Genomic DNA, 72,089 nt, shown 5'->3' on the forward strand with positions numbered 1-72,089 from the left:
TTGTAACATTTCCGGTGTGATTTGCCTAATTTCATGCCTAATACGGTGCTTAAGGTCCTCAATATTGTTCGGTTTTGTTATATAGACCTTATTCTTGAAAAGTCTCCATAAAAAAAGTCGAGGGGAGTAAGATCCGCGGATCTTGCCAGTTTTCAATTTGATCTTTTTTTCCAATCCATCGATAGGGAAAAACATCGTCTAAATATCTACGAACGATCACAGCATAATGGGGTGGAGCTCCGTCCTGTTGATACCATATACCATATCGGGTAAATCTGGATCTAACGGATTTGGAAATAGGCCGCTAACGCTATTATGAGATCTTCTTGAAGCAAGGTAAGATATGTTGCTTCATCAAGATTACCATCCAAGAATACTGGCTTCAATATTCGATCACCTGTTATCCTAGCCCATACATTGCAGGAACTGAGTATGAGTTTCTGGCATCCAATGAGGGTTATGGTCAGCCCGTTCATCAGGTTCATAATTTGATCGCAAAACTGGATTCGGCGCGGCGGTCCAGGTCATCTTCAGCTAGTTCTTGGACCATCTGCATCTTATAAGGATGCAGCTTTACTACAAATCTAAACATTTTCAGAACAGTACCTAGTTGATATCGTTGTCACGGGCCAGTTGCGGGGCTAGAGTCACCGGATTTTCTTGAATAGTTAATAACACGTTTAGCCTAGTATCCTTTCCAACAGTGGGTTCTCGCTGTCTGGGCACAACCCTTACATGTCCCAACTTCCGGTATTGTGCCTCAGTCTTGCTTAGGCAAAAGGCAATCAAGGCTTTTGAAAAAAGTTACTACAAGATACGAAATGTACACCTTCAACGTGTTTGTCTTATAAAATTGGTTTTTATTTTTTTAGCACGTAGGCTTTGAAATATTCAGGAAACAAATAGTGCGTGGCATTTCAAACGAGGTGTCACTTGGCATATCCTTACGTGGTTCCGCACTTCCGGGAGCAGATATTCAAAATCACATGCGCCAAAATGTGGGCAAGGAAAAACAAAAATTGATCAGTTTTGAGATTTTTTAATAAAAATCGGCTATGTCCAAGTTATGAATTTTATTCCAGTTAAAGTTTCCATACTGTATGTATGTATTCCGGGACATTTTTTTAGCTTTGAACATAGTCCACACTTGTTCTGTATACAAGGGTATTCACGAGTAATAATGGACCTAACAACGTCCTGACGCAACCAAATAAACATATTTCTCAAACGAGTAGATACCAATTGATATTTTTATTTTTTAATGAATCCAAGGCAGCGTTTATTAAGACAATTTTCAGTTGTCATTACGTGACATCTATCAAACCTAAAATGAATTCCAATGACGAAAAAGTTGATCTTTTTCTAATTCGATGAATTTAGAAAAAACGCATATGCAGCAGTTCGATTATTTATGCGGAGCGGTATCCTGGTTCCTGGCAGAAGAGTACCGGCTGATACTATTTTCCGAAGTTTAAATAAAAATAACCTAAAAAAAGTACTTTAATTTAGATGTCAATTTCATGTCAAATTAAAAACAAAAAAATAGAAGAAACTATGTTTTAATTTTTTTTAATAGTAGTTTATTTAACGAGTTCGTGTGTAAATTGGGTTTTTTTGACATGAGTGGGCCAATTTAAACCGCGAGTGAAACGAGCGTTTTAAAGGACCACGAGTGCCAAAAAAGGCCCAATTTACACTAGAACGAGTTGAATACAACGTTTTTTTGTTCGACGAGCCCCTAAAGGCTCCAAATCGCTTAAAATCTTTAAAATTAGCTTGACGTTTCATTTTGACAAGTTGTGACATTTATCAAAATCCGCTCACACAGGAGAAATTTTTCAAATTCTGACAGTGTCGAACAAAAAATAAATATAAATGATCAGCGAAGTTTATGACAATGTATAACTGGTTGCGTTTCAATTTTTGTAAGGGCCCTTATTACTCATGAATAATCCTGTATAATATGATAATGATTGATAGGTATCGTGGATCCAAATACTATTTTTCGCAAAATAAGTTTCTAAAATGTAATGTTGGTTGCATCGAGAATTTGGTAAGGCTCATTATTCCTCGTGGATAATGATATGTAGTTGCATAATTATTTCAATTATTTTTAATTTTAGATTTAACAAAAATATAAGGACCTGATAAATGTTTCCACCCACTAGTTTCAAGACTTTCAAGTGTGTACCGTTCAAGTTCTTTCATATTGATGTTACTTTCTCTTATTTCATTGTAATACACCATAAATTAATTGTCTATAACATTTTCAATTTCTGCACTCATTTTCATTTAGTTGTTAAAAAAAAACATATAGGGCCGGTTGCATAAAGCGATGTCAAGTCGTTGTTAAAGTTAACATAGTGTCAAGTGATCTGATTGGAGGATATTTAACATTTTATTTGAATCAGCGGATTTCCGACTTGACGCGTTGTTAGCTGACATGATGTTAACTAAGCTTTATACAACAGAGCCTAAGACAGATTAGCAAGATTTTTAATAATTCTTGGATCCTTGTCTACTCATGAAGTTTCAACTTTATCCCTGGACTAGCTTTGCTAGGTTTCGCAGAATTTTCTTTGATTTTTAGATAAATCGATAAATGCTCACTCAACGATTCTTCTTTGACATTGTTTATAATAGACTTTATCATTTCCTCTCTTACCTATCATTTAGTATCGCCCTGCAAATTTCACCTCAAACTTGGATGATTTATTTCTCATAAACGAACAATTCTTTTAATGAAATTTTTGTTGTTCGGCATGTTATTTATTATTCTGAGCTATTACCGGTTTTTTTTTTGGCACACTATTTCAAAAACAGCCTGTATGTAGAAAATGGTGGTGTTACACCTTGAATAATGTTATCTTTGTTATTTTTCCAAAAAGGTTTTAGTATATTGCAGTTGCAGTAAAGTAAAGCTTAATGCTGGTGTAGCAAATCTTTTTATTGAATTTTTTTTCTTTTTCTTGTGTTACCTTAGCGTTTGTAATGTTGTGTGCATTTAACGATTTCAATTTAGTTGATAATTTAACTATTGTTGTACCAATTTTTGCATTTCGATTTCTTATATATAACGATAATAAATGTGGTGGTTTGTCCAATTTAAATTGTTTTTCAATAATGTCAAAATTTAAATCTTTATCTGGATCTAAGTTTATTGCTGCTAAATCGTTATCATTTAGATCTGATTTCATAGGCTCATTTCTGCTTTCCCCCACTGCTAAAAGATTTTTTGGACTTTTGCTGTGCAAATTCAGTAATTTATATTTTGAAGTTTATCAGTTATGGGTTTCTGTAGTATTTTAATTTCTTCTTTGGTTAATAGTACATTCTTCAACGAGCGTATAATGATGGCTATTATTCACGAGAATAATAGCCACCATGCGCGAGCTATACTTTGTCCACGACTATACCAAGAAAAAACAATCTTTGAAAATTGAATTTTATTTTATTTTTAATATTTGCCAATTAAAATTGAGAATTTTCGGATGACTACTTCACCTACGTTCGATCTCGCTTGGAGTACGCTTCTATAGTTTGGTCACCTATGTACAGTAGGTATTCACATATCCGCTCTAGAGCGCGTTCAGCGCAGATTCTTGAAGAACGGGGTACATATGTTAACTATTGGTTACCCACTCAGAGGCTATCCTAATTATCTTCTTTTGGGACAACTCGGAATGTCATCACTACTGTCTAAAAGTGCTGAGCACTTAGTGGTTTTCCTGTTCTGATTGATCCAAGGCGTTGTTGACTGTCAGATTTGTTGTAACAAGTTAATTTTAAGGTACATCGTTCGGCTTCTCGCACGAAAAACACTTTCTTTCTTGCGACTAGACGTACAAATACTGGACTCTCGTCGCCGGTCGTCCGGATGATGATCAATTATAATTATCAGAACATTGAGGGTATGGTTGACATATTTTGTTGTGGCATTGATACTATTAAGAGGTTCTATTTCAACCCTCTCATTAGAAACCTGCAATGCTAGTTGCAGTTGGTATGGGTTGGAATAGTTCCGTTGATTTTTAATTATTGTTTGGTGGTTTGATTGTTTTGTTTGTTTTTGCTTTGTCTTTTACTTGGTTGACCTGTAATTGGGAGATCCTGTTGGTCAACTTGTCCAAATAATAAAAATTAAAAAATGTGTTTCACAGTCTAGGACTGGTTTACAAATCTATGAGGGGCATGATGACCAACTCAATAGACCGGGACCAATGGCTTAACGTGACTTCCGAATCACGAGATAGAATATAGTCTTTTTTTTTTAATTTATTATTATTATTATTATAAAATATTTTATTTTATTTTATAATAATAATATCTAATAATATAATTATACTAAATAATAATTCTTAAAATTTATAAAATTAATTTGGATTTGATTAACTTTTTATCCCATGTCATGACATTTTGGAGAACTACTTTAAATTTATCAATAAACAATACTAAATTAAAATCCGAGCCTATTCAAATTAAACGGCGAATTTATCAAGGAGATTCTTTAAGTCCTTTATGGTTTTGTCTAGCCATTAATCCTTTGACAAATCTATTAAATAGCACTGGATATGGTTTCAATATTAGACTTAACAATACCACACTATCCAAATTAAATCACCTTCTTTATATGGATGACATAAAACTTTATGCATCTAAAAAGAATCACATTTTATCTTTACTAACAATAACTGAAAATTTCTCAAATGATATTAGCATGAGTTTTGGTATTGATAAGTGTAAAACGCAATCAATATGTCGCGGTCATTACGAAAATTTATAATATATAACTAAAGAAGGAGAAATCATTAAAAATTTAAATAAAGGAGAATTTTATAAATATTTAGGTATTAATCAATCAAATCATATTCAACATTCAATTATAAAAGAAAATTTAGAAAAACAATTTTATTTAAGAATTAAATCTATTTTAAAATCAAAATTAAACGGTAATAATTTAATTAAAGCAGTTAATACATATGCTGTTCCATTGTTGACCTATTCTTTTGGTGTTATAAAATGGTCCAAAACTAATTTACAGAATATAAATATTCAAACTGGAGTTCTCTTTACAAAATTTTGTAAACATCACCCCAAATCTGCTATTGAAAGATTTAATTTACCACGCGAAAATGGTGGTAGGGGTTTTTCAAATCTAGAAATTCTACAACACAATCAAATTGCTTCACTAAAAAATTATTTTCTCAATAGAGCTCGTGATAACACTTTTTTTAATGCTTTGGTTTCAGCGGATAAAGGTTACACACCTTTAAATTTAAGTGATAATATAATTTCAGATATTGTTGAGCCAAATATACCTGACACTATAGCAAATATAAAACAAAAGTCTTTACATGGGAGATATTTTAAAGAGCTAGAACAGCCAGAAATTAATATTCAAGCTTCTCATGCATGGCTTAAAACATCAAATATTCATCCTGAGACTGAGGGTTTTATATTTGCAATACAAGATCGTGTTATAAATACAAGAAATTATAAAAAACACATATGCGGTTTACAATCGATCATTGATAAATGTAGAATTTGCGGAACTGAAGGGGAAACCATTGAACACATCATTTCTTCTTGCACCGTTTTGGCTCAAAGCGAATATAAAAAACGTCATGATATATTCGCAAAAATTATACACATGAATTTAGCAGTTAAATTCAATTTATTAAAGGATACACAACCACATTACATTTATAAACCAGAAAGTTGTTTAGAAAATGACAATTACAAATTATATTTTGATCGGACAGTTTTAACAGACATTCACATTCAGCATAACAGACCAGACATTATTATTTTAAATAAACAACAAAAGCAAGCATATCTTTTAGATATAGCTGTTCCAAATTCACACAATATAACACAGACATATAATACAAAAATTAATAAATATTTAGAACTCTCCGTTGCTATGAGAAATCTTTGGTGTTTAGAAAAAATTTCGATTTTACCGTTTATAATTTCAGCAACAGGAATAGTACCGCAATCTCTTTTTAAAAATTTAAAAATTTTGGACTTAGAGAACACATTGGTGGTTGAAATTCAAAAAGGTATATTATTATACTCATGTCATATCGTCAGGAAATTCCTTAACATTGACACAGAACATAAAACACAAAAAAGTCAAAATGTGGAGGCGAGACGCCGGTAATTATGTTGATAAGCACTGCACTATTACTTGATAGTATTATCCGTAATAGTGTATGTACTCCGGCAAAATTGCCGTGCCGCCGGGTGGAGGTGGGATACGAAAAACAACAAAAGCAAGGATATCTTTTAGATATAGCTGTTCCAAATTCACATAATACAGAGCGATCATTTAAAAAATAAATCGAGTTTGCTTTGGAGCCTATGCTATAGCATAGGTTGTCATAGGTAACACGCCGACTCGATTTATTTTTTAATTGATCGCACCGTATAACACAGACATATTAGACAAAAATTTATAAATATTTAGAGCTCTCCGTTGCTATGAGAAATCTTTGGTGTTTAGAAAAAAAAATAGATTTTACCACTTATAATTTCAGCAATCTCTTTTTAAAAATTTAAAAATTCTGGATTTAGGTAACACATTGGTAGTTGAAATTCAAAAAGGTATATTATTATACTCATGTCGTCATGTCACATCGTGAGGAAGTTCCTTAACATTGACACATAACATAATAAAACACAACAAAGTCAAAATGTGGAGGCGAGACGCCGGTAATTATGTTGATTAGTACTGCACTATTACTTGATAGTAATATCCGTAATAGTGTATGTACTCCGGCAAAATTGCCGTGCCGCCGGGTGGGAGAGGGTTCAGATAAAATTATGCCTCGTTGAGCGGTAGCGATTGTTAAGAATGAGGTTTCTTATTGATCATATAATCATTAATTTAATTATACTATTTACGCTGATTGCAATATTTTACACTTTTTTACCTATTTACGTTGTTATTACGTTAATTACACTATTTACGCTGATTGCGTTGTTACCAATTTAGGAGGAATTATTATAAATAAATGACAAATGACAAATTTTGCCTATTCAGTTTATTAAAACAAATGAAAAACTTTATTACAATATTGATAAATTACCATCAAAATGGCCATTTATATTGATAATGATAGTCCGCTATGTCTACAGCGGTTCTGGCAACACAAATTTTCTTGTCAATGTTCTAAACCCTTTATTTTTTTTGTGTTAAAAGTGATTTTATTTTGAGAGAAGGGAAGATTTCGGAACGAGCGCAGCGAGAAAATGACAAATTTTACTTAAAAATTTTGATTTAATTTTTTTTTTTTAATGTTTTTTACGGGTTTATTTAAAATCGAACGTTTATTCTAATAGACCAAACAATTTAGAAAATTTACGGCAGAGAATTCGGGCTGAAATGGAACAAATCACCCCCGACATTATTGAGCGCTGTGTATAAAATGTTTACACTTGTGTCAGTGAGTGCCAAATAGTTGGCGGGAGGCAATGTCAATATTTGCGTTAAATGTTATTGTTAACCTTAAATGTTTGTTTATTTTTGTTTGAGGTCAACTAAAATTTTTACATTAAAAATTAAATTAAATTTTTGAAGTAAAATTTATCATTTTCTCATGAAAATTGTCATGCAAAGTACCACATTTTTTATTCATCATTTAGATAGTAGGAAGGTCTATCAGAAAGAGAAGAAAAAACTAGGGGTTGTCATTTCAAAAAATAGATAATGACGTCATTGCGCAAAAACCAATGACATTATTTAAACAAATTGCACATCACAGGATAACATTTTTCGAAATAAAATCGATCTGTCCGAGCGATTTTCTTACAAACATCACATCACATCACACTATTATGAATTTTGTTCCAAACTTTATGTTCACACTGTATAACACAAGATTGGTATAGAGTTCCAAAATCAATTCATTCACAGTGTAATTATCTTTCAATATTTCCTTCTTGTGATGGTAATGATATAAATTTAATATTTAGAGAAAAGCGACTAGATAAGAAGATCAGAGAATATGTATTATGAAAATAACATCAATAATTATGATTGCTCAACAATTAATTTTTAAAATTCTGAAACGAAATACAGAATAAATACGTTCTCAGAAAAAATAGAAAAAAAACAGACAAATCAACAAGATGACCACCTGATATGGGATTCAATCTAAGAGAAAATGGTGATTATGATATCGCTGGACACAAATTGCAAAACTAACTTTCATTCTCTTTTTCAACAAAATGTTTCCAAAAATTGTGTGTTTCTTTCAAACTCGTCGGTGAGTTACAATTATAATTCACACGTGAGTTATGACTTATTACACACGCGTGACTTATACCGGGTACCCCAAAATGCGTAGAACAGCTTAGCAGTGCATTGTTAAGTAGTAGTCATTAAAATATCCGGTAAAAATGTAAAAAAAAAATCAATCTCCTTTTTTGTAGACGACGTGGACCTATTTGTTAAACTAGATGTGGCAACATTTAGAAACATTCTATGTATAGTCCATTTTTTTAAATTAATTGTCAATGTCAAAATTCCCTCAAAGACCAGGCTGTACCACCCTAAAACCTTTCGTTTCGGGACATTTCTATCGTAAAATCTCCCTATATCAGGTTTGATTTTATATCAGTAATTATCAAATGTCAGAAAAGTTTCAGGTGTAACCAAATTTTATACCAAAAGACAAGAAATAAAGATGATAATGACACTGAAAAGTGCAACTGGACATATACAGGAAAATGGGAATTTATTTAATGGGTTATAACGGGTGTTTTTTAAAATTTGGCATCGAAGTAGGCGTTGAACTGTCGATTGTGAACGCACTATACAGGTTACAGATCACGGATCAGCTGTTTAAATCTTACGCTTTACACGAGTGATGCGATCTCAATCGACTCTCCAACGCCTACTTCGACGCCAAATTTAAAAAGACACTCTTTATAAGCAGTTTACCTATTCATTTTCAGAATCTAACCCCCAATCGTCTTCCGAATATGATCCTGCGGAAGAGGAATGTCCTCAATTGGTAGATTTCCCATAAATTTTTTCCAATTCTCTCTAATCAGTTCCTCGCAGTGACGAACCCATATATTAAAAATACCTCGAATATGATGTGTACATCTTGACTGCAATTTAGCATGGTCGGTTTTTCTGTCTGCATTTCTTCACGTAATCTAATCATAGCCAATTTTTCTCGTTGTGTTAGATGTTGTTTTCGGAAACTCATTTAACTTTGTATTTTTATTTAAATGTATGTAATTGTGGCTTCAATAGCGCAAGCGCCTTCACATCAAAATGACTGATATACAGTTGACATTTTACGTTGCCAATCTAATAACTATCAAATAACCAGTGGCTTATACCAACATGACAACACTTTGACAATTGATTTTTTTTTAAATTGGACTATAAGTACAGTTCATTTCAAACTTATCGAGTACACCTCAAAAATCAAGAAGTCGATTTATTACAGTTTTTTCCACATGTAAAGATGCCTTTTTGAAATTTGAGCGTCATATTTTTTATGTAGGTTAGGTAAGTTTGACAACATAAAATGTCGCTGATATTTTAGAACACCATAATATTGTCTGTTTTATCCTCTGTACAGTGCTCTTCGCGATGTTATAGTCCTGTGCTACCCTCTGGATCGACCACCCTTCTTCTAATTTAGGAAAGAATGAGCACTTTTGCGTTTTCGGTTAGATTAGGCATTTTGTTTGTCAAAATTGACATTGATCATTGACAAAAATATGTAAGTGCAATTCACACTGCAGAAAATTAGGTGTACTCTATAATTTTGAAATTAACTGTACATATCCCAATAGTCTGCATTAGTTATCATTTTTGTTGTATCCATGGAAATAAAAAAGAAAAATCAAAACCCCATGGTGCTAAACGTTATTTGAGGTAAAATCGACATAAAATCACTTCTTGGAACTGCTGGAAATAATGAAGTAAATAATTGCAAACCTGATCACATTCATTCATTCAGAATTATTATACCATTGGCTAGTAAAAAAAATAGTAAAAATCTTTTTTAATATTTAAAATAAAGAGATCAAAGGTGCACCTTTTGAGCCCCCATATCTTCATATCTAAAAGAGACATTGCCCCACTGAGTTGTTCCGCAAATTTTGGGGCACCCGGTAGATCACTTTACTGGTCTGAAATGAGAACAATTATGACTATAAGTGGCAGTTGTTGGATTAAATAATAAAAAAAATTACTGACAGCTGTTGCTTTGAAAAAAGTGTCAAAATCAAGCTATGATGTACGAGTATACAGTGTGGAAACTTTAACTGGAATAAAATTCATAACTTGGACATATGCGATTTTTGTAAAAAATCCTGAAACAGGTAGATTTTTGTTTTTCCTTGCTCACATTGTGGCGCATATGGTTTTTGCATGTCTGCTCCCGGAAGTGCGCAACCACCCCTAACTTTTTTTTTCAAATACAGGGTGACTGACGAAAAACCTTTGATGCTGTATCTTGCTTATTTTTTATCCAATTTGAGTAAATAACACATCAAAGGAAATAATTTTGAAAACACTTCAATACCAACTAAATAAAAAAAAATTCTTGCGTCCAGTTTTTGACAGATGAACATCAGCTTCTTTTTTTCAAATAGCACTGTACATTTTTTTTTCAGTATTGTAGAGATTTGTCTTCTGAATATAAAAATGCAAAGAACTATACCCATTCATCAAACAAAAGTCAAGAAATTAAAAAGAAAATGTACAAAATTTAAAAATCAAATGACCAAAATAAACAAGAGAGAAGTTTGTTCTAAATGCTCGAAATGACTAAGTAAGCTCTGAATATTCATTTGTCAAAACAGTTTGATAATAATAATAATAATGTTGCTGTGGAAGAAAATTTCCAAAGACGATTTAGTGTTAACGTGTGGTGTGGCATTTTTGGAGGTAGAATGGACTAGTGGATCCCTTTTTTATTGATAGCAGTCTCAATCAAACAAAATAACATATTATTTATTATCAAACGAAATAAGCAACTTTCTGGATGCGATACCATTAGCAGTGTTGAATAAAGTCGTGTTTCATCAGGACGGCGCCATACCACATAATGCACGCAAGAATTTTGTTTTTTAAAATCAGGAAAAACCCCGAAATTTTTTACTGAATGCAAAGGTGAGCATTTCTAGAAGGTATCGTCAGTGTCTGCAACAGCATTGAGGAAATTTTGAGCAACTAGAATAGATTTTCTATTGTTTACAAATTTGATTACTTGAATTTTGATTTTCAATTTTTTTCAATTAAAATACATCTTTTGTTTTTTCTTTAAATGTACGAATATTCAGAAGAAGATTCTTTATACGAACGGATAAAAAAATATATACAGGGTGTTTTCGAAGTTGAGGTGTTCCTTTTAACCTGTGATAGGATGCGTTGTACTAAAGAGTTTTAGCCAAAGTCACCTTAGTAAAATGTATACAGCAATGAAGATACAATAAGTTGATTTTTTTTTAATTTTTGAAACCGGTCCTGCTCAAATTTGTTAGAAATTAGAATTGACAAAAAAAATCAAATGAGCATAGACGTTAATCAAAAATACTGTCAGAGTTGTTATCTAATTAGTCGGAATGGCTTTATCATTACGAAAATAATGAGCTCACAGATATGTTGCTAATGTATGGGCAATGTTATCACGTTATCAGAATGCAGCTGCGGCGTCCAGAGAGTACGCAGAGCAATTTCCAGAAAGACACCATCCTGGGCTACGTCAGTTATTAATCTAGGATAGCGGAGAAATAGACAGGACCGGACTCAAAATTTTAGAAAACAATAAACATATACAATCAATTATCTCCCTTAATACAAACATTTTACTAAGACAATTTAGGCTAAAATTCTTAAGAATAATGTATAGTGTCTCGTGTTACAAGGAAACACCCTGTTGAGTGTAATTTGAAAAATAAAGTTGGCTATCGCCTGTTAAAAAATAGATGTCGAAAAAAATATCGAATAAGATAATAATGAAGTGTTTTTCAAACTATTTCATTTGATGTGTCATTTATTCAAATCGGATAAAGAATAAGTAAGATACAGCGTCAAAGGTTTTTCGTCAGTCACCCTGTATAAGGTACCTCGTTTGAAAGCTCACTTCGTAAGGAATAGAACGCACTATTTGTTTTCTGAATATTTTCAAAGCCTGCGTGCGAAAGAATAAAAACCACTTTTATAAGTTGAATACTATTTAATCCAACAAATGTTCAAAATCGGCACCGTTTCTTTTTTGGCAAACTGCAAATCGATAGTAACATGCATCCCTTATGTTTTGTAACATTTCCGGTGTGATTTGCCTAATTTCATGCCTAAAACCGAACAGTATTGAGGACCTTAAGCAATGTAATTATGAAACGCCGCGATTCAAAATTTGTTACCCACAAAGTCAAAGAGGAAATATGAAGCTGCCTACGCAAAATTCCTACAATGGTGTAAAACAAAGAGGATCAAGACCTATTCTGAAAATTGTATTCTAACTTACTTTCAAGGCTTTTCGAGCAAAAAGTCCTTCTGGTCGACATACTCAATGTTGAAGTCGTGTTTAAAAATACACGACAACATTGATAACGGGTGTTTTTTTAAATTTGGCGTCGAAGTAGGCGTTGAACCGTCGATTGTGAACGCACTATACAGGTTACGGATCACGAATCAGCTGTTTAAATCTTACGCTTTTACACGAGTGGTGCGCTCTCAATCGACTCTCCAACGCCTACTTCGACGCCAAATTTAAAAAAACACCCTTTATATTCAAATATACCAAGTTAATCGCTTTTCTCAAAAAAGAAACTGTTGGCAATATACCCAAAAAATCTAAAATTTTGGAAGACGATCATATAAAAACATTCTTAGCCGAAGCTCCAGATTATTCGTTTCTCTCATTAAAGGTTCACACATACTTCACCTTTCTTTGTTTATTTAGTAATATAAATATTACATTTCACATAGATTGCGTTAATTATGGGTATATCCGGGGCATGTCGTCGCGAAGAGTTATGCAAAATGTCAATTGATTATATTGAATTTAAAGTGGATGTAGTGGTGGTGGTTATTCTAGCAACAAAAAATAATGTTCCCCGAAACTTTGCAATATAGGGAATTAAGGCCAAATAATGCAAATAAACGTTTTTTTCTCACTTACCGCCGTGGTCAATGCATAAATTCGCCAAGAGCTATAAACACATTTGGCAAAATGGCGTCCAAAATAGCAGAATATCTGAGATTGGACAGTCCTTCTGACTACACTTGCCATTGTTGCATTGTTGACTTGCTATCACTAAAACGGCATGGGGAGTGGAAAAGCTCAGCTGTAGCCGAAGGTTACGTGGAGAACTCCCTTCATGGCAAGAAAATAATTGCAAATACCTTGACCCATCCTGTAGCTTCTGTATCTGAAGTTCATCGGTCAGAAATTATAAATGTTACAAGGTCTGTAGTATCAGTACCAACTCAAGCTGCTCCAGTTAGGTATTTCGTTTAGCAACTGCACTAATTGCACCATAAATATGTAATTTTGCTGAAAATATTCCTAAACAATAAATTAATGTCAACACCATAACATAACCTAAAATGTTAATAGTTTAATCGACTTACCTTATGGATTTAATGTATTTATAAGTTTATTAAAATATATTTTTGAACTCACTAATTTCAAAATGACATTTTGCGACCGCAACAGTTAACCGCGAACGTACATTTCGCGCACTATTGCTTCAAAATCGTCCAAAAAGCATTGGCTTTTTTGGGCATTCTGAAGGTAATTTGACTTAATGATAATAAACTCTGGTTTACAAAACGCCATTCTCCAATTTGGATGTTGATAATTATGAAAGAATGAAAATAAATCGCTGTTTATTCTTAATTCGATTGACTTGGCAAGCGCTGTCTATTATTCACCATTCAGGCATTCACCAATCACCATTGGTCCATTCCGTTAGATTCGGCATTACAGCTGACAAGATAACTGTCAACAGTGATTGTAAAAGTTAGTTTCATTTTGACTTTATCTTAACAATTAAAAGCTTGATACAAATGTAAGAAATTTTGAGTGTCCCAGTTTTTTTTTTGTCTACCAACCGTAGCTTTAAGGAAATGCGGTAGGTACTTTTGGGACACCTACATAGATTAAAATATATAAGAAAAGATACTATTGCTGTTAATATCTATAATGAATATATCAGTTGTTAGATTTAGGCAATAATTCTAAAAACACTTTAAAAACTCGTTGAGAAACATTAAATCAAACATTTAAAAGAGGGTAAGAAGGGCGTGGAAGTATGAATTGCCGGGTGGTTTAGGGCGTCAGAAATATAAAACCCTCTATAATAACAAAGTTAAACCGACCTGTTATACCTATTCAAAAGTGTTTTCATCATATACCGAGTGTATTATGAAAAACCTTTGGTGCTATAACTTCCTTATTTTTTATCCGATTTTAATAAATCGTTTTAAATGGGCTACAATTTGAATTGATCCAATATTTGTTCTTGAGTTCTGTTTTTGACAAATGATAGTCAACTTTTTTTTTTCAAATGGCACTATTAACTTTTTTTGCTCAGTTTTATAGATATTTTTATTTTAAATATGAAAATGTAAACAACCATGCTCATGCATAGAAACAAAAAGAAGAAATTAAAAAATGATGTATTTTTTTTAAATCAAGCAGTCACATTAAACAGTAATAAAAGTACATTCTAATTTTGCAAAGTGACTAAGACAGCTATGGACATTCAAGACAATGTCTATTTGACTCCGCCGATAACACCAGAATTTTTATTAAACGCCGCAATGGGAGTCAGTGGAAGGTGTCGAATGTGCCTTAGAGACAATGGAGGTAATTTCAAACATTTGCTATAGTAAAGTTATGCTTACTAGATTTTTGGAAATTCTCTTTTTTTTTATTAAAAACAAATTTTTGATTTTTTATTTTAATGTTTGTGTATTCAGAAGATAAACATCTATCAGAATAAAGATAAAAAAATATACTGTGCAACTTAAAAAAACAAAATTAGCTGCGGTCTGTCAAAAAATATAATGTTAAAAAAAGTCATATCATGTCGGGCTATAGTGTTTCTAAAACGATTTTGTTTGACGTATCATTTGTTAAAATCGGATAAAAAAATAAGGAAGTTATAACACCAAAGGTTTTTCATAATACACCCGGTATAAAAGGATTAGATATCAATACGTACTTTGATAGTTGAATATTGCAAGTTTTCTTCGATTGATGTGCTTCATTTTAATTATTAAAAATTTTATACAGAGTGTCCCAGAAATGACTCCCCAGAGAAAACAGGCATGTGCCGACAACAAAAGAGACTCTAAATTGACTAAAATAAATTTTCTGCTAGCTCAAATTACCGAGTTATAAAGTTTTTAATTTCATCAATCCCGGAAGCTCGTTCTCAGGTATTGCTAAAAAATCCGATCGGTTGCTAAACAACAACAAAAAATCTCTGAAATCGTACAAATCAACAAAATATTTGGGCAACTGGAATTTTTACGTTTTCCGATATAAAAATTCGTTGACGTTTATCTGTTATCAACATCAAGACTTGACAATTGTAAAAGATAATAACTTTGAACTAAAACAATAAAAATGGCGATTCTAAAAAGAACCATTTATTTAAATAGGTAATAATGTTAAAGCAGATGTTGGAAATGACCACCATTCATTTGTACCATTGGGGACAAAATACTTTGGTCATCATTTTTCCGTCACTTCAAAAAAAAATTATGTAAACCAAGCATTAACGTCAAGTCAACATCGATGACAATTTCGAATTATTGACTTTTCTCTTGTCAAAAATATGCCACCTTCCACCGTTCAAAAATTTAGAATTGTCTCCCTCGCTTCTGAAGGATGTCCATGAACCAAATTGCCTTGTGGAAACCTTTTCAAGTTTTCCTCCTTGGAATTTCTCATTCAGTAGCCCATTTTTCGATATTTAATATTTTGCAATGACGAGTCTGACAGTGACAGTCAGTGACAATGGATGACAGTAAATGATAAGGTTAACCATCCTAATGCCTGATTTACAAATTTATGTCACTCAAATGACTTTGACGACCAAAGTAATTTGTCCCCAATAGTATGCCCAATTGTACTCTACGTAACAAACTTCTTGTAGTAGCGTTAGTTATCATTTCTTCAGTAACTGAAACAAAAGCCTCCTGAATTCGAACTCTCAGATCAGCCTCTGAATTTATGGGCCGCCGATAAATGATTCAGATCTGGAGACCTGGCAGGCCAATGGTGCGATCCTCCTCGACCGATCTAGCGCTGTGGATATTGGTTATCCAAAATTTCCCGAACGTTTCTGCTAAAATGTGGTGGAGCACCATCATGTTGGAACCAGTCATTTATGCGATAAGCAAGAGGTACAATTTCAAGTAAATCAGGTAGCTCCGTGCCAATGAACTGAGCATATCTTGCCCCCGTTAATCTTGCGGGGAATTCAAACAGTCCAATCTAGAGCAGGTGATTCGGAATTTTAACAAATGGAAGGATCCACCACACTTATACTTGCCAAATGATCGCCCAGTCCACAAATTAACAGAAAACCTATGTTGAAAACCTCTGGGAAATAATTCTCTTGGATTTTCGTCTGCCCAGATATGAAGGTTGTGATAATTGGAACAACCTTACCGGCAAAATAGCGACTCATCAAAAAACAGTATCCGTGACAAGAAGTGTGGAGCATCGTTTTGGTTTATTAACTATAGATAAAACTCTCGCCTAATTGGATAATCCTCTGGCAGAAGATGTTGTACTCGTGTATAGTGGTACATGCCTCCTATTATCAGCTAGAACTCTCTGCACCGAACTCTTGGATGAACCCATTTCACGAGAAACTGTTCGAATACTCCGGGTGCCGTCTTCCTCAAAGACATTCAATACGGCTTCCTCGTGTTCGACAGTCCTTACATTTCTTGAAGCACCCCCAACTTCTTCTTCGAACTGGCTACATCTGACCCGTTTCTCGATTCCGAGCGATTAATTTCAGGATTGTTTTATGATCGGGATGACTTTGTCTTTGTGGAAATTGTTCACGGTACAACCTTACTGCTTCACGTGCATTGTTCCCACATCGTGCAAAAGTAAGAATCATATCTACGTACTCAGAGGAAGAATACATGTGAAATGATATACTTGAATTAAATATCGCAGCGAAATTGTATAACAAATGTCAAACTGACGTAAACAATCATTCTAATAAATGTAGTGGACCAAATCTAATGGACAGAATTATAGAGGTTTACGGATAAAAATGAAACCTAGGCAACGCAAAATTGCGATTATTCCACCTTAATGATGCTCAACTCTGATTGGTCAACTTCAGAATGTCTTTTCTCGGTTATCATTTGAGATAGGACTTTTTTTCTTCAAAATACACGTTAATATATTCGCTCTAAGGCTCCCTTTTTTCTCTGGGACACCCTGTATACTTAATTATTATAAATTTAATTCGAATTAAATTTTAATGCGGGATTAACCCATGAATCCGAAACTTCGATTGGTTCAATTTGATCACGTGTTCAGTTAATCTCGCATTTGTATACGATTAACTTAATTTCGCTTCTGTAAACCGGCCCTTAATGTTTAAATGTAAGTACGACTTTATTGTTATCGAAAGATAATGACTCAGTTATCTTTAAATAACAGGCGCTAGGGCCCTATAAGTTCTTTGTTGCTTAGTTACGACCAGGTTGACTTCAGGACTTTTGACTGATTGGTATAAATTAATCAAAGTATTGTCAATACAAAAACACACGAAACTAGTCAGTTGAAGCCACCATGAGTCCATGAGTGTTATAATGATACGCCCTCGGTCGGCGTGCTCCCCTCGGGTTTCACTCTGCCGACCTCGCGCGTTATCAATCTTATAACACTCTTGATACCTTAATAAATATAAATGTATACATAGAAACTAGAACTTGTATAACTTAACGTTAATTAAATTGTTTGATTATATTCTCGGTAGGTATGTATATGAAAACTAATTTTCACCTTGTAGTGATCTAGTTCCTATTCCTTCAACGAAAGTCTGAAAATACTACTGTACATATAAGGCATTCACGATCTTTTTGCGACTGAGTTGGCTATGACCATCTAGTGATTTTGTTGGCAGTACCTCAGAGATAACTAAATTCCCTAAAGGAAATTGACACTTTTTGTGTTAAGTTAGGTTGTTTTCAGTTTAGGGTTATATTTTCGGAATAGGTATATTGTTGCCGGGTCTCTTAAATCTGGTCTGTCCTTTTTAAATTAAATTAAATCGTTTAATAGAAATTGTTTATCGTAATAAAATTATTTTGGCAATTTTGACTGTTCTTTTGACGGAAATTTAAATTATTTTTACACACTTAATAAATCATTTAGTTTCTTAGGAATATTAAAATAATATAATCTGGCAATGCGGTGGCCAGAAATGTCGAACAGACACTGACAGAAAAAAATGCATTCGTTGCATCACTGAATCAGTTAGTCCAACATGAAAAGAAAAAATCATAGCCAACTCGGTCCCAAAAAGATCGTGAATGCCTAATATAGTCTATCTCAATTCTAAATTTCCACCAACACTGCATTCCATGTTAGAAATACAACCGGCAACCCTGTTTGGTGAAAAATGCGTCATCTTGTATTTGTGAGGTTATCATTCTGTGTCCGTTTTTACTACTCAAGATTTTAGAATAAAGGAAAAGAATCTCTTCGAAACATTTTACTAGAGCATTTTTCATTTTAGCGTCAAATAAATTACGTTGTTTTCGAATCATGTTTATAAAATAATTATACTGCCAACTTTAGTTATAACAATCCCCAGTTTAGAAATATTTTTATTTTGCCAACATAATTCAACAAGTGGTGGAAATTTACAATTGAGACAGACTATAATCTCATAGTCATAAATGTAGAAACACCTAAGTACAGGTAAAGCAAGTCTTCTTTTCTTATTTTTTAATGTGACTGTTTCCAACGGCTTCCAAAGTTTCAAGTTCAATTTTCAAAATGAAGTCATTTCTTGGATGTCACAGATCTTGAATTGGAGAACTAAATTTTTCATGACCACTCATGAAGAGTGATAGATTATTAAATGTATGCGAATCGGGATTTTCGCGATGTGAAAATCGTTCCATGTACAAATAGCGATCTTCAGTAAACGACCTTTACTTATCGGATTATTTTAACAGTGTTGTTAATAAATGTAAAAAATAGCCATTTCCACAAAAACCTTAAATGAAACCTCGTTGTTTGTTGCGATTTATAGTTAAAATATACGTAGACTCCCATAACACTCTGTATACATAACAAAATAAATTCCGCCAAAAATACAAGAAATGAGGTTAAATTATTAATTTGCGAAAGTGGTTCACGGTCTTGCAAAAGTCGTCGAACTACAAATCTAATGTTACTATAGTTATAAAAAGATGTTTTCAGATGTGTCTCATTTAAATAAATGTAATAAGTGCAACATTTCAGTTTCAGTAACTAAAGCGAGTTGTGCAAACCCATAATTATAATGTTTGTATATTTTATGAAGGTTTTCTGTCGACCTTGTCTGGTATTCACATTATTATTTTATTTTCATTGAATGCTTGTTTGATACTGAACCGGTTACTTTAGATAACGAACCAATCTAAAACAAAACTGCTTTCCCACTAGTGGCCAGCAAGCGTTAAGAATCTATCAAAAATAGTACTCGTACGGGAAGTTAGCGAATTCAAACGCACATTCAATGTTGGTAGGTGTTAATTTGAAAAAATTTGCATAAGCCCATTTAAAATACAGTTCACTGGATATTTTGAATTATTCTAAAAGATGATTGACACAACAAAATATATTGATACTTACCGGATCCGCCGTAAAGAGCAGATTGTGACCGTTTTCAATCACGTTGTTAAATATCCGTACATTCTAAGTACATCAACAGGTAGAATAAGATTTGCCGCATTCTCCGACTGGATGTCGCCACATATCCATCTTCTTTCCTCTTTTGGAAACAAAATACGTTATCTCAGTCTACGGCACAGGTGTATCTGCTATAGTTTTGCCTTCTTCGGTACACTAATAACATGCTATATAAAGCTATTGCTTTTTTACGCCTTTTGAATTTAAACAGCTTCGGGTTCCCATTTCACATTATGTTTACAGTGAAATAGTGCACTGTCCGGCAAACATTTTCGATACATGTACCCAACCACCTCAAAATATTTCAAGGCAGACTATTCACAAAAAGATAATAAAAAAGACCTCAATGACAAAGTTAATCGTTTAGGTACCATAACAAACCGCTAATTTATAAACTTTATAAACTTCTGCAGCTGAAATTCTTACGGAAGTAGTAGTATAGTTATATGTAGTAGTAGTACAATCACAGAATTATTTAAGTTTTTACATTTTGATTTTATTAATGTATCTAAAATAACATCCATTATGTCTAACCCACTCTTTTTTTTTTGTTCAAGTTCCGTTAAAGTATAACTAATCGAGCTATAAATCTTTTAGAAATAAATTTTTTACGATTTTATGATAAAAGCTACCGAATAATTAAGTTAATTAAGAGCTATAAATTAATGGTTATTAAAAAATCTTTTTAAATATTCGTCTAATCAAACTTTGCCGACAAGTAAAAGTTTACATAAAAATCTTATGTTAACTTAAACAAAATAAAAGTCAGTTCGATCTACCACTACCAATAATAATCAATAACCTTCTCCAAGTTCTTACAATATTTACTACCACCTATCTTGCTTAAATTTAAAGATTTAAAGTACATACTTATTTCTATGTTAATTGTTATAATGTTTGCTCGTCACTTTCATATTATACAAAAAAAAAATACAATAGCTGTAGGAGCGAATTAACTAAAATTGTTATTTTTTTATTTGCGTTGATGTAATAAAGTGAAAGACAAGTTGTAAGTTGTATTGATGTTGTGACGTGTTACTGTTTAAAGTTTAGGCAATCGGTATACATATCCTTGTACTGTTGTTGCATTTCGTATTTTAGGAATAGGACAATTACCTGTTGTCAGAATAGGTATCATTAACTTGTCATTTGTAAAATGTCTTCAAATTTGTAAATATGTATGTATTACCTTGATTATAAACTCAACCATCACATTTTCTCTTTATACTCGTATTCCAGTTCATTAAACGTGAGAATATGCACACTTTTGTCGAAATTAAAAATTGAATTTTAAAATTCTTCTACTTAAATTTTTTGGATAACGTAGTTGTTTTGTGGTTTAATATAATATACATGTAATTGCCTGCTATTGCGATTTTACACAAAAAAGTTTAAATCAAAATAGAATTAAATTTTTTGTTAACATTTAAGAATTATCGACCGGATAATATGTAATTGCGTTATTAAAAAAGAACCGTATTTACGTGCGTTCAAAACAATCTGCTGAGATTTAGACGGGCCACCTGATAATTAACAAGGTTAAACTCAATGTCAGTTCCTTCAAAAAAGTTGGAAAAAAACTTGTTGACCAAGAGAAATTTTTACTACCTTGGCTGTCGACGAAATGAGAACAAATAAGGATGCAAAATTATACTCGTAGTTGTGAGAGTGCAAATATAAAAAAGAACAGAAGTTCCGTTAGGTACAATAATAATAATTGCTAAGGTTATGATATGAAACAAGAAACTATATTTATGTACTACTATAAACAAATGGACAAATATTACATCCAGCGAACTTTAAAATCGTAAAATACATAGACAAGAATTATAGGATGTTCTTTCTGGTAATCTTTTTGCAGCTCGTGCCGTTTTACTATATTTTAAATCATCGTGCATTTTAATTTCAATGTTTATTACTCATTAGTTACCTTTGCACTAAAATTATTAGTTATAAGTACATAATTTCATTGTTCTCATCTCCATGAATTTATTGCGTCTTGAGTACTGTCTTGCCTTGGTCTTGCTTTATAATAATTACTTACGCTTGTGATAACTGTTATCATCTTCGCGTACTGCCACACTTTTTATTATAAAAAATATATATTAAGTGCTTGAATCACCTTCGTTACAATGTAACAGAGCATTACCTAAAAGGCATCATTGTTATTGACATATTTAATACACTTTAAATTTAACAATTAAAACCGTTTTAATGTGTTTTTCATAAATAAAATTAAAAAGAAAGTTTTTTTTTTAATTAAATGAAAGTGTTTTGTTGTGTATCAGCCAATCATGTGAATGTGACCATCGATACATGGAGAGTTAAGCGTCGTTAATCATAAATTTAAAAATTAATTTTGCTGTGTGTCGCCCAAACGTTTCCCTAATGGTCACTAATAACGCCATTTAAACTTAAGGTAAATGATCATTTAAGTCCCGACAGCCTTTGTAGAAACTCCATCGTCAGACTTCGATAAACATCGCTACTATTAAAAATAGGCGCATGCGCTATCGTAAAACTGAATATGGCTGCTTCCACTAACAAATCAACATAATTCAACACCATTAACTCATTTGCATAGACTCATTTGTTAAATACTACTTTGAGCAGCATATCATTGACAAATTGTAATGTACCTTTAAGGTTAAGGTTAAGGGTTAAGGCCAATGCAAAGTAACCTCTAAGAAATATGCTTTAAAACAAGGAAACCGCATTGGTGTACGTTTTATAATAGTTATTTATTTAACGAGTTCGTGTGTAAATTGGGCTTTTTTTGGTATGAGTGGGCCAGATAAAATGCGAGTGAAACGAGCGTTTTGAAGGGCCACGAGTGCCAAAAAAAGTCCAATTTACACAAGAACGAGTTGAATACAAGTTTTTTTTGTTCGACGAGTCCCTTAAAGGGCCCAAATCGCTTAAAATCTTTAAAATTAACTTGACGTTTCGTTTTGACAAGTTGTCACATTTATAAAAATCCGTTCACATAGGAGACAATTTTCAAATTCTGACAGTGTCTAGTGATTCTACGGCGGTATAGGAGCAAAAGCAACGCAACAATTCGATAAATCATAAACCGTTGAGTTTTGAAAAAAGAACAAAAACAGGTCGATTTTTAATTTCAATTTCACGTTTATTGATGTATTTTTTTTTATACGGGGTGTTCCTTGTCAAAGTAATCACGTAATCATCTATTTTTTTAAATAGCAAGCTATGTTTATTCGTCATCAGTTTGATAGGTCTTTTAACTGTCCACATGACCGTATAAAAATTTAAACCCCTTGCATTCCCTGTTGATTAATAATTTCTTCAAGTCCAAATCCAAAGCTAACTAGATTACAATCATTTTGTTCCACACTGTATAAAAATGTATTGCAAATACGAGTAATTAATTCATTTTCGAACAGTATTGTAAAATATGTATCACCTTTTGGTCAACTTTATCTAGCCTTGGCGTACTTGTTACAGGATTTACTTCAACTGCTTCTAAAATATGTGGTGCAACATCTAATACCCGCGGCACGATCTCTGCCACGATCTTCTGTTCTTGGATAGAACTTTCCTATGTCTCTCAACCGTTGCATCCTGGAAGTAAACGAATTTCGAATTAGGTACAACCCTGTCTAGAAACTGTTCCCGGTATAATATCGGGTGTTTTTTTAAATTTCACCTCGTAGTAGGCGTTGAAGTGTCGATTGTCAACGCACCACTCCGTACGATATCCGTTAATTTATTCCACGTTTGTAAAATTTGGCATTTTAAACGATTTAACAAATACTAGTATGGGAGTATGTACACAATACAACAAATAACGATTATTGATACACTGCCACACTGCACCGTTTTTCCAGCTGCATCTAATAACTGACCTACACAATAAAAAGATCCTTTTTTGTCAGACAGAATAAAAGTCAATCACCAACGGCAACTCCAAACAATGGTCAATTTTTGTCATTACTTGCACGAATAAACAATCGGTTTAACGTGACTCTGATGTTTATAAGAGAATTTGCTGCAGCTAGTAGAAGGTTGGTATCAACGCAAACAGTATGAAATCGTCTTCACAATAGTGGCTGGGATTAAATATTGGTTTGCATTCTCGTTTCATCAAATCATAAAAGAGGTTCGAAAACTTGGCTGCAAGGATAGCGCAACTGGAAGCAAGAAATCTGAGTAGCGAATCCAAAGTCAACATACGATGATGAGGAGCGTACTTTGATAGGGAATAAACATGGAGCAATAAATAATCCATAACTGTTTGAAAACAGCCACAATGCGAAGATGGCAGTTTAATGATTTTGGGCTGGTATAAATGCTAGTAGTCGCACAGATCTTTACTTTATACGTAATGGGTACAATGATGGCTTCCATATGCAGTACCAATAGATCAACAGCTTGTTTTCAAGAAAGATAATATGCGACCACGTTGAGCAAAACTTGAGGATCACTGGTTTTACGTACAAACTGTTGTACCGCCAGCAGCGCTACCTATCGGCGTACTACGTCACCAACGCCTACTGTGATGAGACAATCATTTATAATGACCCCGTACCTACTAAATACACTGACCTGGATGTTTGCTGGATTGCAGTTCAAGTGAACACCATGGTACACTACATACATACTTTTAAAATTAAGAAAAATCCCTAAAGAAATCCTTGACAGTCTGATCCACTGCGGTTTAATCAACATATTCTGTAAGCGATATGTTAATTTTTAGCAGCCGTTAAAATTTATAATTTCAACACCACAAGCTATTCTGTAACGACAAAAATTAACGCACCGCTAAAATGCTATTTATTTTAGCGCTAATGTTAAAATCTTCGGGAAATGTCGTGATAAAATCGTCTCAGTCACCACTTCAACCTACATACTAGTTGTTTGTTATCCTTATCTAGCTTATTGTGATTCGTGACTGTCTTTATTGAATAGATCTGGCATCTACGTTTTTAATAAAAAATCATCGCTGGTAGAAATGTCATTTAAAAAGTGACGTTCAACAAATTTAAAGTAAAAATGCCGCCGAAAAAAACATAAATATGTTTCTAATGCGAGATGTCATCCAAAAAGCGGAGTCATGAACTGAGTCTGGAAGTCGTGCATTTATACTTAAAATTTAATTTATTGGCTTAACAAATTATTTGAGTGTTGATGGCATAAATTTTTTCTGCAGTAATATACTGGTCCAGGATAGATTGGGTGATTGGCGGGTGGTGTCATAATCCTAATGTGGGTTCCGTCAACTATTCCTACATTAGAAAATGCATGGTGCTTGACTGCAAAACCTTCTTTAATGGCATTTCTTCTTTCATCCGAAGTGGGAAATTTTATCCATTCGTGTGGTCACAACATTTGTACTTTCAGCTATGTTCCTACTTATTACGGATTGACTTCCACTTGCTGAATAGCCATGTCTACATAGCATCGCTCTAAGTCTAAAACCTTTGGAAGGAAGAATCTGAGATTTGATTTCGATTTCAGAGAATATTCACTTTAATTACTTTCAATTATTTATTTATTTAGATATTTAGAAGTATATTCAGAGCGTACGTAAATAGCCCCTTCTCTTTTAAACCAGACAGGATAGGGACGATATCACACGAAAATTGACCACATGGGTTTTGACTTTATTGCTTTGTAATGTAAAATTGAAACGTGAATCTGTAAATATGTGCTGGTTCACATCAAGGTGTTTATTAAAATAAAATTTCCCGTCAAAGTTGGCCTTCAAGAATCGATTGTGAACGCATCACTCGTTGATCTGTCATCAACTTGCAGGTTTAAAACACAAACAACGCAAAAAGTGAAGTTAGATTTAAACAGCTTTATCAAAGTTGTAATCCATGGTGCGTTCACAATCGACTCTTCAACGCCAACTTTAGCGTGGTATTAATGAACCGATATGTGAGTAAGTTGTAATGTGGGATGACTGCTCTGCAGTTAATAGAAAATTACAAAAATTATCGTGTCTTGTGAGACCCCAAGGACAATAATTATTTTTAAAAAAGTCTTAAAGGAGACGCCTGGAGAAGAATCGCCGAAAAATAAAATTACCGGTGGAATTCTGCAAACGAAACTATAGACGGGAGAAGGCAAAAGAAAAGAAATCCAGAGGAACAGGAGGGAATATTAATAGATACAAAAAATAAAGTATTTATTAACATTAAGTTGAGTTTCTTTAAAAACATTCAAGTGTGCCTAATTAATAAAATTTTAGAAATGCTACACTCTGTGCGCTTGTTTGTTATTCCCTACTTGTTGATTTTATTATAATTATTCAATCTTTCTTTTTACGTATCTAGTATAATGATCCGAGATGAAAACGTAAATGTAGTAATTTTTTTAGGGACGTTTTAGAGACGAGTTGTAACAAAGCATCAATTGGAGGTGAAATTATGAACCATAAATTTTATTTTTTTTTACTGATTTATTGCTTGCATACGACAAAGCGAGATTTACCCGTTCTAAACTCTTTTAAAAAAGGCAAAGCTATAATTGCACATCTTTGGAGACACTAAATAGGTATCGTCTGTTCGTGGCGCGCTCTGTTCGCAGGCTGATCGTCGGAGGCTCGCAGCGCCTTCGTGGCACCATTTTTTCGGGGAGCATTACATTACACGTTACATTACAGGCTCGGTTCGCGTACCCGCCCTTACTTTCGAAATGGTGCTTTCAATAACGGAGAATGGATGTGCCTATTTGGCCGAGTTTCGGCAAAAATTTCCAAATTCAAATTGAAACAGGTATATGCAACCAAAAATACTTCCATGCATTCCAGAGCATCTGAACGTCTAGATTTGGAAATACGTCCAAAGTCTCAAAGGGTTCTTCGATGTAAATAATTGTTGATTGCAAAAAACAGATTAGGGGCGGCTATGGAAATCAACTGAAAACTTACGGCATTGCTTAACAATGTCATTTGCGGCATTACGTGAATTTTATCTAAAAAAAAAAAATGTTTCTAATCGAGTATGCAAAATGTTTTTGACAAAATCTGTTAACTATTTGAATAAAACTCGTAAACTCGATACTTCCACATAAAAAGTTGTAACAAATTTATTAAACATTATAACAAAAGTGAAACAATATATTAAGCAAAAGCTTATTAAAGAAAAATGCCCGACTTCTTCCGCAGTTAAGGCAAGAGTCTTTTACTTTTTTTTCCCTGTTGCGTGCGCTCCCCTTACTCGACCTTATTCGTTCCGGGTTGCGCCTATTTGTCACCCCATTGAGTCCAAGCTAACAGAACGAAGAAAGTGGTGAGTGCCCTGGATTTACCAAACCTTGTTTATTGGAGTTTCGGCAAAACCTTTCTTCATCATCGCTGTTTGTATGATTGAATCTAGGTCGTACGTTTTGAAAAGTTTGTTTTTTTATAGCTGCCTCTTATCTCAGATTCTCTTGATCATATTATTATACATATTTACCTTTAATTAAAAAAAAATATGCATCACAGTGTCAGTTCCAATTGTATCGTACATATTATATCGGTGTCCCAGAACTCGCGCGTCAGCCGTAAACCAGAAATTCTGTTCTTCCATCTGATATAGGGTTTTCAAGATTTTTTTTCTTAAACCGAACGTATTATACTAACGTCAAAGTGACATTAATCAGTACATTTGAAAAGTGTCGATTTTTGGACAGCAACACAGTAAGAAATATTCACTTCCGAAGAATACACCGAAATGTTGATAATCTACGGGGAAAGTAGCAGGAATTCTAAAACGGCCGCAAGGTTGTATCATGAACGCTTTCCACATCGTCGGCATCCTAGTTCGGACGTATTTTTACGTTTAGTGAACAGAACAAGAACCATTGGTTTTTTGGTCCCCGATAGAAAACGAGTTGGTGGTGTTGACCCCACGGTTCGCACTCCTGATACGGAAGGAGTCGTACTTCAATCATTTACGGAAGATGGAACGAGAAGTATTAGAAATGTGACCGACATTCTGAATCAATCAAAAAATACTGTTCAAAACATTTTAGGTAACCACATGCACCCGAATCATTACACCAAAGTTCAACGTCTATTATGGGACGATTATGCACCTCGATTGGAACTCTAGGAACACGAAGAGAATACAGGCTTTCTTGCAAATGTGTTACTTACGGATGAATCCTATTTTTGCCACAAAAGGAGTTTTAATAGTCACAATCTTCACGTATGGTCAGGAGAAAATCCACAATTTGAACATTTACTTTAAAAATGTACTTTTCGTTTAATGTTGTTTCCGTTTTCTGTTAAAATGTCAAAGTGACAGAATTTAATAAAAGTTGTCCAAACATTTCATCACAGTTTTTTAGCAGCAACATCTAAAGTCATTTCCTCGGAAACGCATACATTTAGTAGAGTTACCATCGGAAAGGCGTGTGTGATTGGTTATCTTAAAATCGTTTTCATTTCGAAACTAACATGCTTTTGGCGTTTTTTGTTGTAGAATCCTTGTCGGATTAAATATTACTATTAGCAGTTAACGGCTGACGCGCGAGTTCTGGGACACCCTGTATAGAGAACACATTTTTCAGTAGAATGCGCGTCAAAAAGGATTGCGGATTGCAGATGTGAGTGAGTTTAATACGTTATACTCGTAGATCAGTTAGGTATTACGCAGGAACACCGAATCGCATTTGCTACTATCAGCATTGGGCACTGCCGCACTCGCAATAATCGACCGGTTTTGATCAGCTTCCATCCAATTCGGCTGGTTCAATCACGCCAGTGATACCGACCGAAAGAAGAATAAGGTGGGTGAGCGATGTCCGAGAGTTGGAGCTATCTGTCGGTGTCCGTGGGTGGCACACACGTGGGAACCACGTCGATCGGCCAGCCACTGCACCTGAGTATGCAAGAAGCCGACAAACCGGCGCCATAGCCAACAACCACTCACACGGCCTTCGTTTTGTGTTTCACATTCACGAAAAAGCCGACTCTGCATTGAACGTCATCGCCTCACATTAAAAAAACGTTATTGGAACTAATTGATCGAGTTTCATTTTCGTGTGACCGATTCCAAAATGGACATGTTTGTTTACAGACTCGCATTTAGCTTAACGGCTGGTGAACTCTGTTTTCGAGTTGGCGGCTTCGACTTGGAGGAGGTCAAAGTTTGAGGAGGCGGACTCGTTATCATGTATTCAAACGTAAATATCGAGAGCACCTGAACCAAATAAACTAAAGAGATTATACTCATCGTTTAGCAGCAATTAACGCTTCGTTTTGATTTAATGGTCACCAAGGTGACGCGCCTTGCCAGTAATCATGTCAGACTGAGGACGGTCAAAGTGCCATTAGCACGTCATCATAACATAGTGAAAAAATAAATAACTGTACACAGAAATATCTGTATCTTCGTATTAACGAAAAATAAATAACCACAAAACCACATAAGGAGAAAATAATGAATAAAAATAAAAATATTGCTAACTGAAGAAAATCGTAAAATTACATATTACGAGTACATCGCTTAGCCATGGCGCTACATTTTGAAAAATGATACCATTTCAACGTAACTCTAACCTATCGGGGCTGTGGTTGATTACAACAAATTAACAAAGTAAAAAAGGAATGCATGAAAAATGTATAAAGTACTTGAAGTGTAACAATGGTTAAATTGATTTCTTATAACGCAAGTAAAGTATGTAAAGGGTGTTTTTTTAAATTTGGCGTCGAAGTAGGCGTTGGAGAGTCGATTGAGATCGCACCACTCGTGTAAAAGCGTAAGATTTAAACAGATGATCCGTGATCCGTAACCTGTATAGTGCGTTCACAATCGACAGTTCAACGCCTACTTCGACGCCAAATTAAAAAAAACACCCGCTACATAGTTTTGAGAAAAAAATCCACTTTTTTTACTACTACAGGATATTTCACGAGTGATAATGAGCCCGGCGGAATAGAAATTGCAATCCACAATACACTGGAACGTACACTTGGATGTAGAGACGATAAAGATCCGGCTTTTCCTCCCGATGTATTGTGGGTTGCATTTTCTATTTCACCGGGCTCATTAACACTCGTGAAATACCCTGTACACAGACTGATTCACATAACTTTCCGACCCTGACGAAATTTAAATGCAGCCAGAAATACCTTTTTCATTCATAACTTGATCCAAAAACACGAATAATTTTAAACTTTTGTATGGTTTGGACATCCTTCACAAAAGTCTCAATTATAAAAATTTTAAAATGGCTGTAATGGACTATATTTTTTTTATTTAAGAAAGTGACTCATCATATTTCAGTATCACATCGACTTTTTCGTCAGTGGAGCACATTTTAATTAACAAAAAATATTTCGGAATTACATATATGTACATAGAAAAAAAAAATTTTGAAATCAATTATACCGGCTGAAAGTAAATTTTTCGACAAATCAAAACTGTAAATTTCATAATTTTTTCTTAATTTTTAAGGGTCATTTTGCCACCGGCGGTAAAAGATGAATCACCCTGTACAGTGAGCGGACAAAGTATGGAATAAATTCATTAAAAATTAAATACATTTTTTTTTCAAAAAAAATCTTTGGACGGGTCAATTTTAGTTTTTAAAAATACATATTATATGTAATACCAAATAAAATTCCAAGCAGTCATTTGTTTTCGAGTGATGACGTCATCGATATTTTTTTTAATGGAAACCCCCTATTTTTTTTTCTTGATTCTGATAGCCCTTTGAATTGTCTAATCGACTGTGTAAAAATTTTGTTGTCTTAGAGAAGGAAATTTTTGAAAAACAAATGGAAAAAATTAATTTTATAACGAACAAAAACAAGTCAAAAACTGTGTTACTAAGTACATACTTAAAATTATGGAATTAAATGTTCGAATTGCCATCCCTCAGCTTTTTGACAATAAGCAAGTGTATGAAGAAATTCCTCCTGTTTTAGTTTTATCTAGTTTTATCTCCGCACTCGATCAAATTTAAAATTTCTAAACGTTATTCACAATATTATTAAGACTTTGCAAGCACAATAACAGTAGAATCGTATTTTTAAAACTTCAACAATATTTTGGATTGAGATACAATGAACATCTAGCAAATGAAACTGACTCAAATTCAGATAGTACACAATTTGATATAATTGGTAGTCATTTCTGTTTTTTAAGTAAAACTCCTTTATTTGGTTTTTATTGTAGAGGAACAATAAAAATTCTCAAAATTTACTTTTATCATTTTTCATTCAAATCTTATGTGCTGTGTTTAATGTTTTGTTTGTCGGATATTCTTTGGTAAAGAATAACTTAAATAACACTTATCAATAGAACATGATATCAAAAGACAATGAATTACTTAAAATTCAAAGTGAGTCGTTTTTTGTGCCCGTCAGTGTATAAAAAAACACGGGAAAAATCGTCATATTTTAACTTTTTCGTTTTACCATTTTTGCTCCGAATAACATATACTATTTTTTCTTCAAACCTTCATAACAAATTATGTAAGACATATTAAGAAACCAGGTAGGAATTTTAAATGATTTAGCTAGTTTACTTTACAGCCGCTCATCAGCGGAGATAATAACTTCACGGACGCCCTCAGCGGATATAAAACTTCACGGACGCTTCTCAGCGGAGATAATAACTTCACGGACGCTGGTCAGCTCGTTAGATGCCATGACAATGAACTGACACTTTAACATTATCAATGCAGCAGTGCAATGTCATATTTTACGGGCGTTTGAAGAAAAATAAAATTATCGGAAGCAAAGCTATCATGGATTCTCAATTTTAAAACAACCCGATATTTAAAATAGTCACGTTTGCTTTGGAAATATATTGTGGGTTGCATTTTCAATTACTCAGGGCTCATTATCACTCATGAAATACCATGTATCATAAAATTTAAAATGAATGTTAGCGACAACTTTTGTGTATTATAAATTGTAATAAATCGGTTGTAGTTTGTATTATTAGATTAAAAATGTTCTTAAAACTTTTGCTACTTAGGTTATTATAACTTATAAGAGTTATACACTGTGGATGTGAATAGTCCTCAACAGTCAACGTAATTCATAAGAGCATCTAAAAAAATGTATTAACGCTATACGTAATTTCACATAATTGAAAAAAAAAACAATGTTGAAGAATTATTCCAGAAGTACTTATGTCTCAGAAGTTGAAGAATAGACATTTTTAAATAAACATCAAACACTTTTCTTTGTAATTTTTTTTTTTAAGAATGATTAGAAAGTCTTATTTATTATTATTTGTCAACTTTTCCGGTAACGGGCAAAGTAATTTTATGCTCTATGATTTGTCCTATGAAATTTTCTTTGTATACCTATTTGAATACATACAAAAATGTGTATAGATTGACGAAATTCATGTTGAGATTTAGACTGTTTTTTGGTACACTGTCATCATTACTGGCGAAGTTTACATAAAATTTTCTAACATTTAAATTAATTGCAGCTCGAATGTAAACACACCTGTTTGTTATGTAACTTTTTTGCAATTGTATTGTACAAATTATAATAAAATTTTAGTGTTAATAAGGTACCAAGTTTAAAAAATATTTATTCATTTATTGTTTGATGTGTCCATTTCATATTACATAATTATGAAGAAATCAATAGAAAGATAGGTCTCGTCGACTCTCGGTGGATCTAGTTATGGAGAAACTTGAACACGTGCAATCGGACGAGCTGTCAACATGAACTACGGGAAAGGTGCACACCTGCATTTTTACAATGAACCCGGACACCTGAGATTTCAACATTCCGCGACTTCATCCATTGGTCTGGTCTTCCGAATCTTATAAACGGCCATGAAAAGGCTTTACTTCTTTATCAGTCCGAAAGCTAAGAATGAAAAATGATTTTCGCTTTAGACGTACTTCCAAGAAACTAAGTCCCATCTAAAGACCATCAGTAACATCTGCTTTCTCGTGAAGGAAGTATCATAAAAACTGAAGTATTCTTAATATTACTTTTAACGTTAACGTAATTATGAGTTTTTAGTTAATAAAATCTATGATTCAAATACATGTCTAAAAAAAATGCAACTTTAATTACATACAATAAAAGTTAAAAATAACATAATCCTAGATCATGTTTAACTGATGAACTTTACATACCTCAATGTTTGTTACGTTTAACTTTAATAAATGGAAATTTATTATATTTCAGAAGGTTATCATCAGTTTTCAATAAAATTGTGAAAGTGAGGTTAATTGTACGACAATAATTCCTCGCAGAAGATTTCTATAAATTACACTAAATACATATAATATGTTGGTATAATAACTGACTAATAGGATTTATCTTCTTATTCATGTAGTAAGTTTCAAAATCTGTCACTAACGTCAACGTCGAAGCTTGGATTGGAACACACGTACGGAATCGTGGCATCTCTAAATGAAGACATCCGGATGCATTCATCTGTAACATTAGCTTGTCTAGTTTTCACAACGAATAGCAATGGGGTAGAAATATGATGTGTTGACTTCGTGTCGTAAATATTATGGTCTCTTCAATAATTTCTACAAGTCGTGATTTCTGGGAATATAAAATTTTTTGTGGTAATTTTAAATTCATGTAAATCATTGAAGGTTGATATATTTAGTTTTAATCTACCAGCCCAATTATTTAAATTTATTACAAATGCTTGTACATGCATACGTGAAAATTACTGACAATAGATATGAAAAATATAATTAACTAAACAAACAGTATTTGAAAGATGTAATCTGGAATGCTCAGGTTGTTTTTTTTTAATTTAAAACTTTTAAGAGCAATTTGTTTAATTTTTTGTGGAACTGTGTATGAACATGGTTAGGCGGAGAAAATGTCACAATCACAGGTACATAAAAGCAATAGTTGTTGTAGACAGGTAGGTTTAAAAGTATTCATTCAATATGTCACGTCTCGACTTGTATTGTTTCTTCGCGACAGTGAGGCGCCAGGGATACCTGACTGTCGCGTACTCGGCATAGCAATTAGCTTCTTGCTTATAACTTATAAGTAACTCTGTAGATTTTGTTCTATGCGTTAAAGAAAATGTTATTAATATGTACTAAAATGATGTTCATATTTTTATGGCATCTTTTGTACGAAATAATTATTTGCTTTTTATACAGGAGGTGTCTAAAATACGTGTGTTAATTGTAACACGTAGCAGAGCATGTGAAATGAAATGTTTTTTCTATTTGAATTTTTTACGAAAAAGCGTTACAAAATTTGGAATAAATTAGCCTTCAAAACGTATACCCGCCTATGGGTAAAGGCGTTTTTTTTGTTGTGATAGAAACGGAGCCTCGTCGAAAATGTTACATTGTTGTAGAAACAATTAAATAATTAAAATTAAAATTCTCATGGTTACAAAGAAATAGAGACTAGTTAATCACACAAAACGACTCATTTGGTAAAAATTGGGGGGCCAAAAATCTTAGAAAACATTTTCGAATTTTGCAAAATCCTGTAGAGAAAATTTTCATAAATTGGAGAGTTCTTCCACTGATGATTTTATTAAATATTTTTTGGATGTGAACGCTGTTCAAAAATCAAAAAACCATTGTGGTGGAAATAACACACATTTTTCATGACATTTTATATTACTTATCACAGTGACAGATAATTTTTGAACAGCATTTAGGTATGTACAATGAGGGACATGGAATCCTGGGCAGTCTGTTATTGTCATTTCGAAAAATGTCAATGTAAATGCACCTTTACCGTCATTATAATTGATATTTTCAAAAAAACTGTCAACTTGGTTATGAGTAGCTAGAGTATGGTTTAGAAATTTTGACAACTGAATGACACATCTGCCCAGTTTTCCGTGTCCCCAATAGTACAACATTTTACAAAATCGAAAGGCAATACCTGTGGTTTCCAAAATGTAAAAGTTTATTTAATGAATAATGAATACACAACTGTTCTACAGCAAAATTTAAAAAAGTAAAAAATTAAAGATCTTTATTTTAAAAAATAGCAAAGGATGTAATGATTCTACATATTACATACATACAGAGTGATTCTGAAATAAATTTGGAAAAAAAGACCGGTAATTGATGATGAGAAGAAGTGATAGACAAAAAAAAATCTTATAAAAGTTTTTTCGTTTTCGAGATACAAATGATTGAAAATTTGGTCAGAATTGTTAGTACGCTGCTGAGTTAAAGGTGATTACCTGATTATCTTGGTAGTTTAGCAACAACAATAATCAAAGGTAAAATGTGCCCGTCAGTCACAAACGTAACATTACTCCTCTCGATCATTTCCATAGAAACATTTACAAAGCAGCGTGCTTGCACCTACAACTTTATTGTGGAGTTGATGTAACAATGCTTGCTAATGAAGTGAACAAATTCGGACAAATTTTCCCTATTCATAGGCGTTGAAAATACAAGGATATAGGGTAATTTCCATCCTTTTGATTTCACCTCCAAAAGTCATTTACGCAGAATTAATTAATTTGTGTCAAGGATACTCCACATTTTTTTTCCAAACTTATTTCAGAATCACCCTGTATATTAATTAAAATGCATGAAAAACTTTTTTGTGAATCTTTCTTAATGGCATCACAGCAGCGCCTTTGTAAAGTAGAACGTTGAAAGCTAATAGCAGTATTTTATTTCATTCAAGTATAATATAATAATAAAAGCGAAACTGTTCTAACGTTTTGTAGGGAAATAAAGATCGATCAAATTAATTTGTAATCCATGAATCCGAAATCCTATGTCGTTACTGAACTCCACGCTCCAATAATCACAGCGCGAAACACAGGTTAGATCTCGACATATCAATCGCAAAAGACGTACGGATTCAAATCCATGGATGACTCTATTATAAATTAATTTGATGGGTCCATATTTTGTAGGTTTAGTTCGTGTTAAAATTATATAAAAAAAATACATGCAGATTTCATAATCTAAATGTGCTTACACAACATGTCAACAAAGGTAGAACAAAGATTTATGTGATCACGACAGGAAGATTTTTTAAAACAGAAAGGGGCGAAATATATTTTAAAATGGATAGAAAAATCTTTTATAATAATTTCAGATACAGTAAGATAATCTGACTTTTATTTAGCAGCAGCGGTGGCATCTTTTGGTCAACGTATAAACTACCTACTTAAATTTGAATGCATAAAGAGAAAACTTAAGAATATCTGAAGATACAAATAATTTCTAGACACAACGTTCAATTTAAAATATTAGTAAAACTAAAGTATATTATAATTTATTAAATGTTCCGTTTACAGTAACCTTCTCTGTATGAACAATCACAGACAATTAAACTATAGTAAGACTGTCCAGTGGGATTACATTTTCGGGGACGCGCTCAAGTGGCGCTGCCCGAGCGTTAGGCCAAACTAATGTATAACAAGTTGCATATCTGACTTTCTGTATACCCAGTTGCCTATTTCTTTTTTCAATTTGATTTAAATTGATACTTATTTAAAAAAAATAGAAACGACTAAATAAGTTTTAAACATTTTAATACAAATTCTAACATATACAACAAATTAGTATGTAGTTCATTAAACAAGTCTGTGTGTAAATTGGGATTTTTTGGGCATGAGTGGGCTAGTTTAAGACGAGTGAAACTGAATTGAAGGGTAGATCTAGTTCAATAATTTGATTTTGCGTTAACTTCTAAAATTTCTGGAGATAATTTTAAAATCGTGCAAAAGATTTTTTAATTTTGACATTGTTTTTCGCTGATATCGGTCCATATAATAAATGTTTCTACCTTTTGAAGTACGACTACTAACTTTCTTGCATTCAAGTACTTGCAACACACTAGAAGATTTTGTTGGGTGTCTATTTTGGGCCTTGGGCATAACAGGAAGGGTTAGATTCTCTACAGTGGGATTTTCAGTAATCGTAGAATTTTCAATTTGTTCAGCTGGTCTAACATTATTTATGAAGTTTGTTTGTCTTCACGAAGAAAAATCGACGGCAGGGCGTATTTATGGAGTTTTGTTTTTTGAGTAAAGAAATTGTTGCTAAAATATTTCTCGCAAATAAAGGCATTGTCTGTTTTGAAGGGTGGTGCAACATTTACCTAAAGCTTCTATCCATCGTTTCCTTTGTTCTTCTAATTTTGGATATTTAAAATGTTTATTTTTTATCGCCGATCTTGTTGTTTACAAAGCATTTATGTTTAATTTTTTCCATATCCAAATAAATAAAATAAAAATTGCGATCTGAAAAACCATACCTATTTCGTACTTTTTCAAAAAGAAAAAGATAACTTACCAAATAAAGAGATAACGAAAAATTATCTCAAGATACTGGTTTGGAGTAATTTATTTTGTAGAACAATTTATAAAATTTATTGACTAAACCTTGACAGAAATTAGAAAATTCAAAATTACTGATGACATTATTAATTAATATTCAAATCAACCTTCTTTTTAAACGGAAATTCCCGATCGGATTAACGAGTAAATTCGGTAATTTAGTTTGGCCTAACGCTAGAGCAGCGCTAGTGTTGTCAGTGTCTCCCATGTTTTATGCGGGTTTTGAAAGTCTTAATTCTGTTGATGGTCTGTGTGAACAATGTTTTTATGCGGTATTTAAGTATACGTGTGTAGATGGAGCCGCAGTTTGCCTCGACCATGGCCTACTAAATCTGAACTGTACTTAGTTTATTACGGTCGTAACAAAGATCGGATTTTCAAGGGAGCATAGCCACAGAATAGAAACAATCAGAAGGCAAAGTCGGCAAAATCGCCTTTGATCTCAGTCAGCCAGCGGCAGCCATTAATATAGCGTAGAATATCAGGTCCGCATTTACAACATGTGAGCCCGAGGTTCAGGTCCGGACTCGCATAAATTGTTTTGAGTTATTTGTGCGAAAAGGACATAATTATGATAAAATAAGTTCACAAGGGTTTTCCACATCACCTCAGAGGTACCCTAATTGATGCGTTGGCTCATATCGTGAGGAAATTCCTTAACATTGACACAGAACATAATACACAACAAAGTCGAAATGCGGAGGCGAGACGCCGGTAATTATGTTGATAAGCACTGCACTATTACTTGATAGTAATATCCGTAATAGTGTATGTACTCCGGCAAAATTGCCGTGCCGCCGATTGGTGGAGGGTTCAGATATTAAAGGTTCAACTCATAAGTCATAATAACATTAAGTGAAGTATCGCCTGTTTTTTTTTTTTAAATTTCACCTAAAAGTAGGCGTCGAAGAGTTGACTGTGAATGCACCACTCGTGTAAAAACGTATGAACGCCTACTTTGAGGTGAAATTAAAAAAAAAAACACCCGATAGTATTGTATTTCCCGCTGACCGTAAAGAATACGTTGATTAAATAACTGAGAATTTTGACGATTGAAATACGAACGGCGAACGTGAACGTCGTAGGAAGTAATTTTGATGATCATTTTGTTGAGTCAAGTAAAGACTTAAGTTTTGAGTTTGATTGAGGGACAAAAATTTTGCTTTCAAGATCAAGAGTGAAAAAGCCGGCCGGACGTTTTCATTTTGGTCAAAAAGGAGGACATGTCCGGCTTTATCCGGACGTCTGGTCACCCCATGAAGGTAGTATTGACAGGAGGGAGCACTATTTGAAAAAAGCGGAAATACCGCGTAAATGCGCACTGCCATAAAGTGGTACTAAATGCAGAGCGCACCATGTGCCTTTCCAGTGGCGTTGTAAAATTGGTGTTTTTCACTCTCTTTGCAATTCTTCCGAATTACAAAAAGTTCAACAATAACAACAAAAACAATACAACACCCAAACACGGAGAAAATCCACACCAAAACGAGTGGTTTTTACGTGAGTACACGTAAAGCCGAAAGTAAAATAGCTGAAATGCCTAAATTACCCTTGTTGAGCATGCCACTGAAAAGTAATGTTTTAAAGACATTGCCCTTTTCAGATTACAAATTTTTCGCTTGGTTTAGCTAAAAACAGCTAAGTAAATCCCGCGCCATCTGTTGACCGAGAATCTCACTAAAACCTCATCCCGATTCGCCTTAACAACGTAATATTTTGTCATCGCTCATACTGACAAATTGTAGATAAATTTGACAACAATTTTGTCATCCATATGTGACAATTTCAGTAAAGCATAATTTAGAGTATTTTTTTATGTGACAGAAAAATTACGTTCAAAAGTTAATGAAAGTACCTACATAATAAAGTCTATTTTTTCCTGGTAGGCGCGTGCGTGCGCATCTCCAAAAGGTAGAATCACATAGTTAAGATTTTTAGCAGGATGCAGGAATTGTTAGTATTTTTGGTTGAATATTATCTAGGGGGATCAGTATTTGTGGTTGCACATTAAAACTCATGTTTATGATTTAACTTTTGTATATTTTGTAAAATGTAAACAAAAAGTTATGAATAAACTCGCGGAAAAATTGATAACAAATATTATATGTACATTTTTTATTTCTATTTTATACATACAGGAGTTAAATTGGGTACAAAACAAACAACTCGATACTTTTGGATTCAATCGTTAATTAAAAAAAAATAAAATAAAATAATGAACACCGCACTTTTCACCTAAAAAAAATTACAGTAACATCGACAAAAATTGACAGTTCACATGAAAGCGGCAAAAATTTCATAACATGGACATGGCCTGCTTGGACTACAATAATTTATAATAACCATGTATCTTGCAAGAGAAACGGTCTCCCTTCTTGGCGTATTTTTTTTATTTCCCGTAAATATCTTCTTCGCCAAGTTATGTCTTCTGTTTCTATTAACAGGCTTTTTCTGTTTCGTTATTTGTGCTATTTGAAATAAACATAGATTTCAATGTTTACAGTTAATTGAAAACAACGTATGTACTTACTTGAATTTGTGTAAAACATTATAAAGCTTAGAACGACTGATGTTGGGAATTTCTTCATTGTTTTGCACTTCCCTGTACACAGCATCAATTGTAGGAATTCTGTTTGCAGAGAAAAATGAGTGCACTGTTTTTCGAATGAGATATTTTTGATGTTCATCCATTTCCTATCAGGTTTCTTCGGTGCCTGTAACTGCCCACACTTCTTTTCTTCCGCCAAGTATCATTGAATGGTTCTAAATCCACAACCTTCAACACAAAGTAACTAAGCTGTGATACAACAAAAAAAAAGCTACGAAATACTTTAACGATCATTTCTTTCTCGGCTTGTGAGAAATTTGCTATAAATATGCATTAATAAAAAAGTGTTATTTGGTGATCGAAATTAAGACATCTTGTTGACATATAAAAACTTCTTAACCTCTAAGAACTGTTTTTTAATAAATAAACGGACACAACACAAAACACGAAAGGAAAATTAAGACACGATGAAACAAAAATGGCGGCTTGGACCTGATTGACAGTACAGAACACTGCAATATTGCACATTTCTCTAGTGTAAGTAGAAAAATAAAGTAACCAATAGGAAAGTCGCATTTCGTTGCAGGATTTTGTAAATGCGCACGCACGCGCCTACCAGGAAAAAATAGACTATAGTAGTTTCTTACCTTGCTCGATTATGTTCTTTTTGAAAAGTGAAGAAAGCCAAATTACAGTTGTAGGCTTTGTTTTCACATTTTTTTGCCGTACAAACCATGCCACTTTTGAGCTTACTCATCTTAATATTATTCATGTATCGCCACCACTGGTCGAAAACCAATTGCGTCAACCGCGGTTATGATACGCTACTGACTTCTACTCTGACCTTATGGCCTCTTCATCTGCGCGGCTTAGATGCGCGGAGACCGGAGAGTTTGTCTTCTGAAGTTCTGATTGATTCTATTCTGTGGCATAGCAATCAAGAAAGTTATAGATATTTATGCATTACGGGAGATATGAACATGAGGAGAACCGAGGGGAAAAACATATTTCCCATGGTTCATACAATATTTTATTTTTTAGTGTGTATTTAAAAGTTAAAACTTTCTTAAAAATATTTTACAGGGAAGATTGCGTGAATATATGGTTACTATAGTATGGTTCTCATGAGTTTGTTGTAAACAATGTGGAGGGCGAAAAAATTTGAAATATCCCAAGGGAGTTATGAGTTGTTTTTCATAATGTGTATCTATGACGAAAAGAAACAATATCGTGTTACTAAAATAGTAATTTACGTTATAAGTCCGGTAGGTTATAGGTAGAGTCAAGAATGTCTAAACGAGTACCTGTTACAAGTACTACCGGATGTATATCGTAATGTATTTTATTTCATACTGGAAGTTTCTTGTGCATCATCATTTTATTTAAAAAATTAAAAAATCACATTCTGTGAAAATAGCATCACCTTTTTCCTGTGGCAACGGCCGTTGCTATTGTTTTTTTAGATTGAATATTTTTTGACTTTTTCACTTTTCAATGTCAGATTTGATGGATAAAAATGAAACAGTCCGGTAGGTGTTGCTTAGTGACACTTTCCGGCTCTGATTCTGTTGTAACTCACCTACCGGAATCAAATTGATGATGCAATCGAACATCTACCGGACAGTATGAAATAAAATAAAAATTTTAACTTCCTTAGGACCTCAAAAAATCTACCTTTAACTGATCCCATCTGTTGGCGAAATACAGGGTTATTATAAGTGATTGTCCAATCTAGTGTTGTAAAAATACCGGTAATTTTTGTTTTCATTGTTCTTTGCTTTCGTCTTTTCTGAAATGGCCAGTTTTTTCGTAATAAAGTTCTGTGGCCAAAGGCCAGTAAAACGTGAAATGTCAACAGAACAACTTTTAAGTAGCTTGATTACATGTACAATCGCGGCCATCCAAAAGTGAACGATAGCTTGCGAAAATTTCCATATTTTTCATTAGATTAAATCAGGCTGTATTCATTGGCGTTCGTGCAGCAGACGTTACTATTTTAATAATAAAAAGTTGTAATAAATAATGTTTAATAAAAATGAGGATGAGAAGTAATTAATACATTATTAAAATGAAAGTAAACTTTAGTAAAGAAACCTTTCCAACATCTATTCGTATTGGCCTCTCATGCCTGTTTTCTTGCCAACAACTCTTTATATTGAAGATGCAAGGTTTACTGCAATGTAATTCTCTCGCCACAGCAGCCAACGACCAATTTTCTTCTAGTTTTTCAATAGCCCTAGCTGTCTGAATCGGAGTAAGATGTAGCATTTAAAAAAAATGTTTCAATATTTTTTTTAACGCTAGTGACAAACGTTGACATTTTAGGACGCCTATGATTTAAAGCAAAAATCTATACCGGGACATTTTTTTAACTCTGAACATAGTCCATACTTATTCCCTGTGTTAAATTTTAAAAAACACAGATCAATGCATTGTGAGTTGCTATGCAACCAACTATATCGAACACCAGAGATTTTGAAATAATGTTGAAAATTGTTCCGATTGATGGAATTGGTCTATCAGGTGTTGCATTGGAAATGTCACGCACATTTTTAATGCTCTCATTGGCATAGAATAACTGCATTATGTGTATTTCTTCTTCAAACAACTTGACCATTTTGTTAAACTGTCAAGTACTTATTTTCGTTACCTTGGTTACGTGATTACATACATGCATTGACCTGTGTTTTTTAAAACTGAACATAGGGAATAAGTATGGGTTATATTCAATGTTAAAAAAATGTCCCGGTATACAGGGTGTTTGAAAATTGCTAGTACAAAAAAAAAACTGTGGCATCTAGAAGCCCTAAGAAATCCAAAAAACCAATTTTTAATTTTTTTAAACAAAGGGATAAAGTAACCCTATCCCAGCATATTTTAGGTCTCAGGCGGGGCAGTATTTTTTAAACCTTGGTAACCAAGCGTGATAATGAAGGACTATACAACAATATGAAAAATAAATATTTTTTTGCAAGATTTTGGCAACTAACAATGGTACTAACAATTTTAATCCAATTTTTAGTAATTTTTATCTCGAAAACTAGAGGACTTTTATTAAAAAAATTTTTTGCCGATTACTTTAACTCACCATCACCAATTACCAGTATTTTTTTGTACTAGCAATTTTCAAACACCCTGTATATAAAAATGAATCACCGTTATAACTTTTTATCTGCTCCGCCCACTAAAATTGACCAATCAGAATCAAAGCCAGATTCAATCTGTACAACTTTTCATCAAATTTGCCACGTAAAAAAGTTAAGGTTAGAATTTTGCTGTCAAGTCCACAATTATTGTTTTAGGTTCTAAAAAATAAAATGTCATTAAGACAATTCGAATGTCAGATAAAATGTTACGTTGTCCTTAGTATTGTCTCGCTAAAACTCAAAAACCGCTTGACCGATTTGAATATTTATTTTTTTCTTTTGTTCGCTTTAATACAGGGGTGGTTTAAAAAGAAAAAAAAATTGGAAAAGTTGCCCGAAAAATTGGAAAATTAGGGAAAAACTGAAAGTGCTTTTTTGTGATGGATTTATGCATGATTCTTTTTTTTGTTTTGTTCGTTATAGTCGTGAAAAAGTTTTCAGAAAAAAAAAATCGTGACAATTACAAAGGAAAGTCGAAAAATTCGGGCAAACTGCAAAAATTATAATTTTTGTATGCATTCTCGATCATAACTGACGACAGGAACGACATATTTGATAAATTTTTTTTTTTTGTTCGATATGCCCCGGGATGGAAATGACTCAATTGAATGTTTTCAGTAGAAAAAAAATCTGCAAGATTTGGAGAAAAATCTGGAAAAATTAAATTAAAATAATTCGGCGAAAACTGAAAGTGCTTTTTTGTATGAACTCAAGACTACAACTCAGGCTTCGAACGATGGCTATGCCTAATTTTTTTTTGGTTTTGTTTGTTAGGGTTTTGGATAAGTTTTCGGAAAAAAACCGTGACAATTACAAAAGAAAGTCGAAAAATTCGGGCAAACTGCAAAAATTATAATTTTTGTATGCACTCTCGATCATAACTGACAATAGGAGCTACATATTTGCTTGATGCTTTTTTTTGTTTTCAATTGAAAAAAAAATCTGGAAGATTTGAAGAAAAACCTGGAAAAACGCAATCCAGTAAATTAAAATAAAATTACATTTGCTTTTACTTTTGTGTTGTTTCGCGATCTGTCCAACAAATGTATAGTTTGTTTCAATTCTAAATTTCCACCACCTGTTGAATTATGTTGGCAAAATGAAAATATTTGTAAATTGGGGATTCTTGTAACCAATGTTGGCAATAAATATAATTATTTAATAAACATGATTCGAAAACATTAAAATTAATTCATAAGTTTATTTTGCTTTTAGAATTTGATTTCCTACCTACTTACTTGCTGCATTAAAAAAGGTTTTCGTTCTTTTCCTTTATTCTAAAATTTTGAGTGGTAAAAACGGAAATTGACAGATAACCTAACAAATACAATCTGACGCATTTTTCACCAAACAGTGTTACCGGTTGTATTTCCAACGTAGAATGCAGTGTTGGTGGAAATTTAGAGTTGAGACAGACTTTAGTTGTTTTATTTCTATTCCAATTTATTTGCCTACATGCACAAATATTATTTGATAGCTGATTGTGAAATTGGGAATCAAACCAATCGGATTGTTTACTTGAACATCGATCTAGCAATCGAAATCGAAATGTAAATATTGTGTGATTCAAAATAATTGTGGATAAATCTGGCAACTATGTATGAAAATTAATGTGGCAACTGTGTGGTAGGATAGAGATGACATTTCTTTGACAGTTCATAGATAGTTCATAGACAAAACCGCATGGTTCCAACTCCCAATTCCAGGCACATCACACATTTCCAGCATTTCAGCAGTGTAGAATACTGCCGATAGAATTCATCTTCTATGTAAAATTCCTCATTTTTACTTTGTTTGCATATTTCCAATAGGTTTTCACAAATTCACAAAAAAATTTAGGTATTGAAATTTGGACAAGACAACGTCTGTCGGGTCAGCTTGTCAAACTATAAAAAAAGAGAGTGTGTCGTAAAGACGCACGATAGAAGTGAAACTTTTGTATTACAGGGAAATTAGAATATTGTAAATTATCACTGATAAGTGCAAGAGGAGGTGGCTGAGCCGAGGTGCTAGTTGCTGGTTCATTGTCTTTATTATTTACACCGTTCTTTTAGATTCTGAACTGTCACTTCACTCACACGTTTTCTTTTCACATTCTGAACTGTCACTTCACTCGTACGTTTTCTCTCACGCCACGCTCTTGTTCTTTCTGCGCCTGACTTAGGCATATTTACAACAAAACTGTATATTTTAACGATAACACTAAACAACATCGAAATGCGTAACTCATTGTTCATTTTTAAGCCTCCAAATTAAAAGAGAGGACATTATCGATAAAGATAAAGTTCAACGTCTATTATTCGAAGATTATGCTCCAGTAACACCAAAAGAATCCAGGCTTTCTTGCAAATGTGTTACTTACGAATGAATCCTATTTTTGCCGCAAAGTGACAGAATTTAATAAAAGTTGTCATCACAGTTTTTTAGCAGCAACATCTAAAGTCATTTCCTCGGAAACGCATACATTTAGTAGAGTTACCTTCAGGAAGGCGTGTGTGATTGGTTATCTTAAAATCGTTTTCATTTCAAAACTAACATGCTTTTGGCGTTTTTTGTTGTAAAATCCTTGTCAAACTAAATATTAAAATTAGCAGTTAACGGCTGACGTGCGAGTTTTGGGACACCTGTATATCCTCCTATGGGCAAAGGCGAAAATTTTCTGTTGTGATAGAAACTGAGCCTTGCAAACAAATTGTATTGTTATAGATAAAATTAAATAATTAAAATTAAAATTCTCATGGTTACAAAAAAATTGAGACTAGTTAACCACATAAAATGACTCGTTTAGTAAAAATTGGTGCCCAAAAGATATTAGAATTCTTTTGCGAATTTTGCAAAATGTTATACTTAGAGAAAAGTTTAATAAATTGGCGAGTTCTTCCACTGGTTAAAATTAACACACGTATTTCAGATATACCCTGTATATAATATAATATTTATAAAATCAAAGGATAATGAGCTTATTATTCACCATTATGATGAAGCTTTAGCAGTCTGGGATGTAGAAAATGAGAACGAAAGACCAACAATTCCACAATTTCAGAAGAATTGGGATAATATCAATATCAAAAGAATAATTGAAGCATTAGGTGGAAAAACAGCGTTATCCAGAAAACATCATTCCGAGATAAATCAATTTGAAATAATTTGAATGCTGCAAATGACAAAATTATATGAGTTATGGTGCTGTGGCTAGTGAGGATTATTATTTCACTGAGTCTCTATTGTTTTCCTTCAAGAAAAATAGTAATACTATAAAACAGATTTTTCTACAGCCCATTTAAAAAAATAATGAGAACGCTGGTTTTCCACCAAATTTAAAATCATTCGAGAAAATGCGATAAAGTAAGTGATTTTACATAACCGATCCATCGATATCAACAAAAACATTATTTTTAGGTTATTGTTCTACGAATTATTGGGAAAATACTCTAGAAAAATATATTCAGAACAATTTGACGACCACGTATACCATCACTATTAAACGAAAATTTTCAGTGTTTTCAAGGAAAAACAGCGTTATACAGGTTGGGCGGCCGTATTACGAAAACGTTTTTGAAGTTGTCTTTCATTAAAGTTGCGATTATGTATAAAACGATATAACTTTATGCAAATATAACAAGTGGGAAAGAAATGCATTCATGAGCATGTTCACCGCTGATACGGCCTATTGTTATTTTTTCAGTTACAACTTCTTAACCTTGCGTTAGATAAAATTGAGATTTTCACTACGGTATCCTAGATACCTTAACAATCGTTTCTACCAATAATACAAAAAACAGCGTTAATAGCTTAACGCTGTTTTTCCACCCAATGCTTCAATTGACAATGACTTAATCTTTAATTCATCTAGGGACTTGGCTCGTTTTAAGGCTTTGCAATGCAGAGAATCAGGATCTTGGTTACATGCAATACCTTCTCCTAATATTGGTATTCATCATCTTCTGGGAATAATAGAAAAAGTGTTCAAAAAAATCTATCTTAAATAGTAATTAGGGAAGAAACAATTTAAACTGACCAATCCTGTTGTTGTTAAGTTGTCACATGTTGTTTACAACTCGGAATCTAGACGTGCTAGAATAGATCTGTTGACGTTTGTAGAATCAGCGGACCCTAGTTACCCCAGATTAGGTGTTTTCACTGCAGTTATAAAAAAAAAATCAAAAATGTCGGGTAGGTAGTGTTATTAAATAAATAAAACATGGTGAGCAATAATAAAACAATTTGAATGAAATTCAAAGCAATTACTGAAATTGATTTTGAATTAAATAAATGTCATAATTTATTGTCACCAACATAGTGTGAAAAAATAACTACCTAGGGTTTTTTAAATTTTACCAACCTAAAGCAACAGGTGGTGGTTTGTTGATTTTTGAATGGACTACATGCATTTTCCCCATTTTTTTGGAAACGCACCCACCACAAGCCGTCAGGGGACGCTGCCGTTTTATAAAAATCATGGCCTCCTATATCGAAAGACACACAGACTTTGTCTCTTTCGATAAAGGAGGCCATGATAAAAATAAAAATCCCGGAAACTTATGCCAAAATTTAAAAAATTATATTTTGACATATCAAATCATAAATAATACATTTACTATTATGAGACTTTGCAGCTTGCAAAGGTATTATAAACCCTGTGGAACTCGCCATAGATTTCCAAATCCAATTAAAATAATATCCTGGGCGTTTTATGGAGTGGATTAAAAAGACGGGTAACAAGCAGTTATCAACTTCGGAGCCTATGAAAGTGTAGGTGTAACAGCTACTATCCGTTTATTAAACTCTAGCACTGTCAGTGTAAAATTTTTGACTTTTTTTGGAGTGTACAATGGCCGGCAAAAAAAATTAGCCATCATTTAAATGTCAGTGTCAAAAAAGCATTAATTACACATTTGGATTTTGACGTAACACAAAAGTGATGGCTAATTTTTTTTGCCGGCCATTGTACTATGCCGGCCAAACAATTTTGGCCGTCATTGTCTGTCAATTCAAAAAAAAAAAATTGTAATCCGTACTTTATTGTCATCATGATTACCGTCTTGATTATGAACGTTATTTTTTGGGTGGTAAATTTCAAAACTCAAAATTATTTTGTCATTTCTACTACACAAAACGTTTACCTCAGGTTATCTATGTACGATTGCTCTAATTTTGTTTATTCATGTCGGATTTTTGGAATATCTGAGCTTCAAACAGTTTAAATTGATTGTCAAAATTACAAGAATCGAAAGTGGGGTTACGATTCCTAAAGGTTTATTTACACTTTACTTGAATGTCAAGAAAGTGACGGCCAAAATTTTTTGGCCGCCATAGTACCTACCTATGGTGACATACTGTCGCGAGCAATAAATTTTGGTCGTCAATGTCATTTCAAAATTTGATTAGATTTCTCAGAAATTTAAAAAATTTCCCTGCCTGATTATGGCCACGTCAACAAAGTGTCAAAAAATTTAGAAAAAAATGACAATTATAAATGTCATACAATATGATGATAGGTTATGAAATTTACGACTGTTTTACAATGGAGCATTTTCGATTGCCTCAAAGAATGACCTTGACGACCAAAATTTATTGCTCGCGACTGTACATTTTCAGTTGCCTGTACACAAAATCTAGTTATAAAAACGTCAACAAGAAAAGTTGGGTTATGTTAATGGAGTTAATTCTTGTCTTTCCAAACAATAATTAACAATACCCTGCTTCTCTCTGACCTGTTAACAGTATTCTTTTACGTTTAATATCCTCTTCTTGTTCAGCCATTTCGGGTAAGTATAAGTAATACTTTAAATGAAAGAAAGCGAATTTATTAAACTTAACCTCAAATTTGAAATTTCAAATGTTTGCACCAACGTTAAAGTAAAAATTACTAATCTCAGAACGGCAGTGCGGCAACTTGCAAACACTTTGACAGTGCGGGAGTTTAAAAAACGGATAATACACTGTGTGTGGACTTCATTTTACCAGCAAAGACTTCGGCACGAACGAATGTGGCCGTACCCTCGATACAAATTCCCTCCTTTTCCAGTCCAAACTTACTTCCAGTAATAGTAAAAAAATATTGGTAATTATATTTTAACTGAAATAGTATATTGTATATCAAGAGTTGAAAATGAAAGATTTCACACGAGTTTGCAGAATTGAGCCACAAGCCGTAGGTGCGTGGCATAAGCAAACGAGTGTGAAATCGAATTTTCAACACGTGGTATACACGATATTTTTCCGACGACCACAAAAAAAAAACACTAATATTCGGCATCCCTTCAAACTTCAAATATTATTCGACAGAGCTGCGGACAAAATAATTATGCCGTTGCGCGGAGATAGACATCGTTAATCATCGGCAAGTGTACAATATAAAAACACACAGCTGTCGGCCAATCAGATTTCTCAAATTTTTCATTGTACACGGTTAGGCTGTTCGTTCGTGTTCGTGTTGAAATCGTTGGCAATTTTAAATTTTCACTAAGGAAAAACCGTGTGAAATGTGCCATATTTCACAGTGGTCGTCTGAATAGTTATTTTTATATTAAGTGCGCAAAGCAAAGGTTTTTTGAGCTTGAGAATGTTAGGTTTTTGTCGAGACCGTTAGGTCGAGCCAAAAAATACATTCGAAAGCTCAAAAAACTGACTTTGCGTACGTAATATAAACACCTTTTTTTCTACAATTGCACAGCTTTAAACAGCAAGTTTATTATTAAAAAATATTGAATTCATAAAAAAGGCAGCATTATTTTTTTAAGTTATCGTTGCACGGGTTTTCGTTCTCGTAGTTACTAATGTATATACCATTCACGATGTTTTGGCATAAGGGGAGGCTATGATTTCATTTTTTAACGTTGGATACATGTTTGATTTTTGTCATCTCTGCTGTCACTAAAGTGCCTGACACGCAGATCTATCAAAATGAACGTAACATGTTGCCGAATTTACCGTAATCATAATTAAGCGACTTTAAAACGTATTGATGATGTTTGTATTAGACTGCAGAACATATTTTCAGTAAGTTACAATGAAGTCAAGTTTTTTTTTGTATAAATTGAATCGTAGGTGAGTACAAGATAAATATGTAGCACGGATAGTGAAGGAAGAAACAACGACCCAATTGAAATGGCACAGGGGTTTTGTAAGACCTATTATAACTTCGCGATAGAGTTGTGAATTTATCGCTTGAGTCTATTTTGAAATGTACTCCTGAAATTTGCCAACATTTTTGTAGATATTGTGAATAACTTATTTCAGAAGATTGGGCAAAATTAATGTGAAATCTTTAATTTGAAAACGTTCTTCCTTTAATAATTTCATTAGAAGAATGTGACTCGGAATTTGATTGGGATTTTGATGCAGGTAATAATGATTCAGAATTTTCTAATGAAATTATGGAAGTTGAATAGTTTTGTTCTTTTTTGTCATAGACGATGGGTGAGTAAATATTTTGCAGAAAGATTCGAATAAAGTAAGGCTTAATAAGTAGGTACAAGATTTTATACAATCTAGTTCTAGGAATGTTTTGGTTAAAATGAAAAATTCATTGAGAAGTTACTAACTGGTTGGTTAAGACACTGTATAGGTGGATGATATAAGTGGTGCATAAATTAACAGGATCCACTTCGTCTTCCGGTCCTGGTCCCTACTATTCTGTAGTCTATTCAAGTCAGTTTCCTGTTTTGTTAAATTGGATTAAAAATGTGTGAGTATTGTTCTATTGCAAACTAGTAAAATTGACAACAATGCACTAGACAATGACGCAGTTTATAACCTCAAACTTAGAAAAACATAACCTAATTCAACAGACAGCTTTACTGCCAACTTAAATGCACTTTTTCCATGGCCTCCCCTTATGCCAAAACATCGTGAATGGCATATAAATAAAAATTGAAAATAAATCTGTCATCTGAATAAGTGTCGCTTTCCAAGTGTTTTCTATAAATTCTGTGAAAATGAACGTTAGCAGACTCATGGAAGACTCCAGTGATTCTGAATATGATGTAGAAGCAGTAGCTAATGAAGCGATTGCGAAAAAATTAGTAACACAACAGAAAACGTTCTGTTAGCATATTTAGAGGAAAAGTCGAAGATTTTGGAGCCGTCAACATTGTGGTCCCTTTTTTTGATGTTAAAGGCAACTCTAAATATAAAAGAAAATATTGATGTTCACTCGAATCGGAAATTATAGCGGGAAGTAATTTTTCTGCTTGTAACTTTAATTTTCATATATCAAAATAAAGTAGGTATGTTGACTTGTAATTGCCTGTTATAATTGTTTCAATAAAATTTTCTTCTTAGTTTATTCTGAATTTTAGAAATCTCAGAAATTTTTCGCAGTGCGCAAAAATTTTTTTTTAACGGTGAAAAAAAAAATTTTTTTAACGGTGAAAAAAACGCGTGTTTTGCGCACTGAAATTAATGCGTAAACACCCGTTTTTTGATCAATTGTAGAAAAAACTATTTTTTTTATTATACCTGCATCAGAATCGCCGTTTTAAGCACGCCTGAGCGTGCATTATAACATTATAACTTCATCGCTATCTTTATTGAAAATAAATTATTGAAATAACAACATAACTAATTAAGGTAGAAATTCAAGGTACAATTTTCATTATTAGATATCTGAATCCGATTAGCTCCAGATTTTGTCTTCTGGCTTTCAGTCACATTATGTGATGTAGATGGTCTAGACACGTAGTTTATTTCCCCCTTAGCAGCAACTGAGACACTAGTATTTTCACCACTGACCATTCCAGCGATGAGTTTTGATACCTTCGTCCTGTTTGTGATGGATTCTTCAATATAACTCGCTGCTACTGTAGAAGACTTCCAACCAACTTGACACTTAAGTTTATCTATGTCCATTCCGCCATTTGCCATAATTGTAGCAGACGTCCGCCTGAAAAAATACCATTGTTAATCTTTAATTTATTTATAGAATGACTGTAAACTACCTAAATGCATGACCAGTGTATTTGTCAGGGTCTGGCAGCTTTAAGAAACGCGCTACTAGAGAGGGACATTTTCCGAAAGTATTAATTCCTACAACTTGGCGAATACATCTGTCAGATTCATATTTTAAAAATACTCTGTCGGTGTTAACATTGCTTGGGCGAAGAGAAAGATAGGTACTTTTTAAACAACTGAACGTATGGTATGCCACCGTCATCATCTACAATAACGAATTTCCGGCCTTTGCCCGTTTTTAACGGACGAATGTTGACCACCAACATAGAACCTTCTTCTTTAACATCAGACATTCGCAAATCACACATTTCTTGTCTCCTACACGAACCAAAAATTCCACAAATGGTGACAACCTGAAAATTGAAAGCATTATCTGACTTTTTTTAGAGAAAATTCATACACATACCTTTAAAAACAAGAAACTAGCGTCAGGAGCATCAATGAAAAATTTTCGTAAATCTTCGTCCCAAGACTTTTTTGGCTCGTGCCCCTTGTTCAAACTTTTCATAAATGCACGTAGCTTATTATATTTTGATATCTCTATGCCACTTTTTAATCTTAACATTGCCTGCAATTTTGAATGAATACACCATACCGTTGAACATTTATATGTCTTAGACTGAAAAAAAAGTCAAATAAGTATAAAATTTACGATTTAATCTGTTTATCAACTTACCATTTCCATCATATAAGCAAGCATCAACGTTTCATCTACATTTTTGGCTTTTTTCAGTTCCATCCACTTTACAAACTTTTCATATTCCTTGATGTATGCGTCTTTTGACTTCGCCGGTATTACTCTTGATTCCGCTTGTTCGGCCAATGCTTGTATATCGGGTGAAATCTCTTTTTCACCCATTTTCCTCGATTTTTGCGACGGACGTAGACGTGGATGTGGACGCGAGAAAAACGTAAACAACGTAACTATAGTAGCAATATTATTATGCTCTCTCGATTTATCACGACAAAAATTATTTCTAAGTTTTTAGTGCGTAATTTATTTCCAGTATTTCAGGTATAATAAAAAATAGCGTAAAGTATTCGTGGATAACTGGTCTTTAAAACACGCGCGAGTTTTCGGGCACGACTATTATAGAATTTTCATCCGATCTACTGATCTTCGATATTTCTACTGAAGACCCTATAAATTGTGTAACTCCTGTTTTATGTAGTAATGAAGATATAAATTCTTGTGAAAGTTTCAATAAGAACATAAGAAAAGCTGAGCATATTCAAAATTATAAAAAAGCAGAATGTCGATCCAAAATTCGGGCTGCAATGTACCGAAAACGTATAAAACTTCATGCAAAATTCGATGTCAAAATGATGCGATAAATTTCTGTTTGCCACAATTGAGGAAAAGAAATACCAAACCAAAATTTATAAAAATGCAATGGAAATGTATCGTAAAAAATTGAAAATAAAAACTTCAAAATAAATGTAGTCTTTTAGTTTAATAAATAAATTACTTTAAATTAAAATAAATAAAAAAGCCAGGATATCCAGCTGGCTATCTATGTCTTATTTTGCACCTACCACAAGCCAGTAGATGGCGTCGGGGCACAAAAAACTATGGGAGTTTGCGTTCTATAGGTTTACTGTGTTGTCTATGGGGAATTGTGAAAAAAAGGACAATTTGCGAATGCAACCATGGCCAACTGTATCGATATACACTATAGACGTGTATACATGGCCGTTTCAATTTCAAAATAAAAGTGTTCCTAGAAAGCAAACCATGAACTACCGTAAAGTAGCGACATCTGTTGGATCCTTTCATAATAATTTTTTTAATTTGAAATTGTCAAATTGAACGTCACAAACGTCAGATTTTGGAAGTATTTTCTTACCTTTCTGTGCTCATTGTCAATTATAACATTTATTGTTCAGTTGATGATTGTCGTGTTTAGTTTCGTTGTGTTCATTTTAATTTATTAATTTCGAGTGACAAGCAAATTAACAGACAAATAACATACGACAACTGACCGTTACCTAACCAAGAATATATATTTGACAAGTTGACGTACTCGTAGATTGAAGATTGGTTAAAATTATAGTCGTATGGCGTCGCTACTTTACGGGAAATTTCAATTGTTTCATCGGAATTTTTCTCTTATGGAGAAATTGCAAAATGAAACGGCCATGTATACACGTCTAGTGTATATCGATACAGTTGGCCATGATGCAACTGACCGGATAAGAGACGAGTCTCTTATGTATCTAGGAGGCCGTGAAAGAAACGTTTACCTTAAGAAGGGAGCAGTATAAAAATGGTTGTCTTCAAATTTTTCTCGCGGTTATTTAGTGTGCCACCTCACTACCAGGATCGCTACATTTTGCGTTGCCAACGTTTAACAACAGTATAAAGCCATAAGAATCAGTAGTTTCACTCGGCGGCGGCACCTTTTATCTTTTTGTCATCAAATTGCACTACGCAACTCACCCACGAGTTGCCAGTGGCGTAGTTAATTCCAAACCATACGGGTAGATGTGAGAGTTAAAACCAGGTCGGAAATGAAAATGATTTTAGAGGATTCAAATATTATTTAATATTTTATGAAGGGAATCAGTGGAAATAAGGGAATACATAAATTAAACAATTTTTATATACAGATGCGTCCTAAAAAACGCCGCAAGCCATATCTCCGTTATTTATGGCTCAATTTAAATAAACTAAAAACTGAAAGAAATCACTTTAAAAACTCTATAAACACAACATAGACTATTTTTTTTTCAAAAAGCCATTCAAGGTCAGATGATAGTCAACATTATTTTTTCAAATAGCTTGGTATATTTTTTTTTGTTCCTATTTTGAAAGAGATTATTTTTCTGAATACAACAGGAATACAACGATATGCCGCATGTCAGAATGCGCTTAATAGTAACCGAGAAAATAAATAAATAAAATTGCAAATAGCAGCGGTCTTCCCTCATCCCATTGCGCAGTCACCTGCGAGTTCGTCAGCTGATTCGACATCTGCGACCATTTGAACCCGCGAATGAAACTACTGAATACTGATTCTTACAGCTCTATACTGTGGTTTAACATAGGGACTCTCAGTTCTTATATTAGGTTGTAATGATTTGAATACATTACTTTTTCCGCCAAATATTTGAACCTGCGCAAAACGGTAACAAATGTGGTCGTGATCGTCATCGAATCGGAGGAGCCCTACGTTGTGATTTTCTTTTGGCGGAAAAGGTTCGGAATGCAAACGGTGAGGGTTCCAGTTGGAAGAGTGCCGCAAATGAAACACACATGTGAGGGACGCAAAATACCTTTTATTAAAAATGCCTGTAATAACTTTGATGAAAAAGAAATTGGAACGAATACAAAGGACAGAAATTAAGTTTAACGAAGTACAAGAAATTAACTAGTGGGGTACATCACAACGATTAACGACAAGATGAATGCGACAATATTTAAAATAACAGAAAAACGGGCACATGACAGACAAAATGACAGTTTAAAGCTTACAAAACAAGTAAACAAATTATAAGGCAGTTATTACAGACAGGGACGGATGAAAAACCCTCTTCAAAAACCGTATCCCAGGTATTACTCATATTTTACAATTCGATTAATGACAAAAACAATGTTTAACTCGGAACTACGCGGTCAAGGTACGCCAACGGGAGCTTAGAGCTGGAGGTAACAAACTTTCGGCCACGAGGGGACTCAGAAGAATAATCTGAATCAGCTTGAAATCAAGCGACGTTTATAGATATTCGGGGTATTAATGAACGTCGGACTATTTCACCGATCCAGCAAGAGTGACAGAGCGTTTCGGGGTCGTACGAGTAGCATTCCTAGACCGCAGCCGCAAAGACCTAGGTCCGCCGTCCCCAACCAACCGTTTCCGGACAAAACCCCAAAGTCCCTATAACCGTCGACGGAAGCTTCACGAAAACATCCCGACGCCGCTCCCGCAAAGACTAAGGTCCGTCCCCGCTAACGGCTCTAAATAACCGTAGCTTCCACAGAAATTTACTAAACAACCCCACGACTTCCTGATTGTCACCTAGCTCCCACAGGGCGCACTTACAACATTTTATTTTAACTTTTCCGAAATCTAGCAACAACACGAAGGAATAACCCGAGTTTAATTCTATCTAACAAAGCGTAACATTAAACGATGAGAAAATCCAGCAAAACAAAGCGCAACATTAAACAATGATAAAATACACAAAACAAAAACGCAACATTAAACAAGGATAACACAAGCAAAACAAAACGCAACATTAAACAATGAGACAATAAAAGAGGACAAAACGCGAGAAGTTGAATAACGATAAAATAAAAACGCCTTTAAAAAGGGATACAATACTCGCTGGCAATACTAAACAAAAATATGGCGGGTCGAGTGCCGTTAGAAAATGTTAGCGAAAAAAAAAACAAAATGGACGCACGCGGTCCGGACGACGGCTACTAATCTTCGAAATTTACAGATTGTCAAAAATGGACCTCCCGGGAGAAATTTAGGGATAACGCTTAAAATTAACAAATGGACGCCTCTTAAAGAAACAGCATGCAACAAAATGAAATCTACGACATACCCTTACCACGTGGTCCTGGTCCCAAAACAAAACACAAAACAAAAAGGCAACGAAAGTGGGATAAATTACCCAGGTGAATTAAAAACGTTGAATTCTTCCCGGGGACACAAAATATCTACTCGGAACGGTAGTGCAATCGGTTCGGATGTAACTTACAGATTTTTGGAATATTGGATCGCTCTTCGCAAGGTCTGTTCGTTTCGAAAAACCAAACCAAAGTGACCTACCCCCTTCAACCACCCGCGCGAGCGAGCTTCAACCCCCGCTATATTTCCGCTCGTAGTTCCTAGTCTAGCCGCTAGTACCTTCACATTTGGCGCGCTCTCGTGGCGGTACCGGGAATTTTAAATTTTTAAATTTTAAACTGGGTCACTACAACATTATTTTGGACCTAATAAAAAGGGGTTTTCCGGACTTGTTATATCCTTCTAATGACCGAGAATTTTTTTGGCAGGTTATATCGGGACCAGCCTATATTACACAAAACACTTCATTTGATCATCTGCAAAATTTACTAACAATGGACCCCCTTTACATTTACAAGGTCGAAAACTTGTATTTTTCATCAGGGTCACTACTCAAACAACATACGTACTTTTGTAAGGCAACGACCATTTTTATCTCCCACTGACTGGACTACGAGTATAATGAAACTGCGGAAATTTTATTTAAAAACTACATATGTAACACCTCGCCAAGCACACCACCTTGGTCATCCATAATAAAGCCCATGTTAAATTTCGGTCAGTGTTTAAAGTGAATTTTCGCCGCTGATCCTCGGAACAAACCCCTCCCGACCTTAGGGGAAGAAAACATCCCCTCACACATATAAAATAACTATATACATAATGTATAATATAAGTAAGTACAGGGCAAGTCACATAAGGCTTATTTCTGAATTTATTTTGTACGCAACCAAAAATACTAATGACGCTGACCACTTGATACCGTTTATAATGAGATTTAATTTAGGAATCAATGTAGGTATGTAATTTGGCTAAAAATGTCAAAATGACGTTATCCTGTTCTGATTAATGAAATCAAAAATTAAATTCATCAACTGTCATTTTGACATTTTTAGCCAATTACTTACCTACGTTGATTACTAAATTAAATCACATTATAAACGGTATCAAGCGTCATTAGTATTTTTGGTTGCGTACAAAATAAATTCAGAAATAAGCCTTATGTGACTTGCCCTGTATATCTACTTTTGAAAACAAAACAGATAAAAAAACAAAAGTTATACTAAATATTGTTCTGCAATACAATTTAAAAATGCTGAAAATTTATTTACAAATCTGTGTTTATTTCTCCACAGAAATTCGTGTAGATATGATGTAAATAGGGCTTCGGATGTACCATACTGGCGGCGAAGTTTTTTTTTGGCCCGCATCCACATATTCTCAACATGTTGAGTGTGGACATTGGGATCATCGGGGGACACAAAATTTTCCTCGTGAATAATCACGTGGTGTTCGTAAATACCTCCGTGCACGTTTCCAATGTTGTGGTATGCCCGCCAACCATCTGACATTATTATTGTCCCTGGTAAAATCATTCTGTGTGGGAAAGACAAAAGTATAAAAATGGCAGATAAAAATTTAGAAAAAAAACGTAACTCTCGATTCTGTAAAAGAGGTAACTGAAAATCTGTAGGTAGGTAACAAAAGACTTTATAGAAGCGAAATTAAGTTAATCGTAATCAAATGCCAGATTTACTGAACACGTGATCAAACTGAACCAATTGAAGTTTCGGATTCATCGCTTAATCGCGCATTAAAATTTAATTCGAATTAAATATTTAATTATCTTTCTATAAACTGGCCCTTATACTCGTATTTTACAAAGCAAAGCACATTTACAAGAGAAATAAAGCAGATGCCATTAAATAATAATATACATAATAAGCAAAACAGTGTCCCTTAAAACATCTGAATACCTTTCTATAATACCCAATAGTGTTGCTTCCGTTCTATCGGGAACTTCTACCAGGAAACATTTTCCGGAGTTCCTTTCGATGCCCCCGAAAATCCAATGTCCTTTCCTCCATTGCCCCCTGTTGTATTTCCTGTGGAAAAATTTTGATTCGTCTATTTCCACAGTGAGGGACATGCCGTTCTGGTCTAAACCCCCAATCTCCATCGGGTGGTCCATTAAATGCTGTTCGCATATTTCGCGACAAAAAGAAGCCCAGTCTACCATTGTATGGGTACTTCCTTGCCCTATTTCTGCCTCATGTGCAATGATATTTTGTGGGAAATCCATTGCCCAGCAGTAAGTTATAATAATAATTTGTCGCAGTGACAAATGACTATGCGAAAAAAATGAATTTTTTCGAACACTGGCTGATGCTTTGCACAGCCGACATTGCCACCGCCATTTATCAATTATGTCATTTCTTTTGATAAACGACATTTGAATCTGACATGTTGGACAAAGCGAAGAATTTCTGATAAGTCGACGCTTTGCCAACCATTCAAGGATTGCTAATTCACCTTCAAAATGCAGATTGTAAAGATTCCAATTTTCATTGGCAATTACTGCCGCATTTAAAATAAATTGGGGTTCAACAATTTGAACCGAGGCGGCTGGACCGCGAATTGCCATGTTTACTTAATATTAAATAAAGTACGTAAAGATCACTAAGAGGAACAGCTCAGTACTATATCGTATGTGTAGAGCTAACCGAACCAACTAACTGAGTTGTTGACAAGAGAACTGACAACAATGCCACAAATTTTCGCCGTACAGCTGACGTTTTACGCGTGCGCACATTTGCCACCGTAAAATGCAAGATTACCGGCTGATTATGAAATTGGGGGTTAGTCTGACAACTTGACAGAACTTTAATAGTTCGAATGTTTTCGGAATTCAGTTTAGGTTGGTATCTTTGTCCCCTTCCATAATTATTTTCACGATCACCCGATGGCGCCGATGGCGTCGTAGTTCGTAGTTTCTTGTTTTAAAATGTCTTGTGCAATTTGGTGATTTATTAAGTTGACAGCAAATGTTTGTGTTAATAAAATGTGTAATCCGAATGCAGTCATCATGTGCAATTCAGAAAATGGCGAGACAACGACGAGAACAAGGGGTAAGTCCAGTTCATGTTTTACGTTTGATTTCGTCATGTTGAGTAAGAAATCAGTCCTTGTGCCTTTGTTTTAACTCGCTCGTTGCAAAATGCAATATTGTTGGCATTAGCCATTTTTTAGCGACGAATAATATTCAACGCAAATATTTAGTTATCATACGAGTAGTCAAAGATTGTCGAATATTTTTGTGGTGGTAGGTATCACCATCAGTGTTGTTCCGAGCCAAGGTTTCTCTATCCACAGGTTTGTGCATATACTCCATTCATTATCACTGTGCATCTATAATTGAAATTTTTTAATAAACAATTGTCAAAACGTTATCATGTTGGTATGAGCCAAACAGTGATTTTCATGATAATACGGTTAGTCACACTGAGTGTCAACATTTTTTAAATCTAACTGAGCCTGCGGCCTGACGAACGAGACTTTATTTCAAATTAGAAAAATATTTCCGCCGATTTCTCATTAAATTTGTTTTGAAAATGAATTCGCGGAAAACAGGTCCGGCAAGTGAAATGAACATAACCTTAACTATGATTTGGTCTCAAATTCTTATACAGCTGGTCCATATGTGCACATTTTGGGGTGGTACAGAGCTTTCTCACCAGAAAAGTTACTATTTAGCCATTGACAAATGACATGAGCGCGAGCGACTGGCCCCCCGCCTCCAATTCTAACCTTAAAATGATTGGCTTTTGCTCAAAATTTGTTTATTGTTGATAAATTACACGGAAAATACAAATTAATTGTTATAACTAACGTAACGTGATGAAACCCGCAAGCTAACATCGACCTCAAACAACCGACACACGAACAAAATAGCTTCTATTTAAAAAATTACTTGTTACGAGTCTGAAATATTCAATGTATAGTATTAACATGAGTGTAATCTATTTTTTAACTTTTATTGAACAGTTTCTAACAATAAAATATTAATTTAAAGGTAATCAGACGAAAAAAAATCATTAAATTAAAATGCACCTCTTCCTTGTGGAATGCAAGCAATACATTCTTGAAACATCAGTTAACCTATAAAACCACAACCAAAACGTGTAAGTGTATTTGAATAATTGAATTTATTGCTAAATTTGTTCCATCATTGAAATGCATTCCTTACAAATAAGGGTCAATCTCCTATTGTGTACATTTTCTGTAACTTGTTCTGACTCCTCATCAGTCATTGTTCTGATTCTGAACTCTCATCTTGAATTTCTAACTGATCTTCTACATCAGTTTCGCTATGATCAGCCACTTCTATGCTAGAATGAACTTCCTTGAAAAGAAGCTGGAGTCATCTCTGTTCTTCTTCATAACTGTACTTGGCCATTTTCTAATGAGTCCTTTTAAAAAGTATTGATAATTATATTAATTATGCAAAAAAATAAATTTGAGACTTACTTTTTCACTTACAGCATGTGTTACTTTACAGCTAACATCGGTCCCTGATACGGAAATTGTTTATAACTCGGAAAATGTCATATGTAAGCAAATGCTTTTTTGACACTGCATGTAAGATCAGAAGGTATTGATTCTAACTAAACTGGAAGGGAAGGTTCGAATATAATCGAAAAAAATTGGGAGTGGTCAGTCTCCTAGGTTAATTATTGTGGTCATCATCAACAATCATTAAAGTGATTTCTTCACTACCGGAATGAAGTTCCATTCTGTCTGATGGCGGTTCATCTAAATCACTGAAATCATCGGAATCTGAAGAATCGCAACTCAAATTTATTAAAAATGGTGGAATACTGTCAATATCATGTACACCCATATACTTGTGCCAAACATTTTTTATTTCTTGCAAAGTGTGTTTAATGAAATTTTGCCACTTTTCCTTTGTACACTGCAGAAGAGCCTCTCGCTTCTTCTTCTTTAACTCTACCAGTAGAATCAAGCCGAGATGGAATGTGTTTGTTGTAGTAATTTTTACAATCTGCCCACCCCAGTTCGATTGGATTATATTGGCAATTGTAAGGTGGAAGTCTCAAAACGGTATGTCCTTCTGCTTTCAGAATTTCGTCAATTTCATAAATAATAGAATTATCTGTCAAATAATGCTTGAAGTGTTTATTTTCTGGTAGTTGTGAAATCCTGTGAATCATGTCTAATGCGCGACGTTCATGATGGTGGAGCACTTCTTCCCACTCTTTCATTTTATCAGCGGTTTTGAAGGTTGGAACCACTCGGACTGAACCATCAACTTTGACCTCCAAGAAGTCTTTGATGTCGATGTAGTCGGGATCTTTATCTTCTGCTGAATCGTCACTGAACACAACTGAAATTGATGAACCACTGTTTTGACTTGATGCGATCGCCTCCTCTGTCAAATAATGCTTCACCAATTGCAAAAGTTGTTTTTTTGAAAAAGAATCCTCAAATGATATGTTTTGATTTCTTAACGCTTAACCAATTTTGTATGTCTTCTTTTCTAGATGATGTTGTTGGTGGTTTATTTATTTTCACTGAATGGTAAGGCGCGTTGTCCATAACTATTGCACATTTTATCTTCAGCGAAGATAAAGCAGGAACAAGTTGGTCTTTTACCCATTTTTTAAATACATCACCATTCGTTGTTCTGTGATAATCTCTGTCATTAACTTTAGTATCCAAAATTATATCACATCCTGGTAAAAAGCCCTGGTCACATCCAGCACTAAGTATGGTGAATCGTTTTCCTTCACTTTTAAATTTTGTAGGAACACCTTTTCGATTGCTTTCGATCAGCCACTGACGAACTTGGCTGCCGTTTTGGTATACCCAAGTTTCATCCCGTCAGACAAATTTTCTATCATTTTCTTTCAAGATTTGTAGATATTTGTGGCCAAAACGAATTCTTAAATTGACAATGTTTTGGGTTTCGATTAATATTTTTCTCCTGTCCACTTTCTTAAATGAGTAGCCATATGATTTTATTATCTTATATAAGGTTGTTCTGCAGTAGGAGAAATAGAGACACTCTGTTGTATGTTTATGAATGTCTGATATTGTTACATGTTCATTTTTCTTAAATTATATATATAATGTATACTTTACGTATACATGTACAGTAAAAGCTCCCTTAACGGACAGCTCCTATGAACGGACAGCTCTATCAAACGGACAGTTCTTTGGGCACCGTTTTAATTCGTATAAGTTTGTTAAGAAAGTCATCTCTATTGAACGGACACTCTGTTGAACGGACACGGACAGCAATTTTTCCCCCCTCTTTGAAAATAAAGCTCCCTTAGGCGGACGCGGTTCCAGTCAATCGCCATCAGCCAGAGCTAGTCGCCTCGTTTTACATGCATCAAATTTTTTTGAGTTACTTTTTTTAGTGTATGATTTGCTCTCGTTGATAACTTGCGCAATACATATGTAGTGGGTAAAGTTAAAATGAATTCGAAAAACAGACATGGAAAAATTTAAGCATCTGTCATCATATAGAAGAGAGAAGAGTTTACAGCGAAATGGCAATCAAAAACGAATGTCAACCAAAAAAGAAGTTTCTAAGACAGAAGGTTTGAACATAAACTAGTTTATAAAGACAACTCGCAAAATTTAATGCAATGGTATCAAGTATACAAAGTAATCATTTTAAAATGTCAGTTTCAGTTTATCTAATAATGAAACTTATTTATCAATTTCTCTTCGTAGACGTAGAAAATGTATAGTATTCTACTCGCGGATAATGGATATTACTTGCTCGGATAAACTACGCCACTCGGCTGCGGCTCGTGCACAAAATCATCCTCACGAGTAATAGTGATCATTATCCGCTCATTGAATTGAATAATATAGTATTACTTAATATTATGGCCTACATATTTTTTTCCTTTGAACCAGATGTATTTCTTTTGCGCGGACATCTCTGCTGAACGGACAAAAAATTGGCGACCGACGGTGTCCGCTCATGGGAGCTTTTACTGTAATTGATTTGTTCTTGGTTATTTCTACAAAAAAAAAAAAAAACACACATTACAAATTTTATGTTGCAATTTTCTTCAATTTAGACATATTTTTTCTTGTGTTTCTTTTCTGCAAGTAGCTTATTTAAATATTTAATTCATATAAATATACGTTGCTTTATAAATGCTGTAAGTATGTCTTCAGGAATTGTTACCACATTTTGAAATCTTCTGAAATACCGTTTCACAATGTTTTTCTTAAATTTTAACGAATTCTTATTTATAGTTTTAAACATTTTGTTTAATTTGTTTACTGTGGATTGTAGTTCTGGAGATGGGTCTGTTAATCTACCATATGGAACATGGGTCATTGTTCACTTTAACTACTTCTGGAATTTTCCCATTTTTTCTGGCTAGACAGCCTCAGGGCGTCCTCCTACATCGTGTTCCACCACTCAAACCTTGTGCAAATTACCTTACCCTTTAGTTATACGGTGCGATCAATTAAAAAATAAATCGAGTCGGCGTGTTACCTATGGCAACCCATGCTATAGCATAGGTTCCAAAGCAAACTCGATTTATTTTTTAAATAATCGCTTGGTACTAATACATTGGCGTGACCTTGACGCGACCTTGAAACACAACAAGAGAGAAAAAAAAGGCATTTGCACAAGGTTTCAATGGTGGGAAACGATCTAGGAGGACGCTCTGAGGGTGTCTAGCCAGAAAAAACGCGAAAATTCCAGAAGTAGTTAAAGTGAACACAATTACCGAAACATGGTTGACCTATGTTGGTAGACAGTAGTCATGTTCATGTTGGAGTATATAGGTATATTGTCCAAGATAAGGATACTGGCGATTAAATTTTTTGGCTAACCACCCGCCTAAATAATTCAAACCATCACATTCCATTTTCTCTTCTTCTGACGATTCAACACTCGAAGCATTTGCACTAGACGATGCAGTTGAAGAACTTGTTAACTGATTAGGCATTTCTGGATTATTAACAACTGGGTCAATATTAGTCACTCTGAAGACACTGCCAACAATATATTCTTCTCCAGGTGGTGTATTTGCAATATAATTAGTTTTTTGTTCGACCATACCTGGTGTTTTGCCTAAAAATACAAATTATTATTAACACTTTCTATAAAATTCAATACTTCAATCTAATAAATACCTAACATAATTATTCGCAAGCGAAATAAGTAAAGGCCGGATTTATATGCATTTGCATATTTTTTTGCTAAACAGCTTCGGATTACTTTGAAGATTTCTTGGCGTTTCAGATGATTCTAAATAAAATAACATCATTCTTATTATGCATATTATTGCATATTTATCAATAAAAGCATATTTTACAATAAATGCATATTTATTTGCATATAACCCAGGAAAACGCACATCTGGTCTAGCCACTTCAAGAAAAGGCCGCCTTTGATATGGAAGTTGCAAAAATGTGCCGACACTGCCGACTGGTCAGGTTTATAGGTATAGTTTAGTGAGAGGGGAGCACTTGCCACCGTGTGCCGACACAATTCTGCAATAAAATGATATAATGTATGCATTGGCAATTTGGTCTAAATATGACAATTTCTCTCATAATCACGTCTTTCGTATGTTCAACAGCTTACTGGAGATATATTCTTGTTAAATAAGATTTAGTTTCCAGTGGTGGTAATTTTTTACCGTTGATTTTCAGTGTATTAAAATTGTCATTTCGAGAAATTTTGAAAATTTTTTTGTGGCGAATCGAAAATATGAGTTTTCCAAAATGCCTAAAGTGAAAGTGTGCAGAAGTCAACAAATTCGTGAATGGATATCAAAATCGGAACATATTACTGCTGGCGGGAAAGTCATTTTTTGTCAAACATGTTCCAAACACAAAAAATATTTTATCTGACATTTTACTCCAGAAAATTTAGAAAAGTATCTTGTTTGCCATTTTAATAGTAATAAAATCAACATTGTATTGTAATTGTATTATTTTTTAATACATATAAATTTAAAAAACTTGCCTCTTTTGATTTTTTAAAGCATATTTAGGTGCATATTTTGTATACTTAAGTGCATATTTTGTAATCTCGGAAGCATATCTTGCATGCATATTTCGACTTTTTTAGTGCATATAAATCCGGCCCTTAGAAATAAGGCATTTAAAGGTGTTGTATGATCATCTAGTCCTCCACAGGTACGTATTTGGCTAAAGAGGTTTTCAAGTGCTTCCTGGTTTACTTTTGTTGTTAACAAAAATTCTGCCCCATACAATTCTTGCACGTTCATAAATAAAGCTTTTAACGATTTTATAGACATAATAACGGCCTTTTGAAAGACCTGCAGAGATTTGTTGCCATTTTATCAAGTATTTCATTTTGTTCTTCCAAACCGTTATGTTTTTTTTTTTTGTTGCTATTGATTCATTTAAATTATTCGAGTTCATAATGTCAAACCAGCTATTAACAATTTCAATAAACTGGCTCAACTGCTGGGCTTCATTGCTTTTAAGATTTCTTATCAATGCAGTAGCAGTTGAATGGGAAAGCAGCTGACTCGCCATTGCAACATTTTGTCTCTTACATCCTGAGCAATTACTTGCTCAGGATGTAAGAGACAAAATGTTGCAATATACTTTTTCTTAATTGCGACATTTTACAACTAAGCACTATCAGTGGCACAAAACTGACGTTAGTAATTAAAAATAATAATAATAAAAACTAATCACAAGCAAAAAAATTCCTTTTGGACCTTTTAATTGCTTGTGTTGTGACACTCGAAATTAATAATACTAAAATTGTCAAATTCACCAATTAAACCAAATACAACAATCTGATCTCAAAACAAATGAAATCTTACTTGTACTTTAATCTATTCTATTTGTCTATTAAGCAAAAAAATCAAAAACTTTCTAGTAACAATTTTCTTACAAAAAATATAAAAAAAAAATGTGTTCACGAACTTTCCGACGGCAGTGTACATTAAGAACGAATTTACTCAAATTGGAAAACATACTCATTTCCGTTTTGAAGTTTTGTACCCAAAATGATACCAGATCATAAACTGGGCAATTGGAAAAATCATAATTTCGTAACTGTCGCTACTCAGAGTCTATAGTTTGTATACTTGTATCTTGAACCAGATATTTGAATTTTTCAACCAAGTCAGATACCGTATAAAACTCATTATTTTTAATTTTTGAAGGATCTAAACATTCAAATAGTTGAGCTGGATTGCTCTTAAATTTGTACCTTTGCTTAATTTGCTTCACAGCTTCTATTAGAAAATCCAAACACCTGGTTCTCACAAAATAGCGAGGATTATTAAACTCTATGTTATTTTTTCTTAAGTGATCGTGTTTAATGTAACAATCCAAAATTGTTTTTGTGAGCGTCATTATGTTTTTATGCATTTCATGTATTTGTACTTTCTCTGATTGCATTTGTTTGTTTAGATTATTAAAAACAGGTACAGTGTGATCAAGAATGACTGAGTCTGTTGGTAACAATGAATTTTGTCAAATTTGAAATTTACCATCAAAGGTTCATTTTTGTAACAGCATAAACATAGCCCGGCATAACCAAAATTCTTTTTAATGTCGTCTCAAGTTAAAAAATCCGGTCAGTTCCAATTACGAGACAAAAAACACCAGTACTTTTCAATTGTTTCATTACCAACAGACTCAGTCATTGTTGATCACGCTGTAAAATAAATTCTAAAAATTGAAGGAAAGCTTTATAGCTTAGTCGTTTAGTTTTTCTAGAATGTTGGATGAAGAGTCCAATTGATCATTAATTAGTAACCGCATCAATGAAATAAAACTTCAACGCTTCGTATTGTTCGAGTATTCGTTTGACAACAGCCTCCATGGACAACCATCTGGTCTGCGAGGGATGTAACATCCTGTGTGGTTTTGTTTCTAGAACTCCTTGAGTAGTGCTATTGGAAGCAATGTAGTTATAGATATTCCTAAGAAGATCTTCTAAATCAGCTGGCAATTTCTTACGAGCATATGAAGCAAACGAATGGCAAATGCATTTAAATGTGTAACAATCATTGACTCCAGTATCTTCCGTCAACATTGTTGAAACTGAATTATTTTTTACCAAACATGACACTTGCTCCATTTGCAGCAAATCCACTTAAATTCTTTTCAAATGGTATATCATTATCTTGAAAAATGTTCACAATATTTTTGTAGTAAACCCTGTTTGCAAATATGTTTGTTTCTTGATGTACAATCGCGGCCATCCAAAAGTGAACGATAGCTTGCGAAAATTTTCGTATTTTTCGTTAGATTAAATCAGGCTGTATTCATTGGCGTTCGTGCAGCAGGCGTTACTATTTTAATAATAAAAAGTTGTAATAAATATTTTTTAATAAAAATGAGGTTGAGAAGTAATTAATACATTATTAACGTGAAAGTAAACTTTAGTAAAGAAACCTTTCCAACACCTATTCGTATTGACCTTGCAAGCCTGTTTTTTTGCCAACGCCTCTTTATATTGAAGATGCAAGTCTTATTGCAATGTAATTCTCTCGCCACAGAAGCCAACGACCAATTTTCTTCTAGCTTTGCAATAGCCCTAGTTGTCTGAATCGGAGTGAGATGTGGCATTTACAAAAAAATAGTTTAAGTAATTTTTTTAACGCTAGTGTCAAACTTTGACATTTTAGGACGCCTATGATTTAAAGTAAAAATCAAACTATTAAAAAAAACCGTTCACTTTTGGATGGCCGCGATAGTACATATACAATATGACTCAATTGTGGGGTATTTCTGAACTGGTCTTTGATGCAACCAAAAATACTAATTCCAGCATTCACTAGATCTGTAATTTAAAAAAAATTAAAACATTAATCCATGATTGCATTGCTTTGAGAATTGTCAACTTTACTTGACAGTTTTGCTAAAACTTGGTTATGAACTGTTATGACTCAAACAATGAGAAAGTGGACATTGTTTCTCATGTACGATGTACGGGGTAGGTTCCTACTCGTATGTCGTAAAAATGCCATGGTCGCTGCAGATCTGTATCTACAGAAGTATACAAATTTCAGCCACATTTTTGTTTATTTAAATTTTTTACAAAATGAGTTAGCCCTTATTGTTGGAACAGTTGGATGGGAATAAATGAACAAGACAACAACGTAAAGGGGTTCTAGCAGCGCCTTTAGATTTTTTTCTTGCGGGAAAGAGTCTACCAAAGACCTGTACTTACGATTGATGAACTCAAAGAAGTCGTGATGGGTGCATGCCCATAACGCCAGAGACATTAAACAACAACGTTCTAAGGTCCTCTTTAAACTGGGTTGACGCGTGTTTACTCCAAAATGGAATGCAATTTTTACGTTAGTTTTCTTTTCACGTTGTCATTTTGCTGATTAAATTTCCCACATTGTCATTTTGACGTTTGTAGCCAAAAACGCAATTTTGATTCAATTTATTATTTATATCAAACACAGTATCAAGCGGTAAGTGGAATTAGTATTTTTGGTTGCTTCTAAGAAAATTTCAGAAATACCCCACAATTGACTCATACTGTATAAATTCATTGTTCGGTTAACCCTATTTGTGCTATTTTGTTGTATATTTTGGCTAGTGTTGTAGTTTCATGCCTTCTGTCTTTTCATCAGCTATAAAACATTTTTCTGAACTTGATGTTTCTTGCTGTCGAATTAGTTTTTATCTGAAAATATTCGTATTAATCAATGCAATTAATTGAAAGGTCTGATTACGTTCAGTAATCCCCAAGTATTTTTCGCATTTCTCTAACTGACAAATGAATTGCATGAGGTGATTTTGAGGTTTTGACATTGAATGATCTGTATCGGGACATAAAACATAAACCCACTTTTCAACAGACGTGATCACAGCATGAGACAGACATTTTTAGTTTCTCCCACTATAAATATTAATTTCCGTTATTAATATTGATAAGTATATTGAGGTCCATTGCTTTACCATCATTGTCAAGTTTAGAAATTTTGACATCAGGTTCACAATACCGGGTGGGGCATCGTATACGCGCACGCGAGAAATCGCGACTTCTAATTAAATAAAATTGTGGAAATTTTTCAGACTTACCTGGCTATTGGTAAGGTACATTTCATAATTTTTTGATAATTTTTCACTTACAAACAAAGCCAAAAAAAAATTAAAATGTAAATTTCAACCAAAAAGTCAAATTCTGATTTTTATACCAACCTACCCAGATTCACTTCCTATAATTATTTACGAAATCGACGGAAAAAAATACCAATTAGATTTTGAATTAAACGCAGTTTTACATTTCAACTTTCAAAATCATTTTTATTTATGACCTGCTACTTGTGCTGTCGTAAATTTAGGTGACAATGGAAACTGTCAATTTTATGGCAAAAAGGTTTAAAACGGTCGGCTATACCTTTGTTGGGAAATTATACCATTGTGCCGTAAATCACCCGTCTGGTTTACGTTTAAATAAAAAAGCAAATTATTTAGCTAACCAAGTCAAAATTTGTAATTTATAGTTCATGACAAAACGTGATATGATTGCTGATTTTTTAAGTGTCAAACAATTGTCCAATATGTCTTGTGAAGACGGGGTTTTAGAAGCTGCTGCTCGTGCTGTGGTCTTACACGAGATAGGTCGTAATAAAGAAAAAAGGAAGAAACCACGAAAAAAAGTCTTTGGAAGACTTATGGTACAGTGCTTTGAACCTTTCAACACACTGTACGATTAAAATTTCCATCATATTTTCCACCTTTTCAATAATGTTTTTAAATTGAATTTATTGACAGCATACCTACACGTAACCGTTTCTATGTAAAAATATTAAAATTCCGTAACTTTCATGGTACATAACATAATAATTGAAATTGGCCAATTCATATGTAAACGGATACGGACTTATGTTATGTTAACGGATCTATAAATGAATACATTTGATTCAATAGGATTCAATTTTGATATGTTATGCCATACGTGCATGTTACGGAACTATAAATCGGCCTTAATTCATATGTAAACGGATACGGACTTATGTTATGTTAACGGATTATAAATGAATACATTTGATTAAATAGGATTCAATTTTGATATGTTATGCCATACGTACATGTTACGGAACTATAAATCGGCCTTAAGGGTACGTTTATGTTGGAGCTACGATGAGCGTTAAAAGCGGCGACAAGTGCGAACTGCCATGGTTTTCAAATGACAATTCGCTCTTATCGCTGCTTTTATTGCTCATCGCACCTCCAACATCAACGTTCCCTTAGACCGATAATATCGTCTCTATCGTTGAATTTAAAAACTATAAGAATAGGCGCCAAAAAAATAGTTTCAAAACCGTGTAAGTCTGACTTACAAGGTTTTTATATTGAGAAATAGGCAGCTACAGGCAGTGTCAGATGGACATACAAGGTATTATTTATTGTGGAGTTCTTAGCGAATCAGTGCTGTGCTGTGACTTATTTCAACATAATTAACAAAATAACGAGTGATAATAGTAGAGGAGAACGTCCGGTGCAATTGGCAGCAAAACAAAACGCTGGTAATTTAATTGCAGTTTTCCTATTTCGTGTTTCTACTAAATATCCTCACTATTTTAGTTCAACAAAACAAACTTGTGTTCAACAACGACCACGAATTACAAAATGAGTGGAAGAAGTTTGAGAGCTTGGACATTAGTGGAAATGAAATATCAAAAAATGATCAATCAAATAGAGAAAACAGCAGAGGAAAACCCGGCAAGCAATAATAACTTATACGTAAACTCAGATTATAATTCATGCAATAAAAGTGATGAAGATGATAATAATATATTACAGCGGGAAGAAGACATTGACCAAGAAAACCGAAAAAGAAAAAGCTAGAAAAGGACGAGCAAACCGGAAAGAATGGGTTATTACAAAAAATCAACGGAAGAGACAAGAAGGAGTAGCTTACAAGGGCCTTGGAAAAACCGAGTCTGGTACATGGAAGTACACAATTCCACGAGCAGAAAGAAAATTGAATCCGCGCTGTCACTGTGCACTTAGTAAGAAAAAATCAAAGATACAATGCAATGAATTCAGTGAAGATAGAAGAGAACGTATCTTTAAAGAGTCTTGGAAATTCACATGGCACGAAAAGAAAGTTTTTGTAAATATGCTAGTGGATACAAAAAATCCAAGAGAAACAAAGAATAAACAAAATGAAATATCCAGGCGAAAAGTATCTTTATCTTTTTATCTAAAAAAAGATGGAATCAGAATTAGAGTATGCAAGAAAATGTTTCTTAACACATTGGACTTGAAGCAATGGTCTGTATTTCATTGGGTACAAAGTCAAAGTAATGGAAGAGTCAGTGATAGAGAGAAAAAAATGGAGACAAAGAGCAGACAGAAACATAATCAAGAGAGACAGCAAATACGAGATTATTTAAATATATTACCTAAAGTCGAATCCCATTATTGTCGCTCATCTACTGATAAGCTTTATTTGGAACCAATTTGGAGAACCAAGACAAACTGATATCAGAGCAATTCGTTGCAATCCTGCCGGGACGATAAATTAAATCATTCTGATAACTGGCCAATTCTGCCACAACGTAAAAACAATAAAGCTCCGAGTTACCCAAATAATGAAATACTAGAGAAATCAATGAGCGACTAAAAATTAAGAAAACCAGATGGGACCATCTTCAACTTTTAAAAGGAGTACTACAACAGGAACATCACCATTTCTATGATTCCTTGCAGCATGATTAAGT

The sequence above is a fragment of the Tenebrio molitor genome, chromosome 1 (assembly GCF_963966145.1).
Source record: "Tenebrio molitor chromosome 1, icTenMoli1.1, whole genome shotgun sequence".
Taxonomy (NCBI): domain Eukaryota; kingdom Metazoa; phylum Arthropoda; class Insecta; order Coleoptera; family Tenebrionidae; genus Tenebrio; species Tenebrio molitor.